The sequence below is a fragment of the Silene latifolia genome, chromosome 7, assembly GCF_048544455.1.
Source record: "Silene latifolia isolate original U9 population chromosome 7, ASM4854445v1, whole genome shotgun sequence".
In the NCBI taxonomy this organism is placed as follows: Eukaryota; Viridiplantae; Streptophyta; class Magnoliopsida; order Caryophyllales; family Caryophyllaceae; genus Silene; species Silene latifolia.
Window position 1 is genome coordinate 59,554,679 of NC_133532.1, and position 72,089 is coordinate 59,626,767.

The following is a 72,089-nucleotide window of genomic DNA, read 5'->3' on the forward strand; positions in this document are numbered from 1 at the left end:
ATTTGGAATGGACTAAAATATTTTAATCTAAGCTTTTGATGGGTGGGTCTTTTTTTTATATGGGTTGGTCCTTGTGCTAGGGTGGTAACTTAACTACTTGAGTCACTTCAACTGTTCTTTTTCGATTTATTCTGTCTGTCTACATTATTTATTTACCTTTTTTCATTATCCTATTTGAATTAAAGTAAATAAATAATAATTGAGACGGATAGAGCATGTGAGCAGGTCCGAAATCCCAGGTGGTATTACTAGGATGGAATATTTTTTTGTTTTTGAGAAAAAAGATGGAATAATTTTGGTAAAGGTGGATATGGAGTTGTGGTTCTGAGCTGATAGACTAACAGAAACGACGTCTTAGTTTGACCGCTAGTGAACAAACTAGTGAAGAATGACATAAGGCGCCTGTGTGGATATTACTCAAACAAAATCTAGACTAGATACAAAATACTTTATAACTTTACTAATTACCCACCCTACACGTTAAGGCATTAAACAATAAACAATAGATACACAAATTCTTGTTTGTGACGGCACATATCCGTCACTCTTGGTGTGATGATTTTATACCATTTTACCTCACAAATCTTTCTTTTTTCTCTCTCTGCAACACTATTCATGTGGTCCTCTTTCTCCACTAACCCATTTTGTTACCATTTTATCTCACAAAATATCCGACACAAATGGTAACCCGTCACAAGGGAGACCAATTGAGATAGATATTGCTCTCACTAGTTATCCTTATTGATTTTAGTACACAAAAATGCCTTTCAGCTTTGGCAAATTATCATTTAAGATGGAGATTTCAATTTTAATCTTAAGACATATCAAATATTACTCATGTCCTTATATAGGATGAATACAACAAAAGCAGAATGTATAGGAAAAAATAAAAAAATTGTCTTATATATCCATGTGAAATGTTATTTAAACCCTTTTAATATTATAAGACGGTGGTTTAAGAAAGACTAGCAGACTCTGCTCTGGTCATGGTTTTCTAGAAGCAAATTAGTCTAAAACATGAGATTCTCTCATTCTTGTTCATCTCCTGAGATTAAATAGATTTAAGAAAATTAAAGAATTGGTAAGTTAATCAGTCACCCCTACACGCAAGATATAATTTTAAAAACTAAGTACAGTAGGAAGTACTACGTTTTTTTATCAACCATTGTCTATTTGTCTTCCGCGTAATAATAATAAGGGTTGACTGCTACCTAGTAACCCAAACGCCCAATATTTGAGACTTATTATTATTCACAATAACAAATTCACAAATGGTTGGTAAATGACATTCTTATATCATTGAAGAAACATGTTTGCGCTAATCTTAAATTTGTGTGTCTGTATTTATCGGTGTAAAACAGTTTACTTACTAAGACAAAAACAAAATGTAAAATAAATTACACTGAATTAAGCTTGATTGAATTTGAATTGGAATGAACTTACAAAACCGAAGTTGTATGTATAGAATTACAAATTCTTATTTTAGACGGTCATTTTTCGTCTGAAATTTCAGACTGGCATATGTGTCCATTGTATAGTTAAATGTAACCACAATTGTATAGTCAGTGTTACTGATTACGGTAACTTGTTTTTCAAAAGTAGTCACATTTAACTGTAAATTGGTTACAAAATCCCGTCTTATTGCTACAGACCAAAATGACACGTCTGAAGCAAGACCAACTGATACAAAATACACAAATTTTTGTTTAAGTCAAGACATATCCATTTTACTATTAAAACGGATCAAATAGATATTACCACAAATTTTTTTAAATTGCCTCACTTTCTAAGATTTATGAGGAATATTTAATTAAACGGGGCAATTTCTTTGAATTGGAGGGAGCGCCATTTAATAAGACAAGTGTTAACAAAATTTTGTCTCTGTTGTCTTTGTGCGGTTGTATTTGGATCCGTTTAAAATTAAAACAAATATATCAATAAGTCTTGCTTGTGACGGGTCGGATCTTGCGACGGGTATTTTGTGAGTGGAAATGGGTAGAGGGGACAAGGTGGGCACCCACCCCATGTGCTTCTTCTCTCACCCCCTATGGGTTTTTTGTGAGACAATATGGTACCCGTCTCTTATTTGTGACGGATACCCTCCGTCACAAATAAGAATTTGTGCAAATATATTTATCCTAGGTTTGCTAGGTGTGATTAATTGGAAGGAAAGAAAATAGGAGTAATGAACTAGATTGGATCCTGTGTTTTTGGATTAAATTTTGCTAAATTAAATTTATAATGACTTACTTTTTTTTTTTAAATGAACCTATAGAAAAAATGGGTATTAATTGAACTACACTTTTCTAAGTTGAACTTATAAGAGGTTAATTGAACTGAACTTATAAAAGCTGAACTCTAAACTGAACTTACAGGAGTTGAACTAAACATAAAAGGGTGACTTTAAATCCAAAAAAAAAAATTTTTAGCTGCGCTAAGTTAACTGAGTTTTTAATAAAAATGAAATGAAACCAAAGTCCCAAAATAAAGAGGTAGGTTAATGAAATTAAAATTAAAATAAAATCCAAATCCAAGAAAAAAACTTATTCTCTTCGTCTAAGTTAATAACTTACACTTATTTATACACGATGATAAGGAGAGATGAGTGGTTTATAATTATTAAAAGAATCAAAAGTAACTTGAAATGATGAGGAAATATAATGGTCTCCATTCATATATGTTGGTTTAATTACTAGGAAAAAAAAGCGTAAATTATTAATTGGGACAAATGGAGTAGAGATGGCAATCTGGGTCGGGCCAAGGCGGGAAGCACGGGCACGACACGAGTCCGACACGGATGAATAATACTGACGGCACGGGCACGACACGAACGGGTTGGAGGCGAATCGCAGCTGCATTTTTTGGGAATTCTCGTGCCCAAGCACGGCACGGCCCACGGAAGGTCCGACACGAACCAGGCACGGCACGACTCGAGATTTGGCCCGCTTCTTAATTATTTAATTAAATTCCTTTTTTTAATATTATTTTTTAATTATTTAATGAAATCTAGTACATTAAAAATATAAGTAATCGACTAATCAAGACACCAAATACATTAATATTTTTTGAAAGAAAAGAACATTTCATTAATAGAACGTCATACGACACTTACAAAGGATATGAATAATCGAAAACCAATCTAATAGAAACCAAAGAAAACTATTTTTCTTATAAACGATGGATCTCAAAACATGATCTGACAATTCGGCTCGTCCTATTATCGCTATCTTCATATAGCTTTTGAGGGGATCCTTCGTTTGATTGAGATAAAATTTACCTCTGATTGGTCCCAAAGATCGTTCACAAATCACTTGCACCCTTTTGAAGGAACACGCTACGAACCATCAATGAACTATTCTTGACTATATTACTGACGAGACTAAATCTACAAATAAATGGAAAACCCCCGAAATAAGGGGCGGAAAAACGGATCTCACCAAAAGGGAGACTGTTATTAAATAGAAGATAGATATGCATACTATTTGTTGAAAAATAAAGCAATTTTGGGGCTTGTAGATACCTCATTTCTGCACCTCTCGCAAACCACCCGGTGATGATTGGGCCGCATGTTTGCTACGCGGAACGATTTGTGACAGTTCGTAAGTTTATCGTCAAGTGATTGCTCAAACATTAATGTCTACCTTTTAGTAGTGATCTACGTGCCGATACGGTCGTTTTGACAGTAATTAGAGTACATTTGGAGTCCGGGCCTAAAACCGTCTTCATTTTCTGATAACCGTTAAATCCCGAGTCAGAATGTTCTGGAATGTTCCGGATATTTCTATTCCATATTTTATAATTATTTCACAATCTTTATTCTTTGGTAAACAATTTCCCGTAATATTCATACAAGATATTAAGGAAAACCAAATTATTCCGTCCTTCTATAACTCAAACACGGAAATCTTTCTTCCGCAGGAGGAAACCACTTGGGAACAGACGCAGTAGGTGCTGCGCCTCTTCCAAGAGACGCAGTGACTGCTGCGCCTCTTCCCAGGTCCTTTTCTGCGTATTTCTCGTATCTTTTCATATCTTTCCGAGATTCACTTCCAAAGACTCTCCGAAACCCTAATTCCTTCACGTGATTAGTATAAATATGAGCCTTCGCTCCTCGTATTTCTCACGCGAGTGTCCGCCCTTCTCTTCTCCCTTTGCATTCTAGACCTTTGTTCTTACTTTTTGGCGTCTACGTGCTTGACCATTCGACCACGTAAGCTCGGATCCTTTTGAGTACCAGCCTCGTTTGCATGACCGAACAATTTGACCAACTCCACAATCAATCAACTTTAATTAATCTTAATCGTTTTCCTCTTACGAGGGCACTTTCGTCTACATTCGAGTCGAGCATCACTAATTGATAACTTAGTTCTTCTCGTTTCGTCAAACATGTAAGTCTGAGGGTGTAAATCTCTCTTTTATTATTGTTCTTTACTTTTTGTATAATCATATTGTAAGGTTTATGTCGAAAACACCTCTTAAAACCGATTTCTAAAAACGTGCTTTAAAACCTCTTTTTACGGATTTCCAGAAGATAAACCGTCGAGAAAGGACGCAAAGAATCGCTGCGCCTCTTCGAAGGAGCGCGAGCCTTCTGCTGCGCCTCTTCGTGAGGCTGCCGCAGTTCCTGCTTCCTTTCTTCTTCCTTCGTCCTCTGTAATTCGTTCGTCTTTTGTTTGTTTCGTTTGTTTTCTTAAATTCTTCGATACAATAGTCTAATAATTTCATGTATGTTGTTTATCATTCATTCACACGTACAATTCATCACTTAAATCCGACTTAAATCCCTTATAATCCAATATTTGCGGGTTTTCGTTATTAAATTTAATCCGGGTTGTAGGAATTCGATTCGTTCATATCGGGTTTCTGGAATTCGATTTCTGACATATTTTTCATCTGTTTTTATCATATTCATCATATTCCTCATTAATTCATCTTGTTTAGCCTAATAATTTGTTTAGTTTATTAATTTAATTAACCTTGTATCCATGTAAATAATTCGTTTGCATCCGTCTCATCCATGTTTCGTTGCTTTTATGACCATTAATTACATGTCAATAATGTGTTAATCACTTTCATCCGAGTAAATATCGTAATCGACCCTTAAAATCACCAATTTACATTAACGATTTGCAGTTCCGGCTTCACAGCCAGAACTCACCCTTGGAACAGACGCAACATCTGCTGCGCGTCTTCCAAAGGGCGCGATCTCTTGCGCTGTTCAGTTGAGTTCGTCTCAACTCCGTTGTTGCTTGACCTAGTTTAATTAGCTTACGTATAATTGACTATTATCCGTATTATCACCTACTGATCTGTTAGTTGATTATTCCTTTTATTCTTTTCTCAAATCATCCGTTTTAAAGGTATTTTCGACATAAATCAATGAAACCCGATGTAATTTTTCATTATTATTGTATTTATTATTGATTGTATGCCTTCACATGTAATTGAGCATTAAATCCTACTTTGACCCAATTGTATGCTAAAACTAATTGTCAACCGACTTAGTCTAATTCTTAACATGTTAGGATTAAAACTTGGATGTTGCATTGCATGCATATAATCGACGATATATCAAGTATAGATGATGTCCCTAATCATTAGTAGAGGCCGCTATCGAGGCGGGCGGGATTAGGTGTTCGATCAAAAGAGCTTCCTAATACGTACACTCACCCCTTACTCCAGATCTCTGTGAACATCCGTGTTCATTGGCATCCACGAGAGTCATTCTAGACATAGAATGCTAAGGGTAACGATTGCTTAGTGTTCATGTCTCTACTTTGTGTCTTGACATGGCACGAGGTATTCGAACGGTTCCAATTTCCCATAAAAATTGGTGGCGACTCCAACAAATGCAAACGCTTGTTCTCTTCCTCCCAAGCACCCCCGTGGGCCCCCCGTTGTCCACAGTTTGGCGACTCCGCTGGGGATAATACACTTACGTGTAGCCAAGGGTGAAACTTGAACAAGGTTAGGGAATAATTTGTACAAGACAATTGTCGGTTTTCATAACTCGGTCTTCCTAGACCGTTTTATTCGGCCTTCCTAGGCCCAACCCAACCCATTCGACCAATCGTCCCGTCTAAACGGTCCTAATTCTTATTTGGGCCTAAGGATGGATAGCGATTGACGTCATCCATACCATGATGCTTACTCTTGTTTGTAACAAGGACCTTCACTACTTGAGGAAATGGACTAGGAATCGGCCTTACTCTTGTTTGGTACGAGCCTCCACAGACTTCGGGTTTGATTGTTCGGTATGGCAACCCACCCTTTAAACCAAGACCCTTTTAAATGCACTCAGCATCCCGTTATAATGCTTGTATGAATGTTTGTACCTTACGTGATCACCATTTCTAAACAAAACCATGACGATTTTTGTAAAAAATAAAAAAAAAATCAAAACCCTTTTTTAACAAGAATTTTCGAAAAGGCCATTGATTAGCGCAAAACCCAGTCAAAACTCTGTCCGTTTGTCGAGTCAAAATTCGGGCCCAAGCCCATTTCAAAACCTCACTTCGAGTCCACTCCTACAACTACACTATAGTAATTGACTAGGATACACATTTTCAAAACTTTGTCTTTTCTTCAAAACTCACTCAACACAAGTGGCACACACCCACTTCAAGAGTCAAAACATTTCTTCTCTTTGCAAGTGTGTTAGAATGGTCGAGCGTGTTTTGATTCGTCATCGATCTCTTATCCAGTTTTCAAGATGCCTGGAACCAGTGACACGAACCTCCACCAACTTCAAGATGGTAATGATCGAATCCTAGCCGCACTAGCTCAAATCCAAGTTACTCAAGACCAAGTGTATGATCGCCTTGATACCATCGAGGGTCGGATCTACGCCGTAGAGGGGAGGTTGCCTCCTCACGAGAGTGAAGTAGTGGGTGACTTCGCGAGTGAATCCAAGGACGAAAATCCTCTCATGGGAATGACTGTAGCTGAGAAAAGGCTCCAATACTTAGAGGAGCAATTGATGTACCTTAAAGGGGATGACATTTATAGGGAGAACAACCGCAAGTATGAGGCCGTCAATTCCAAATTACCAACCAACTTCAATATGACGGATATCCCTAAATTCAAGGGGCATGAAAACCCTTTGAACCACATCCGTGCCTTCAAGGATTACATGTCTATCAAAGGCATCAAACCCGAGATGTTCTTAAGGATCTTTCCTTCATCTCTTGACACCATCCCAAAGCAATGGTTCTACTCTTTAGAACACAAGAAGATCGCTACTTGGGAAGATGCCGCGATCGAGTTTGCTAAACAATATGCGGATAATGCCGAGATCCAAGTTAACATGCGCACTCTAGAGGTTCTTACCCAAAATGACAAAGAAGGATTCACCGACTTCCTAAGTAGGTGGAGGAAGACTAGTACTCAACTAGTTGAACGCCCGGATGAGGCTACCCTTGTGGAGAAGTTCGTGGACAATCTCAAACCCATCTATGCCAATCATTTGAGATACCAAAACATCAAAACTTTCAAGGACTTAACCGTACTAGGAACAAGGATTGAAGATGACATCCGTAAAGGGCTCTTGTCCAAAACGGTAGGTCGAGGATATCAAGGCTCAACAAGTCGTTCATACGGCTCCACTAGCAAGACCGATGAAGTTAACCTTCTTGAGCCATCCAAGAAAAGTACCCCACCAAGGAAATTCACGAACCTTGGGGATACTTACTCCAACGCTCTTAAGAGGTTAATGAAGTAAGGCAAACTCCAACCCATAGGACCTACTCCCGAACCCGAAAAGAAATCCAAATTCTGGGACGAGAACTCGTACTGTGAATACCATAGGGGCAAGGGGCATGACACAGAAAAATGCTACAAATTGAAAAATGTGCTTCAAGACATGATTAAAGATGGCCAACTACCAATACCGCCGGGAGGTAAACCCAACAACACTCAGAACCCTCTTGGGATTCTAGTGATCACAAGTGAAGAATCTACCTTAGATTGTTCACACCTCATTTCCCCAATTGAAGATGAGATCCACGCGATTGAGAATTAACGATTCTACTCTACTATCTCTCCTACCATTTTCGACTTCATCACATAGGCAAGGAGTGTGGATAGACAAGTTTGGGAATTAGAAAATGTGGTGACAACTTTACATGATCCCAACGCAACACCTAAAGAGCATGTGTCACTAATCTTCTCTCAAAATACCACTATGCAAGAAATAGTCGTCGTGGTTGATAAACTAGTCGATCAAATCACACGATTAGAAGACGAGATCATGAGAATGAGAGAACTAACTACAATCAATGGAGTATGGACCGATGACGATGAGGACGAGTACCTCATTGAAAACTCCCTAGTCAAAGAAATAGTCCAAAATGGCGAAGACCAAGATGTGGACCACCTAACTCGTTCGGGGCGTCCATATCAAAGCACTACTCAAAATGGTCCAACCAACGTTGTCACACCAAATGATAACGAAGATGACTCCACTGATCATTTGCTCAAGCAATTACAGAAGACAAAGGCTGATCTTTCAGTCTAGCAATTAGTAGCAAGCTCGTTCCCACATCGCCAAGCTTTACTGCAAGCCTTGGCCAAACTTAATGTAGCACATAACTCTACACCCGAAGATGTAGTCAACTTGGTCTTCCAAGAATCACCGAAGCTAAGTAATCCTATTACTTTCTCAGACGAAGATTTGCCGCCCTTTGGCGCTAGTCATAACTTGGCTCTTTACATCACTGTCATTTGTCTAAAGAAGAACGTGCCAATGACCTTGGTAGATGATGGCTCCGCGGTCAAGGTCATACCCCTCAAAACGGCATACAAATTAGGCATAAAAGAGTCGGATTGGACCCCTACCAATCAAGGAGTTCGCGCATATGATGGAACACGACGAAAGGTCGTGGGACTCGTTAACCTAACCATAGCCACAGGGCCAATTGAGCGAAAGGTTAACTTCCAAATAGTAGACATTGAAGCTTCCTTCAACATACTTCTAGGAAGACCTTGGATTCACGCTTCCAAAGCGGTCACATCCACCCTTCATCAAAAGATCAAAATCCCACTAAATGGCAAAGTGGTGACGATCACTTCGTCACCTATCAAGGCAATAATCGAAAAGAAGTCAAACAATCAAGTTCTTGTGGACCCAGTATATGAACTTGGGGGCTTCCAAAGCATAAATGTCATAGAAAGTGAATTGGCACCCTTATACTACGATCCCTACTCCAACTTGGTGGTCAACCACATAATCAAAGCCCAGGGATACTTCCCTGGAATGCCTTTAAATCCTATCCGAAGAAACACTTTCGCACCATACAAGGAAGGCAACTCAAAAAGGATACCACTTGGACTAGGGTACAAACCCACCAAAGAGGAAGTTCTCGAGATGCTTGCTCAAGTTCAAAACCGTAAGTACGTGGGAGTCCAAATGCGACCCTATCTCCCTACCCTAAACGGATACTTCGTTAAGGAAGGAAGCCTAGAACTCTTTCACGGTTTTCCCGAACCTTGGCACTATCTCGAGAGGAAGCTAGCCGGAATCGAGATCTTTCACGATTGCTACTTCATCCCTCCAGAAATGGTTCCTACCGTCAAAGCCCGTCAAGCACCTTGCTTAGACGAACAATCCATTAGTCTATTGTTTGGAGAGGATCGATTTGTTAGAGCCGCGCAGGACGAGATCATTACCATGATACTTCAAGACGATCACTTCAACCCTACCGCGTTAATCACAGAAACAAACGCGAATCAACAGAAAGGATGGAGAAAATCAATCAAGTGGACCAACAATCAAGGAAGACTCTTCAAGCTCACCACTGGAGAAGGACAGATGTTCAAAGGCGAACCAGAAGACGATGAATTCGAGTCAGAGTCGGAGTCGGAGTCAGAGTCAGAGTCTAGAGAAGTCATTAGGGAGTCTCCTCCTGTCGTCATCCCCATTCCCTTTGTTTCTCCTAGCCTAGCCTCGAGTAGTAACAGTAGTTCGGGAAATGTCCCAACCACTTTCCCTTTACCGCCGCTGACCACAGATCAGATGGCTTCTTTGTTTCAACTTTTTTCAAACTTTAATATGAATAAATCAGGTTCTGCTTACTCTTTGTGTTATCTTGAGTGTAATTACATTTCGATGATACGAGGATGACCAAGACCCAGACTCAATTGAAATACCTCCCTACGTAGCCAAAGAAATACTACAGGAAGGGGAAGGGGGACCAGTAATAGAGGACACCGAACCCATCAACGTAGGAACCGAACTAGAACCCCAAGAACTTAGGATATGGACTACCTTGAGCTCTACCGAAAGGGCCGATTTCATAGACCTCCTAAACGAGTTCAAAGACGTCTTCGCTTGGTCCTACAAAGACATGCCAAGGATCGACAGGGATATCGCCGAGCATAGAATTCCGATTAAGCCAGGTTTCAAGCCTGTGAAAAAGAAGCTTCGTCGAATGAGAACGGAATGGGCTCTCAAGATTAAGGAAGAAGTCGATAAGCAATTTAAAGCCGGGTTCATCAAAGTTTCCGAGTATTCTGACTGGGTAGCCAACATAGTACCTGTACTTAAAAAGGATGGGAGAATCCGTGTTTGTGTTGATTTTAGGGACTTAAACAAAGCAAGTCCCAAGGATGACTTCCCTCTACCACATATCGACATATTGGTGGACAATACTGCAGACCACGCATTACTATCCTTCATGGATGGGTATGCGGGTTATAATCAAATCAAGATGGCCATAGAAGACATGCATAAGACCGCCTTTGTCACTCAATGGGAAACCTATTGCTATACGGTAATGCCGTTTGGGTTAATCAACGTCGGAGCTACATATCAACGCACCGCAACTACACTTTTACATGATATGATGCACAAAGAAGTTGAGGTATACGTAGACGACATGATTGTCAAGTCCAAGGATAGAGAAGGGCATATTGCGAACCTTCGCAAATTTTTCACAAGGCTACGAAAGTACAACATGAGGCTCAATCCTCAGAAGTGCACATTCGGAGTAACATCTGGCAAACTCCTGGGATACGTCGTTAGCCAACGAGGTATAGAAATAGACCCTTCCAAGATCAAGGCTCTGATCGAAATGCCACAACCTCAAACTGAAAAAGAAGTCAGAGGATTCCTGGGAAAAGTGCAATATATAAGTCGATTCATATCGAAACTCACCATGATTTGCGAGCCTATCTTCAAGAAGCTCAAGAAAACGGATCACACCATGTGGGATGATGATTGTCAAAAGGCATTTGATCGAATAAAGGAGATATTGGCTAAACCACCAGTGCTCATGCCACCCCAACGAGATCAACCTCTTGGTTTATATCTCACGGTAACAGAAACAGCCGTGGGTGCCATGCTAGCTCAAACCGTAGGAAGTGAAGAAAGGGCTATCTACTACCTTAGTAAGAAGTTCTTGGAGTACGAGTGCAAATACTCACAACTCGAAAAGACATGCCTCACTCTTGTGTGGGCAACGAAGAAGCTACGCCATTACATGCTTAGCTACTCCGTCAAAATATACTCCAAAATGGATCCAGTCAAATACCTCTTCGAAAAACCCGTTCTCAACGGACGTCTAGCAAGATGGACTTTGATGCTCTCAGAGTTCGATCTCAAGTATGTGCCTCTGAAAGTAATAAAAGGACGCGCCATCGCCGAATTCTTCGTAGAGAATCCCATCAATGATGCACAAACAATAGACACTTGGTCATTTCCAGACGAGGATATACTCCAAACTAATGTAGACTCCTGGGACCTTTACTTTGATGGAGCATCAAACTTAAGAGGATTTGGAATAGGAGTGTTGATCATTTCTCCTGAAGGTGAGCATACACCAATCTCTATCAAACTCGACTTCGAGGTGACAAATAACGCTGCAGAATACGAAGCTTGTCTCATTGGACTACAAGCGGCAGTGAGCTTAGGCATTAAAAACCTCCGAGTACATGGGGATTCATCCCTGATCATCAATCAAGTTACGGGATCTTGGAAAATCCGAAGCGAAAGCCTAGCACCTTATCAAGCCAGAATAGACCAAGTTGCTCAATTCTTTGATCACGTGACATATCTACACCTACCTCGGGAAGAAAATCAATTTGCGGATGCTCTTGCAAAACTCGCATCTTTGATCAATATGCCAGATGACATGGTAGAAATGCCTTTATGTATCGAACGACGGTCAGAGCCGGCTCATGTCCATCAAATCACCGATGAAGAGGAAATCGCACAGGAACCCTGGTTCCAAGCAATCCTAAATTTCAAGCTCAACGGTACCTATCCACCGGATATGGACAAAAGGGGACAACGTGCTATACGCCTACTAGCTTCCCAATACGTTCTCATGCAAGGAGAGTTATACAAAAGAACACCTCTTGGTGTAATCCTACGTTGCCTTGATCATTCACAGGCGCGGAAAGTGATGGAAGAAGTCCACGATGGAGAATGCGGTCCTCACATGAGTGGGCCCATGATGGCAAAGAAAATCACACGTTTGGGGTATTATTGGACCACAATGGAATCCGATTATATCAAATACGTAAGACATTGCCACAATTGCCAAATCTTCGGGAATGTACAACATGTCCCTCCTTCATTGCTCTATACAATGACATCTCCTTGGCCATTTTCTGCCTGGGGAATCGACATAATCGGGAAGATAACTCCAGCCGGAACAGGAGGTCACTGTTTCATCCTAGTGGCAATTGACTATTTCACCAAATGGGTAGAAGCGGCTTCCTACACTAGTCTCACAGCTAAAAACGTGGCAAAGTTCATACAAAACAATATCATCTGTCGATACGGTTGCCCACATGAGAGACTGAGCAATTGCTAGCCAAGTACAAAATTAGACATCACCACTCTTCGCCATATAGACCACAGACTAATGGCGCGGTAGAGGCAGTAAACAAGAATGTTGTCACGATTCTCAAGAAAATGATTGACAACTATCGAGATTGGCCAAGCAAGATACCCTTTGCTTTGTGGGGATATCGCACATCTGTTAAGATGCCCACTGGGGCCACTCCTTTCTATTTGACTTATGGCATGGAAGCTGTACAACCAGTCGAGTTAGAGATACCATCCTTGCGCATCTTACTCGAAAGTCAAATCCCAGAAGCCGACTGGAAGAGGGATAGATATGAAGAACTCATCCTCCTGGATGAACGTAGGCTACGCGCCTTGCACAATGTCCAAACATATCAAGCACGTATCAAACGCGCTTTCAACAAAAGGATTAGGCCCAGGAACATCAAAGAAGGAGACTTAGTGCTCAAATCGGTTAGAGCTCTTTTACCTATTGATCCATGGGGAAAATTCAAACCTAATTGGGTCGGACCATTTCTAGTCAAATCCATACTTCCAGGGGGTGTGGTTAGAATCACAGACCTAGATGGGAATGAGTTTTCCAACCCGACAAACCTTGACCAATTAAAACGGTACTATGCTTAGAATAGGAACAAAAACGCGCCTCGCGTAACCTCACGTGTCGCTCTTGTGACACTAAATAAACGGCTCCTGGCCAAGCTGAAATAAGCTAATGTCACTCTGCTCTTGCATTTTGACAAATTTGTCATCCTCATATCATCAAATAAACTAAATTTGCACCTTCAGAGTAAGCAAAAGCTCATGCTTATTTTCTAAGTTCATTACAAGCTTGCTTAGAACAATTATTCTTTTACATTTACTCGAACTACGCGCAAGGGTTTGATTTCATTTTTTAATGAATACGTAGGCAATCCTTCACGGGATACAACCCATTAATTTTAAAAATGTAAATAGAAGGACATTTGCATTGCATTTGGAATTCGACAATAATAATAAATAGAAAATCACAACGGTTTCATAACCATTTAACCTTTTTTATTTCATTCTTTTCTAATAATAATAATACGCTACATAATAAATAAAATAGGCTAGGATTCTAAAAACCCCACCTTTTTATTACAACAACAATAATAATAATAAATAATAATAAAGACTAGGGCTATTCCTCCATCTTCCCTTTGCCCTTGTCATTCTTGTCATATTTCTTGTCACGACCTCGAGCCGGACGCTCTTGCGCCACTTCAGACCTAATCACCAATGGTCTTTCTCGAGGCCTAGCCTTACCATTCTTGCCAATCACCATCTCCATGGCAGGAGAAGTCTTCGGTTTCTTCGAAGGATGAACAACTCGAAACCCGGCTTCTTCTTCTCCCTCGGTCAGATGCTTCTCTTTCTCCTTTTCCACCTCGCACGCCTTGTAGTCAACGGGCTCGCGCTTCCTCAATCTCTCGCGCTCTTCCGGAGTAGTAGCTTTCCTCCATCGCAGATAAGAATCCGACACCCATAAGGCATTAGCAGAAGAGTTCAAGAACCACATGTTTGTTTGGGCCCATTTGATGGCCCACTCCCTTTGACTGTCAGTAGTACGCGCCACAGCGGTCTGCGGGACGGTATCAAGCTTCGGAATCGTCTGTTTTAGTCCAACCTGTCTCGTCAGCCTTTCCGGGAAGATGCACACCATGAATTCCAAGCCAGGAATGTGCACAGATCGGGTAGGATCCAAAGAAGACACTCCAGTGACAGATTTGAGGTGCCACCATGGTACAATCCACCTAATCAAGGGGCCGTCATCACTCTTGATGCGTGTATTTTATATAAGGTTTTTACCTCATTTTTACACGCATTTTTGTACTTTTTATGTAGCATCTAGCTACAAATACCCCCGAATATTCTATTTTGGTTCGTTTTATGTAATTTGAAGGAATAAACCAAAGAGGAGCTCAATCGAGCCTAATTCGTCCCAATTGCATGCATTTATGGAGAATAAGGAGCCGGAGCTTGGAATCTAACATTTTGGAGACGCGTGAGCTGGTTTCGGAAGGTGTTTAAGGTCTTTCGTGCCAAGATAGCTCGATCGAGTGATTTATTACTCGATCGAATGCTTTATATACTCCAAGTTGCTCGATCGAGCAGTTCAAGGAGCCAATCGAGAAGACTTTGAAAGGATGCTCGATCGAGTGGTTTATTTCCACTCGATCGAGTGGTTTGGTGTTAGTTTGCTCGATCGAGTGGTTTATTTCCACTCGATCGAGTGGTTTGTCCTTCTTTAGTTTATTTTCCGCCTAATTTCGTATGGGCTTTTGTAATTAGTCCATAGATTAGGTTTAGAGTGGATTTTCGTATAAGACTGAAGGAGTGAGCAACGTAACTCTCTCTTCTCTTCTCTCATTCACTTTACTCTACCTTGGACTACTGTTCTCGGATTTTGTTCTTCCTTTACACTTTTGCTACTCAGATTTGGATTACGATTGGTATTATTATTCTTGTTCCTTCATCCTTTAATCATAATTATTGTTATTGTACTGCTATTCTTCTCTTATTATTTTCATCTCTACTCTAATTCAATCTTCATTAGTATTGTTATTATGTTTAATTCTCTTTATTATCTATATGTTATTATTGTTAATTCAATGACGATGTGTAGCTAATTCCCTTCTGCTAAGACTATAGGGAATCCATAATTATGAAGGGATAGTAATCGATTTATTGGGTTTATGCTAGTATAATCTTTGTTGTTAACTGCTGCATTTAATTGTATCTGTTTAATTGAGTCGACGCAATTAGGCATTTATATCATAGTGACCCTTGACCTGGACCGAAAGGTTGGAATAGGCGAGACTAGTAGCGAGCAATAGAGCATTATAGTTAGGACGAAAGCTAAGCTATTTGTGCTTTAGGGCGAATTGAGACCGAAAGGAGATATTCACTGCCCCTCAGACCGTATTTGCATTGACCTGAGACCTAGATTACTTGACTGAATGATTATGGTGAACCGTCTGTCTTAGCTGTTTTCTCTACTTGGTTAATCTTTATTCTCTTATTCTCTCTTCCCTATCCTCTCATTAGTTTAGAATATCAATCAATTAAAACCCCCCAATTTGGTTACCGAGACGAACTTAGACTAAGCTGACATTTTCCCATCTCCCTGTGGATTCGACCCGACTTCCCTAGCTATATTAGTTAGAGCCAGTTGGTTATTTTTTATAGGTATACGACTGCCCTGTCAACTCTTCAGTTTATTCTTCCAGTAATCGCAGACTCGAGTGAAGTCCACCATGTACAACCTGGTCCTCATTGCAATCGAACGAGCATGATAAGAAGGAACATGAACTGGGGGCTCGATCAATCGAAGCCGTTCCATAAGCCAGACCTACCAAAAGCGGGTATTAGACAAAAAAAAAAACGAAAAACGAAAAAAAAAAAAAAAGAAACGGAAAAAAAAAAACAAAAGAAAAGAAAAAAAGAAAAAGAAGAAGAAAATGTTCTTTTACCTGCAAGATAACGGGACTCCCCAAATACGGTAGGTCACGGTTGGATTTCCTATTATCCAAGCCCAACAGGATCTCTCCTAAGCATAAACAAGCTGGGCTCCTGCGCAGCTCCATTTGCTCAACAAGGCCCAAAAGACGAGGATCACCTCTCAAGTCTTCATCAACGTGCCCTTGGAGGACATACACATGCAACAGGCAAAATCCAAATGCCCTTCGCCTAGCAACATAAGAAACGGTGGGATCGGCCCTGTTAATAAATCGGTCAATGAAGTCCAACATTCGCACTCCTTTCGAGGTCACTAGACGGTCCACCTCAAGTCTAGTCAATCCAAGCAAATCTCTAAATTTGCTTTTATACCCTTGCGAAGTAGAAGGAATAGCAGGCAAGTGTTCAGGGTCCCACCCTCAAATCGCAGCAATTTCTTCAGGAAATGGGTAAATATCGCCTCCAGGGAACGCAAAAACATGATAATTCGGGTCCCAGTAATCAAGACAAGCATCCAAGAACGGTTTGACAACCTTGATGAGCTTCAAACTCAACAGTGATCCAAGATTATAGGCGCCCATGTCGTGTTTCTCCATGTTGGAAAACTCGTTGGTCCATTCTTTTAAGCGAATCTCTAAAGTATTCATGATGAGTGCTTATTTTTTGAGAATTTTATGTAATAAGAATAAGAAGAGACGGAAGAATTGTGTGAATAAAAGCTCTATCGACGTCTCTATTTATACTAATTTCTGTTTCCTAAAATCTGCCAGAGCAGACACACCTGGGAACAGGCGCAAGACTGCCTTTGCGCCTCTTGAAAGGGACGCGACTTATCTTTGCGCCTCTTCCTCACCAAGGTTTCTGTGATTTTCCGCGTTGGATCTTTCCTAATTCCATGACGAATAATTTCCTATTCCTACGGGTTATTGTTTTGGTAAATACGTGGAAATTACCATATTTTGTGTTTCCTAATTCCGCAGGCACGCATCTTGAGGCAATATCGACATTTTCGTCATTTTATCACATTTGTACATTTTCACTTTAGGAAATAATTTTCAACTCCAATTTAATTCATTTCAAAGTTTATATATTTATTTCATTTATATATATTTCTTTCATTTCTTTTTAATAATTTCATTTCTAACTTATAGGGTTCTATTTTTTTCTTTTTTTAGGGGGTAACCCTCCCTACCGTCCGGTCATCTCCGGCAAATTTTTTGCATTTTTGCATTTACTTTTTGCATTTTTTGCGTTCCGTTGAGTCATTCATTTTGCGCTAATTTAGACCGTATGTATATACAAATGTCTGTTTTGCGTGATTTCTATGTAAATTTCGGCAGCATGACGGCGTAAACCGTCATCTACCAAACCTGTTCAAAGCTAACCTGCAGGTACAAGCAACACAACCCAGCAAAAAGGCACTCGGGCCGTCATATATACAATCAAAAAGGGAAATGTACAGCAAACTGGGGCTCGAGCCCCAAGCAAAGTCCAAAAATGTTCAAAATGAAGGTCCAAAATGTACAAAATGTGCAAAATACAAACAAAAACAAAACAAGACTACTGCTGGTCACCCTCCAGCTCCGCAACCCTTGCCGCGAGAGCAGCGATCTCGGCATCTCGAACCTCGAGCTCCCTCAACAAGCGAGCTGTCTCCTCCCGAGACTGGGCCAACTCTCGCTCCAGCTCACGGTCCCCCTGTAAACAACAAAATTGGCTCATGTCAATCATTTCAAGTAATTACAAGGGAAATTAAAATTCAAATATGAAATAGGCACAAGGTTCATACCTGACGACCTCGACCGCCGACAAGTGCCTCGACAGCAGTAGCTCGCAGCCGGTTGGCCACCCTCCATAACGCCACGAACCGAGAAGGCGCAACCTGCATTTTCAAGAAAGAAATTCTCAATAATCGAATAAGTTCAACCAAATGTGATCTTACACAAAAATTATGCAAATTAGAGGCTTACCTCCGAATCAGATGCTGCCAGTCGTCCAAGCCAGCATCCGTCACAGCCACGTCAAAGTCACGTAGCTCGGAGATCGTCATCCTCCCAGTCGCGTCAGTGTACTCGAGTGTCTCGGGGTACTCTGGGGGCTCGATGCCCGCCGCCTTAACCTCCTGCAAAGTCAAATATTTCTCATTAATCGGTGATCTTTCATTGTAGTTTTAAAATCAAGTAAAGAAGAAGAGTAAAGATACTCACCACTACCGGCCAGTACGCCAACCTCCCATAGAGGAACGCCGAGTAGTCCTCGCCAGGAAGAAGGAGGGCGTCACCACCAACGCCAGCCAAGTCAGCCTCCCTCTCTGCCTCGGAAGGCTCCCTGAACATCGTCCTAGGAGGATCGATGGGAACCGTTAACACGTCCCGAGATCACTGACGAGCCAAGCGCTCGCCCAAGTACCACACATGACCCATCGACGTCCTCAACAGCAGCCGGCTCGAGCTCCTAGGTCGAAGGACCTCAGCCACAAAAGGAGGCGCTCCAGCGTACTCCGCCCAAGGCCTGGGCACCCACTGGGACAAGACAAACAAAGAATCATTCTTATGATCGATTAAAAGCAATGAAGAAGCAAAATGAATATAAGTGAGATGCTCACGCTGTCCAGCTGAAGAGCGTTCACGTCCCGTCGGTAGACACCGTGAGAGGAACGCTTGCTCCTCGTCCGGCACATCACCCAATCCCTCACCACGGGATAGGCCTTCTCCAGCGGCTCCGTCCTCTTGGGCGAGAGGCTCGGAAAGTAGGAGTACACCCACGCCTGTGAAACAAGATAGTCAATAACGATCCTTCGTAATTTGATAAGGAAAAGAATTGATTTGATAAGGAAAGGAATTGATTTTAAGTCTCAATGAAGGTTCATACCTCCAACAGCAGTCCAGGTCCGACAGCACCAGGAGATGTCCCCTTCTCCATTAACTCCGGACGAACCATGGCCCTCATGAAGCGGATGAGGACCGAAAAACCAGTAGTGACCCAGTCCCAACGCCCTAGGGAGCTCAGGTCAGAAAGGAAGGGAAGAAGCTTCGTCGACGACCCTCTCTCCTTGTCTCGAGGTAAATCGAAGACGAAACCAGCAAAGCCACAAGCGGGCCCTCTTCTCGGCGAGACGGGAGGAGGAGCCGTCTCCCTCCCGTCAATCGTCACCGGGATCTTTCCCGCAAAGTAGTCTCGAACGTAGGAACTGGGCACCAAACCCAAGATCAGAACAGACCTTCGGCGACAAGTTCCATCCGATCAACCTCCTAGCCTCGGCCGAGTCCACCCTCATGGCGCCTCCGGCCACTCCCACGGCTCGATCCCACACCTGCGGACCGGGAAATCATGCCGTAGTCCTCTAGAGTGACTCCCACCTCACCGAAAGGCATGTGAAACGTTGAAGTCGTGTCCCAGAATCGGTCCAAGGAAGCGCGGACCATGCTAAGGTTAGCCCGCAACTTCCTCTTCGCGATATCCCTCCAGGCCTGCACCAAGGCACCGAACGCTCCACGCTCGATCATGGCGCGCTCCTCCGCCGACAGCCGCTCGTAGCACTCCATCGCTGTCGTGTAACCCGAGAACGACCTGATGTTCTCGGCCTCCTATTGTGATTTGAAACAAAAGCTATCTTTAGTTTTGAATGAAAATCGGAAAAGATATGAGCAAATGAAATGAAAGAAGGTGAGTGATGAGTAATGAATTCAAAATTACCAAACTCTTCACCGTCCTGTAGGACAGGTGACCCTCTGCAGCCCAAAGCAAGTGCCTACTCTCCCGTGTCTCGGCCACGCGGCGCTCCCCTCGGTGACGACCTCCTCGCCCCACGTTGGCCCGCCTCGGGGCCTCCTCCTCCTCAATGACCTCCTCCTCGTGGACCTCGTCCCCGGCCCGGCCATCATCGCGGCGGTGAAGGCCTGCTCCAAAGCCTCCTCGACAACAGCAGCGTCTATCTCCATGGGAGTCCTCCCAGAAGTAGAAGCCTCATCACCTGCAACATTAGAGCAAATTTAGGCCGCGTCACATGACGGCGAGCCTTGGTTAAGGGATTTTCGAGCCTTCGGAAGCCCTGAAATCGCTCCTTTCTCGCCATCTTTGGCTATATTCTCACAAACCCGATCACTCATGTGGTAATTAGGGTCAAATCAAGCCTAATTTGAAGCCTAGTTCCGGGTTCGAGTCGAAATTTCGGCAGCATTTTGTTATGACGGCGATTATGCCCTAGAAAAGTGTCCTGAAAAAGTCGTCACAAACCAAAATTCCAAGATGGCGGAAAGTTTACCCATCATCCAAAGTTCCCAAATATCAAGTTTCATCGTAAATGGGCAACCTAAGGCTATTTTCGAAGCAATTTACGGTCTACCTGTGAAACCGTCTCAATTTCATTCAAATGCTCAAAACTCAACGAAAATTCGAAACAAACACATGGTTATGTTCTTTATACTACCAATTATCCATTTCTAGTATCAATTTTACAAGGCAGATGCATTTGGGGGAAAAGCCCCAAATTTTCGAAATAATTGGGTTGAAAACCCTAATTTTTTCGATCCAAATTGAGCAAATATAGAAGTTTAATGCAAGAATGAGACGCATACCTCGATTAGTCATGATTAATGCAAGCTTTTGGATCAAACCTTGGCGGAAATGGTTAAGATTTGAGAGAGTATTGTGTGATTTATGTTTCGAGTAAATGAATTGCAAACCCTCTGTTTATCGCGTTTTTACGCAGAAAATGCACCCTTGGGAACAGACGCAGCAGGTGCTGCGCCTTTTCCAAGAGACGCAGCTCTTGCTACGCCTCTTCCTGGTGTTCCCTCCATGCGAGTTTTCAAAAATTCGTTATAAGTTCGTTATTTGTGGGCCCATCTTTGGTGCGCCTCTTCCCCAATGCTATTTTATCTTTTTAGTCCGTTCGACGATTTATTCTTTCGTTCAGACCCGTATTTCTAAGCCAACAGCAGACTATCATACGTCATTTATCGTTTCCAAGACCTTGCTTGTCACAACGAGCACTTATTCCTCTACAGGTGTTTCGACACGCCTTCATTATATTTCCCAACGAGAGTAAGCGGATAGACTTTCCCTCTCGAGACATGGAGATTAGTTCCCGATTATGTTCCCCAACGAGAGTAAGCGGATAGACTTTCCCTCTCGAGACATGGAGATCAACATCGACCCCGAATTCTTCCGAAGTTTGTTTGAAGCTGAACACAAGCAAATTTCTCCCAGCAGTTCCGGACTGTGTCCTGCTGTCTTTCCTCATATCATTCAGATACCCCCTTTTTCAGGAATAAGCCTTCGTATTTTCAGACACCAAGTTATATTCAGCCCAAGAATTTTGCCGAAGCGCCTTCAGTCCCGTTTCGTCCAGAAGTCTCAGGTATGATCTCTTCTTATGGCTGACGAGCTTCCTTACGTAGTCTAATGGACTTTAAACGACCCTCCCCGATAGTCGACAGACTCTAAAATGTTCCCGACGACAGGTCCTTGGTTCAGACCCCTTGAGCCGCCTCGCGTCGCCATAGTCGTCAGGTTGTAATCTTCGATTGACCTGATGGCTATACTTTGACTTTCGCCTTGCCCAAGCCTCGGTCAAAGTGGGGGCTCTCAGATACCTCATTTCGCACCTCTCACAAACCACCCGGTGATGATTGGGCGCATGTTTGCTACGCGGAACGATTTGTGACAGATTAAATAAATTTATCGTCAAGTGATTGCTCAAACATTAATGTCTACCTCTTAGTTGTCATCTACGTGCTGATACGGTCGTTTTGACAGTAATTAGAGTACATTTGGAGTCCGGGCCTAAAACCGTCTTCATTTTCTGATAACCGTTAAATCCCGAGTCAGAATGTTCTGGAATGTTCCGGATATTTCTATTCCATATTTTATAATTATTTCACAATCTTTATTCTTTGGTAAACAATTTCCCGTAATATTCATACAAGATATTAAGGAAAACCAAATTATTCCGTCCTTCTATAACTCAAACACGGAAATCTTTCTTCCGCAGGAGGAAACCACTTGGGAACAGACGCGGCGGGTCTCTGCGCCTCTTCAAGAGAGACGCAGTGACTGCTGCGCCTCTTCCCAGGTCCTTTTCTGCGTATTTCTCGTATCTTTTTCATATCTTTCCGAGATTCACTTCCAAAGACTCTCCGAAACCCTAATTCCTTCACGTGATTAGTATGAATAGGAGCCTTCGCTCCTCGTATTTCTCACGCGAGTGTCCGCCCTTCTCTTCTCCCTTTGCATTCTAGACCTTTGTTCTTACTTTTTGGCGTCTACGTGCTTGAACATTCGACCACGTAAGCTCGGATCCTTCTGAGTACCAGCCTCGTTTGCATGACCGACCAATTTGACCAACTCCACAATCAATCAACTTTAATTAATCTTAATCGTTTTCCTCTTACGAGGGCACTTTCGTCTACATTCGAGTCGAGCATCACTAATCGATAACTTAGTTCTTCTCGTTTCGTCAAACATGTAAGTCTGAGGGTGTAAATCTCTCTTTTATTATTGTTCTTTACTTTTTGTATAATCATATTGTAAGGTTTATGTCGAAAACACCTCTTAAAACCGATTTCTAAAACCGTGCTTTAAAACCTCTTTTTACGGATTTCCAGAAGATAAACCGTCGAGAAAGGACGCAGCAACTGCTGCGCCTCTTCGAAGGAGTGCAGTTCCTGCTGCGCCTCTTCGTGAGGCTGCCGCAGTTCCTGCTTCCTTTCTTCTTCCTTCGTCCTCTGTAATTCGTTCGTCTTTTGTTTGTTTCATTTGTTTTCTTCAATTCTTCGATACAATAGTCTAATAATTTCATGTATGTTGTTTATGTTGTGGGTTAATATCCGTATACTACCCTTTAATTGCAGGACTATAACGTAAATTTAGACATGCAATTTATAGTCATAAAACGATAAACACAATGAAATGATTAATGTATAGAAATAACCTCGGGTCCTTTAAATTGCGGCGTAAAGAAAAAATCAAAGCGATTTCCTCCTAATCGTTACACCCAAGACTTTGTCCGAGATATGCCCTTGTGCTAGAACAGTGTTCTCCGATTGCCTTGCAATATAGGGAGAACTGATGTGTGTTTTGTCGAGATGAGAGATCTCAGGTTTTTCAGAGGAGAATGCTCTTCAAAACCCTAGTTTTTCTGCAAATGAAATTGTCTAGGTCAAAAGGAGAGGGAGTCTCTCCTTTTGTTTGGTTCGGCCGGACCGAGTGCATGCATGGGGAAGTGGGCTTCCACTTCCTCTTAATTTTAGCTCGAGGTCCAGTTCGCCAAATGCTAAAATGTATATGACGGGTTTATATTATAAACTGTTATCGGTTATCGGAAATTAAGGCATCAGCTAATAATACGGGTTAGTGAATTATTAATTCGTGTCCGACAAAGCGATATTGTATAATTATATTCAATATACATTTAATTAAATATAAATCGTTTATATTTAATTTTACGAATTAACCTGTTAATTCGCCATAGCCCATGATATTTAATCCGTATTAAATATAATATCTCAACATCACACATTTGACTAATTACTAGTCAAATAACTCGGACTAACTGGTTAGTCAATTTTGGCATCTACATGACAGTATTTTCATACCGTCACATCTCTCGAACGTATCCTATAGGTGTGACTTTTAGGGACCAGTTGATCACCGCCATCTGTATGACAATAACGTCAAACTTATCTAGCAAGCCAACCGTTATTGATAAACGTGGATCAACTGATAATAATACCAAAGTATGCCCTTTGATCCTTTTAGAGGTTTATAAGTCCTTGCACTAACTGTTAAGGACACCAACCCCAACAAGCTCCCACTTGTCCGTACAAGTGCATGTGCAATGACGTTATCCGCACTAACTGGAGGACACAAGCTCCAACAAACTCCCACTTGTCCGTACAAGTGTATGTGCGATAACCGATTCTCATATTCATTTAAAAATTTCTCCCACTCAATGTAAAACAATTTGCGGATCTGGATCCGCAAAGGTCGTATTTTACAATCGATCTGTATCTAGAGTGGTTTCCCCGACTAGAGAGTAACTTAACCGATAAAACGAATCCGTATCCGAGCATGGCCATGCATTTCATTCTGACTCCTCGAGTGGCCCTGAGAAATATCGAGTACCCGATAAAGGCTGAATATTTCCTTCAACTCGACTCCTTCCGATCTAAGCACAGCATGAAATGACCCAGAAAAAATCTACTTGGCCCCCTGTTACGGATGACCGTGAGAAAGAAACCAAAGTCACCCAAAATCTGCCGTAGTCTCAAGAGACAGTCGATAGTCAAGAGATTCGACTCTAAGGATCACCATGGAAGTCCTATCCACGACCGGGCAACGAATGTTATAAAACATTTAGGACTCCACGTCGATGTCACAATGGTGTCCTACGAAATATCCGTATAAATCGCCTCTGTGATTGGTCAGTCAACCGGTTGACTTATGGCTCGTTGAACCCACCATCAACCAACGTCACAAAATAATTGCCAGAGTTATCAGCTCATGTGGGCAATTAAGGACTAACAATATATGATGTTTGTTCAGTTCACTTTGTGGTGTTCAAAATCGTCGTACAATTCCACATGAAAAACAAAATATATATATAAAATATCAAAACGATGATGTCGTATAGAGTACAAAGGAGAATGAATCTGATCCATAAAAGAGTACTACAACTTAGGAACACGTTTGATTCCCATGGAATTAACGTGCCCTTCATGCTTATCTTGTCGTAATGCTTTAGTGAGAGGATCTGCTATGTTGTCATCTGTAGCAATCTTTTCTATCACTACTGTCTTTTGCTCCACGTAATCCCGGATTAGATGAGCTTTCCGTTGTACATGTCTAGACTTGTTGCTAGACTTAGGCTCCTTAGCTTGGAAGATGGCACCACTATTGTCGCAATAGATGGTGATCGGGTCATTCGAACTAGGCACTACGGATAGTCCATGTAAGAATTGACGCATCCATATCGCTTCCTTTGTAGCTTCAGACGCGGCATAGTACTCGGACTCAGTCGTAGAATCTGCTGTAACAGTTTGTTTCGAACTCTTCCAGCTGACTGCAGCGCCATTAAGAGTAAAAACGAATCCTGACTGAGATTTCGAGTCATCACGATCCGTTTGGAAGCTAGCATCTGCGTAACCGGTTGCGCATAGCGTTTGGGAGCCTCCATAAGTCAATGCCCAATCTTTAGTCCTCCGGAGGTACTTAAGAATGTTCTTGACAGCCAGCCAATGTGGTTCACCTGGTTGCTGTTGGAATCGACTTGTCATACTCAATGCATATGCCACGTCCGGACGTGTGCATATCATGGCATACATGATTGATCCTATAGCCCAAGCATAAGGAATCCGTGTCATGCGCTCTTTCTCTTCCGGTGTCTCTGGTGCCGAGACTTGCTCAAAAGCACCCACAGGAGCCATGGGAAGGAACCCCTTCTTGGAGTTAGTCATGTTTGAATCTCTCTAGGACTTTGTCTATGTAAGACTCTGATCGAGAGATAACATCCGTCGTGATCTATCTCGATAGATACGGATGCCTAGAATTCTTTGTGCCTCTCCCAGATCTTTCATCTGGAAATGGTTTTTCAACCATACTTTCACCGAAGTTAAGAGAGGTATGTCATTCCCAATCAGGAGTATGTCGTCAACATACAATATTAGGAAGACAATCTTGCTCCCACTCGACTTGATATATAGACATGGTTCCTCGACCGATCGAGTAAATCCATTTTCTTTTATCACTTGGTCGAAGCGATGATTCCAACTCCGTGATGCTTGCTTAAGTCCATAAATGGAACGCTTAAGCTTGCATACTTTCTTAGGATGTTCAGGATCGATGAAACCTTCGGGTTGTACCATGTACAACTCTTCCTCCAAAAAACCGTTTAAGAAGGCGGTTTTCACATCCATTTGCCAAATTTCATAGTCATGAAAAGCGATCGCTAAGATAATCCGAATGGAACGCAAAGATAACTACGGGTGCAAAAATCTCATCGTAGTGCAAACCTGGCACTTGGGTGAAACCTTTTGCAACTAGTCGTGCTTTGTAGATATCTTGCTGACCTTCCACAGAATGCTTTATCTTGTAAAGCCATTTGCATTGAAGGGGACGAACCTTAGCAGGTAAGTCAACAAGATCCCACACGTTGTTCTCATACATGGAGTCCATCTCGGATTGCATGGCCTCAAGCCATAGCTTTGAGTCAGAACTTGTCATGGCACCTTTATAGGTTTCGGGTTCACTACTCGTTAAGAGTAGAACGTCATCTATATCATGTTCCTCGACCATACCAATGTATCTGTCCGGAGGAATAGAGACTCTTCCCGACCTCCTAGGTTCCTCAGGAATATTCACCGCAGCCGGGATTGAAGGAACAGGTTCCTCCAATGGTTGCTCGGTGTTTGGTTCTGGAATCTCCGACAGGTCGAAGGTTCTATCACTCTTTGCACTCTCGAGAAATTCCTTCTCTAAGAATGTCGCACTAGCCGCAACAAAAACACGTTGTTCGGTTGGCGAATAGAAGTAATGACCACGTGATCCTTTAGGATAACCTATAAAGTATGTCTTGACCGATCGCGGGCCGAGCTTATCTTCAGGTCTCCACTTGACATAAGCCTCGCAGCCCCAAACCCGTATAAAGGACAAGTTAGGGACCGTTCCCTTCCATAGTTCATATGGAGTCTTGTCAACAGCTTTAGACGGACTTGATTAAGTATTAGAGCGGTGACAATAGAGCATAACCCCATAATGAATCGGGTAAAACCGTGTGACTCATCATGGATCGAACCATATCAAGTAGTGTTCGATTTCTCCGTTCGGACACACCATTCAGCGAGGTGTTCCAGGTGGAGTTAAGCGTAGGGCAATCCCACACGGTCCTTTAGGTGTTGATCAAACTCGTGAGAAAGATACTCGCCACCACGATCTGAACGCAGTGTTTTAATCTTTCTACCTAATAGGTTCTGTACCCTATTTTGGTATTCCTTGAATTTCTCAAAGGATTCACTTTTGTGCTTCATTAAGTAGACATAGCCATATCTACTCAAATCGTCCGTGAAAGTGATGAAATACCTATAGCCTTCTCGTGCGGTGATTGACATAGGACCACATACATCCGTGTGTATGAGCCCTAATAGGTCAGCAGCGCGCATTCCAACACCTTTGAAGGAAATCTGAGTCATCTTACCGATGAGACATGATTCACACGTGCCAAATGATTGAAAATCAAAGGCCGAGATAGCTCCATGTTTGATGAGCTGTTTTACGCGTTTCTCATTAATGTGTCCCATACGGCAGTGCCATAGATACGTTTGATCTTTGTCACCAACCTTTAACTTTTTATTCATTACGTGTAATATTTCCGAGGTCTGATCTAAAACATAAATTCCGTTCATGGAAACTGCCTTGCCGTAAATCATATCGTGTAATGAGAAAATGCAAGCATTGTTTTCTATTACAAATGAAAAACCAAGTTTATCAAGCGCAGAAACTGAAATAATGTTTTTGGAAAGACTAGGAACATAATAGCAATCATATAATGATAACTCAAATCCGCTTGGAAGCTGGATCACATATGTCCCCTTTGAGATGGCAGCTACTCTTGCTCCATTCCCAACACGCAGGTCCACCTCACCCTTTACGAGGGGTTCGATGTTTGAGCCCCGCACATGATTACAGATGAGAACCACAACCAGTATCAAGTACCCAAGTTCCGTAACTTGCGTGGTTAATCTCAATCATATGAATAAAAGTAGAAGAGAGAGAAGACATACCAACAGGTTTAACACGACCTGCCTTTAAGTCCTCATGATAAACAGGACATGTGCGTCTCAATGCCCATCTTGTGGCAATGATGGCATTCCATGTTTTCACTCTTGCTCTTTGTCATGCCTGATGAGTTACTCGCCTCACCAGGACCACTCTTCCCTGAACCCGACTTCTTGAACTTCGCCTTACCTCTTTGTTAGGTTTGCCGGAGCTTTGCCCTTACCTTTCCCTTTGTTTGATACAACGAGAACATCTGTTTCGAACTCCCACCGAACTTCATGTCCTTCTCGGGCTGTACGAGGAGGGAGTGCAATTCATGGGGAGTTTTCTTCAAATCATTCATATAGTAATTCGCTCTGAATTGCGAATAACCATCGTGGAGTGAGTGAAGAATACGGTCGATAACAATATTCTCGCTGATGTTACAGTTAAAGGTCTCCAGTTTCTCGACATTCTCAATCATGCTTTGAGAATGTGTGGGCTAACCGTTGGCCCTTCGAGTCTCGCATCAAAGAAGCGAGTGGTATGCTCATAGGTCACGATTCTCGGTGCTTTCGAGAATTCCTTAGTGAGCGTGGTGAAAATCTTGTTTGCACCATGGGCTATGAAGCGTTTCTGCAAATTGGGTTCCATTGCAAAAATAAGTACGTTCTTTACCGCACCCGCTTCTAAAGCGAAATCGTTATACTTGTCGATCTCGTTTATTCCAGCCGTGGGGCCTGGGTTTAACGGCATGGGCTCAAGCGATATCTGAGCTTTCCGTCGGCGGCAGCATTCCGTAATGCCGCCTCCCGATCCGCGAAGTTGGATCCGTCATTCTTGATCGAGTAGACGATTCATCTGACTCATGAAGATCCTAAGCCAGGACTCACGGTCCAATGTGGCACTTGGCATTGGGTTATCACTTGAACCAGCCATTTGTTGTTTAGCAGTTTAATACGTGATCTACACTGAAAAAGAAGGAAAAACAAAACGAAATAAGCAACTCATCGAGGTGATTTAAGTCTATTTTAAAATTCATTTTAAACATGTAGACTCTTGCACTTGCATAATTGATCTCCCTCAAGAATGATACAAGTGATCCCAAGACTCAATTTCAGTAAATTGATAAGCCAACTGTTTAGCTAATTCTTCCGGAAGAACTCTTGGTCGATAGATTTCCGTAAATCCTATCTATAGTCCACCATGATCACAGGATCGTACGAGTGACCATAGTGTTGAGATAAAATAGGTCAATTGGTTCCAACTTACCCGACGTAGAAGGGGTCATAGTATGCCTACCGACGAAGAAGGGACTCATTGGAGTTTGACCTATAAAGACCGTTCTCAATTTTAGTTTATACGAGGAAGATCCCATCAACTAAATTATAATTCATTTTAAGTGAACGAATAACTAGCGTCTGTCGTGAATGAATTTATTTGGATGATGGCTTAAAACGTGTGACATGAGAATGTCAATGAAAACTAACTCGTGACCTCTATATGTGTCAGTTTTCATGCAATAAATTATAGGTGGTTTGGTTTTTAGGCGGAATATGATGCAAATAATCGTTGCGAAAAATAAATAAAGGAATGCAATACGTAAATAAAAATTTCCTAGTGTGGCCTATCCTAGTATAAGAACAAAATACAACTTTGGAATCCACCGTTGGACCCGAAAAGCTTGTCTTGATGTTCCATCTTGATCCAAGTAGCGGGAGTGAGCATCTGGTCTCCATCTTTGGTCTTCTCAAAAAATTACAATTTAAAATTACAAATATAAACCTATTTACATTCTAATTAAAACTGTAATTACAAGTGAAAAATCCAAAACGGAGATGCGAGATCTCAAAATACAACCAAGACCGTGTTCCATCATTACGGTAACACGTTCTACTAAGGCCACACTAAGTTACAATCAATTGTAAAAATTAAATACGTAATAAAAAGGCATTCACGGCATTCATAATTAACGATAAATAAAATGCATCAACTAAAAAACAAATTCATTCGTGACATAATTCCGTAATTATGTTAAAATTATCCAAACCACCTTTTAATGATTAAAATTCATGTGATAAAACCGCTTCTATCATTTAATTTTAATCCATTACAATCCGTCATTTTAAAGACGCTTTAAAACAACTATATGGTACGTGAGTGAACCGATTCACTATTAAGCGAGTGTACTATATCCGTATAAAGTACATATAGAAGCCAAAAGAAAATTTAAATCAAAAGAAACAAATTTTCAAAGCTGTTAAAGACGAAATCCCTCGATCCAGGGACACAAGTGCTCGATCGAGGAACAAAGGGCTCGATCGATCAACTCGCAAGTCGATCGAGGGGTATGCTAATCAGGGAGTACTCGATCGACTAACCTGGAGGTCGATCGAGTACCTATATCAGCAAATCTGCTCGATCGAGTACGAGGACAACTCGATCGAGCAGAGGGGTTTTGAAAGCAGGTCGATCGAGTACAGCAAGGACTCGATCGAGCAAAAAATTTTGGAACAGGGTCGATCGAGTACAGCAGGGACTCGATCGAGCAAAAATATACAGAAAAGCCACTCGATCGATTAAAAACATGGTCGATCGAGTGCTAAAATCTCTGGAAAATTCAAAACCCTCGTGAAAACATATTTCGAGACAAAATCAATTGCAAATATGATCAAAAACGCATTAAAACAAATTTGACAATTGACAAAACATGACATATTGTTATAATCTCTGTATAAAACAACAATATGCAAAAACCAAATCGAAAAAACATGAAATTACCGTGTAATACATGACACGGTTTGAAAAAAAATCTGCCGTGTATACTAGGCACGGTTTTCAAAGCAGAAAATCATCGTTTCAAAAACGTTTTATGAAAAACACATGAAAAATTCACGTGGCCTCGCTCTGATACCACTTGTTGTGGGTTAATATCCGTATACTACCCTTTAATTGCAGGACTATAACGTAAATTTAGACATGCAATTTATAGTCATAAAACGATAAACACAATGAAATGATTAATGTATAGAAATAACCTCGGGTCCTTTAAATTGCGGCGTAAAGAACAGAAATCAAAGCAGATTTCCTCCTAATCGTTACACCCAAGACTTTGTCCGAGATATGCCCTTGTGCTAGAACAGTGTTCTCCGATTGCCTTGCAATATAGGGAGAACTGATGTGTGTTTTGTCGAGATGAGAGATCTCAGGTTTTTCAGAGGAGAATGCTCTTCAAAACCCTAGTTTTTCTGCAAATGAAATTGTCTAGGTCAAAAGGAGAGGGAGTCTCTCCTTTTGTTTGGTTCGGCCGGACCGAGTGCATGCATGGGGAAGTGGGCTTCCACTTCCTCTTAATTTTAGCTCGAGGTCCGATTAAGCCAAATGCTAAAATGTATATGACGGGTTTATATTATAAATCGTTATCGGTTATCGGAAATTAAGGCATCGCTAATAATACGGGTTAGTTTGAATTATTAATTCGTGTCCGACAAAGCGATATTGTATAATTATATTCAATATACATTTAATTAAATATAAATCGTTTATATTTAATTTTACGAATTAATCAATTAATTCGCCATAGCCCATGATATTTAATCCGTATTAAATATAATATCTCAACATCACACATTTGACTAATTACTAGTCAAATAACTCGGACTAACTGGTTAGTCAATTTTGGCATCTACATGACAGTATTTTCATACCGTCACATCTCTCGAACGTATCCTATAGGTGTGACTTTTAGGGACCAGTTGATCACCGCCATCTGTATGACAATAACGTCAAACTTATCTAGCAAGCCAACCGTTATTGATAAACGTGGATCAACTGATAATAATACCAAAGTATGCCCTTTGATCCTTTTAGAGGTTTATAAGTCCTTGCACTAACTGTTAAGGACACCAACCCCAACAGTTTATCATTCATTCACACGTACAATTCATCACTTAAATCCGACTTAAATCCCTTATAATCCAATATTTGCGGGTTTTCGTTATTAAATTTAATCCGGGTTGTAGGAATTCGATTCGTTCATATCGGGTTTCTGGAATTCGATTTCTGACATATTTTTCATCTGTTTTTATCATATTCATCATATTCCTCATTAATTCATCTTGTTTAGCCTAATAATTTGTTTAGTTTATTAATTTAATTAACCTTGTATCCATGTAAATAATTCGTTTGCATCCGTCTCATCCATGTTTCGTTGCTTTTATGACCATTAATTACATGTCAATAATGTGTTAATCACTTTCATCCGAGTAAATATCGTAATCGACCCTTAAAATCACCAATTTACATTAACGATTTGCAGTTCCGGCTTCACAGCCAGAACTCACCCTTGGAACAGACGCAGCATCTGCTGCGCCTCTTCCAAAGGGCGTAGTCCTGCTGCGCCTATTCCAGGTTGAGTTCTGTCTGTGAACTCCGTTGTTGCTTGACCTAGTTTAATTAGCTTACGTATAATTGACTATTATCCGTATTATCACCTACTGATCTGTTCGTTGATTCTTCCTTTTATTCTTTTCTCAAATCATCCGTTTTAAAGGTATTTTCGACATAAATCAATGAAACCCGATGTAATTTTTCATTATTATTGTATTTATTATTGATTGTAAGCCTTCACATGTAATTGAGCATTAAATCCTACTTTGACCCAATTGTATGCTAAAACTAATTGTCAACCGACTTAGTCTAATTCTTCACATGTTAGGATTAAAACTTGGATGTTGCATTGCATGCATATAATCGACGATATATCAAGTATAGATGATGTCCCTAATCATTAGTAGAGGCCGCTATCGAGGCGGGCGGGATTAGGTGTTCGATCAAAAGAGCTTCCTAATACGTACCCTCACCCCTTACTCCAGATCTCTGTGAACATCCGTGTTCATTGGCATCCACGAGAGTCATTCTAGACATAGAATGCTAAGGGTAACGATTGCCTAGTGTTCATGTCTCTACTTTGTGTCTTGACATGGCACGAGGTATTCGAACGGTTCCAATTTCCCATAAAAATTGGTGGCGACTCCAACAAATGCAAACGCTTGTTCTCATCCTCCCAAGCGCCCCCGTGGGCCCCCCGTTGTCCACAGGGCTTATCATCGATTGATAATCGATGGGAGTCCTCGTAACATTGATGGAGGCTAGGGTTTTTAGAGAATTTTTTGAGAGAGAAGTAGTTTTTTATGTAATCAAATACATTAATATTTAATAAAATATATATTTAAATCATTAATATTCATCACAAATAAATTAAAAAGTATTTAGAAGAAAAAAATACTAAGGCTATTGAGCCGGCCCACATGCCAGACACGATTAGGCCTTGGGCCAGGCACGGCCCAAGCACGAAACTGGGCGTGCCAGGAGCGGGCCGCAGCGGGGGTTTGGATGAGTGGGCCAGGCACGGCACGACACAACCAGCCCAATATCCGTGCCTGAGTCGGGCCATTTTTTGGAGGAGGCACGATGGGCCGGCCTAGTACAGCCTAATGACAACTCTAAAATGGAGTATAAAACTGGCTTGTTCCAATTGGGGATTTGGAGGATAACGGAAGGAGAAATGCAAAGTTCATTGTTTGGTAAATCATTAATATTCATCACATATAAATTAAAAAGTATTTGGAAGAAAAAATACTAAGGCTATTGAGCCGACCCACATGCCAGACACGATTAGGCCTTGGGCCAGGCACGGCCCAAACACGAAACTAGGCGTGCCAGGAGCGGGCCGCGACGGGGATTTGGATGAGTGGGTCAGGCACGACACGACACAATCAGCCCAATATCCGTGCCTGGGTCGGGCCATTTTTTGGGGAAGGCACGATGGGCCGGCCCAGTACAGCCTAATGACAACTCTAAAATGGAGTACAAAACTGGCTTGTTTCAATTGGGGATTTGGAGGATAACGGAAGGAGAAATGCAAAGTTCATTGTTTGGTAAAGTAATTTTGTTAGGAGTAAAAAAAATGCGGATCTAATAGTATTCTTTTTGCGGAATATTTCGCTTTAAAAGAAGACATTTTAACCGCTAAACACTTAGGAATATCAAAGTTAATTGTGTAAGGTGATAATTTATGTGTTATTAACTCACTTCGTAGTACTTGACAAATTCTTTGGAAAATTTCACGTATTATCAAAGATGTAAAATTAGACCTTCATTTCTTCGATGCATTGATAATTAAACATTACTTTCGTGAAACCAGCAAGGTCGCTGACTTTATGGCTTTTATTGGACATTTATGTCTAACTCTTTCGAGGTGGTTTTTAAACCGATGACTTCAACTTATCTCATTTATTCGAAAAAGTGAGATATGATAGGATCATCTATTTTTCTTAACTTATTGAAAAAAAAAAGGCCGAATTTGGAGGAATTCGTCTTTGGGATAGGCGAAGACTTGTGACCTCTTCCCTGTGGTACAAGTTAGAAAGTCAATAAGGGGGTCAAAAAACACGACACATTAATAGACTTTAGGTTGATTTCCCAGCGATAAAACCCAAGGAATTGTGAGTTGTGATGGCGTATACCGCATAGCATACCAGTTGAGAAAGTCTCTTTTCTTCTTCTTCTCCTCATCATCATTTCTTTCTTTATTTGAATTTATTATTCCTTTCTGGTACTACTTACTAGTAGCACTAGATTTTCCTAAGACTTTCACATCTTCTTCATACCATTTTTACCAACAAACTACATACATACGGACTACAATTTTACTAACACCCAAAATTCTACTCTATTTTGTTTATATTCAATGTTTCAACTTCTACCTTCCGTCTCCTAACCTATCCACTTTCTTTGATCTCCGCCTTCATTGGTTTGTTCTCTATTTCCTTTTCATTTCTTTTTTTCTTTCTTCTTTTTATTTTACATTTGCTGTCGAGTACCTCTCAGTCATTTGTTTAACTTTTTATATGACTAATTTGCTCACCTACATATATTTTGGTCCACATGTCCTCCCTCCTTGGCCAAAATCAAACGACTGGGACGAAGGGAGTTTTATGTAATACGTGTGAGTGGTTAGACGTCTTTATTTCTTAAATAAATGGTCATGGTTTTTTGTCCTACTTGTGAATTGTTACTTGGCACTTGCACTCTCATTTTGTGAATCATGACTCCAACCCATTTAAGAGAGGTCACAAGGTACTTATACTCACATTGATGAATTATGATTGAATTGACCAAGATAGATGAAGGGGTACATACCCAACCACTGGCGAAACCATGATTTGAAATTAAAGTGTTCATAGGTGCCAAGAAATAATGCACGAGACACTAAAAATGAAATAGGTAAACAAATAAACGGTCAGGTCAGTTGTACCACCACTAAACAAACCTAACTAGAAAAGTCTAAAAAAATAAAATTGAACGTCCTAGTTTAATGGTTATTTTGAAGGATACCGTAGTCAAATGTTTTTTTAAAAAAATCATCATCAATTGCTTTGATGAAATTAATTTACAAAATCCTTTATATAAGTGTGACAATGACAACTTCATGAAAAAAAATACCGTAGTCTCTAACTTTTTAGAAAATTAGAATGAAAAAAAGGATTAGTGAATGAAAAGTTAATTCTCCTTTGGTACAATTCCTGCAAATGGGGAGTTATTTTGATGTATTGTAGTCCCTCCTATTCACTATTTTTTTCCCTATTTCCTTATTCAGATTATTCAGGTTTTCTTTTCTATATCAAAAAGGGGAAGAAAATGGTGAATAGGAGGGAGTAAATGGACTCCATTTTTTCCTAGCATGAGTAAATGGTGTTAATACATTTTGTTGTCTCTTTAGTGAATTAACTCTCCATTTCTTGTAAATCAACATCCTCAATGAAAAAAATACCGTAGTCTCTAACTTTTTAGAAAATTGTATTTTTCTTACATTCTTTGCTCTGATTCAGTGATCACTCCTTAATCCCTTTCCCTGGTAGTTTGTTCCAGTTTTCTATAGATGAATAAATTCATTTGAAATGATGCGAGAATACAAACTAGGCCACAAGATTTTATCGACTAACTAAATGTTCATGTCAATTGTTTGCTAGGTGAATCAACTATTGGTTTCTAAACACGGAGTAAGATGCCTTTTGTTTGCGTATTTTTCGCGTACTCATGCTTGGCCTTGCTAATGTCCACTGGCATAGCCGATGCTGCGTCCATTCAACTCCTTAAGGATTCTGAAACCTTATTCTCCCCGAACGCTACATACAAGCTTGGATTTTTTAGTCCTCCAAATAACACAAATAGGTATCTTGGGATATCCTACAATAACATTTCTCCAACGTATTTTGTTTGGGTAGCAAACCGGAACAATCCTGTTAAAGATTCTTCAGGTGTATTAAGGATTTCTGAGGGTGGGATTCTCGAAATTGTCAACGGGGGAAACAACATTTTGTGGTCATTTAATTCGTCAACTCAAGCACTTAATGCTACTCGGAAGATTCAGCTTTTAGATTCCGGGAATCTCCAACTGATAGAGCTCGATAAAGGAGGGAATAATAGTACAGTCATATGGCAGAGCTTTGATTACCCTACTGATGCACTTTTGCCAAGCATGAGCATTACCATTCAGAATACGACTGAAACAAGGCTACACGCTTGGAAAAGCGCGTCAGATCCATCAGAAGGAAGGTTCAGTCTCGGTCTTGATTCTGCAATGAATTCTCAACTAGTACTGTGGGATGGTGATCAACGACATTATAGAAGTGGTCCATGGAACGGTAATCTTTTTCTGGGTATGATCTATGCTGATCCAACTAATAACTATGCCGACACTAAAATTCAGAAAAATGATGCACCAAATGAAGTTACATTACTATACACCGGAATAAAACAGCTGTCCCTTTCACACTACTACTTTAGCTATGATGGTTCTCTAAGTGAGATATACTGGGACCTCGGTAAGAAGTCGTGGCAAATACTGTATAAGGTTCCAGATGACCCGTGTGATTATTACGGCAAATGTGGGGATTTTGGTATCTGTAACTCAGTAAAGTCGCCTATTTGTCAATGTTTGAAGGGATTTGTACCAAAGAATAGTCGGGAATGGAAAGCAGGAAACTGGTCTAGTGGTTGTGTAAGGAGGACAACCTTGCAGTGTGGAAAACAAGGAGGTGGTAAACCAGATGGTTTTCAAGTTCTGAATACCGTAAAATTACCTGACCTTGAAGTGTGGTTACAGGGAATAAATCCAATTAATTGCAGAACCATGTGTTTAAACAACTGTTCTTGTCTAGCTTACGCGTATGATCAAGGTGCTGGCTGCATGTATTGGACTAACACTTTGATTGACATTCAACAGTTTCGTAGTAGCGGAATTACACTAAACCTTCGTCTCGCACACTCAGAACTCGGTAAGTTTTAACTTAAAAACTGCATCTTCATTGTGGAATGAATTTCGGATCCATTTCCTAAGGAGCCAAAGGTTCACTATTCTATGGTCCTTGGTTATGATGGAATAAATAAAAATCACTCGCTAGAATGGCTGCACTTATTTTTGATATGAAGTAATCGTCATTCAACGCTGTTTCATTAAGGGTTAATGGAAACCGCCTCTCCCTGATGTCAACACAGGGAAGCCCCCGAGGCACCGTGGTAACATTAATGTTATTCTTGTAGTGTGGAATTAATATTCAATTTTTTCCTGATTGCAGGCAACAAGGGTAGAATGAAAGCTGTTATTGCAGCAACAGTGACAGTTGGTACTGTCTCAATTATCGCACTCATTGTTTTGTGGTTGTGGTTCAATAGGTGGAAAGGTAACATGTTTTTTCCACAGCTTACATTGCTGATAACTTGATAGTTCATACCACTAGCTCGTGATTATTCTTCCCTTGTTGACGATTATTGTTGCACTTCCAACAGCAAAACAAGCGAGCAAGAAAAGCATCTTGGACCACCTAAAGCATGGGGATCATAAGAACCAAAGGAAACTCGAAGAGCTACCTTTGATAGATTTTAAAGATCTAGCTGTTGCTACGGACAACTTCAACGATAACCAGATGCTTGGACAAGGTGGTTTTGGGCAGGTCTACAAGGTAAGTTTGGCTACATCCTAGTGTGGTAGACGTTGAGCTTCAATAGGAAACCTAGTGGCCATGTAGAATCAATTGTTGAATTCTGGTTTTCAGGGATTACTGGGAGATGGGCGAGAAATAGCTGTGAAAAGGCTTTCAGCTGCTTCTTCACAAGGAGTACAAGAGTTTACGAATGAAGTTATTGTTATTTCCAGATTACAGCATAAGAATCTGGTTAGCCTTATTGGTTTTTGCGTAGAAGGCGAGGAAAAATTGCTTGTCTATGAATATATGCCTAATAAGAGCTTGAGCGCGTTCTTGTTTGGTATGTATTACAATTTCCTCCTATTTATCGTCTTAATTCTTCGCACATTTCCAGTTGCTGTTTATGGGTTTATTAATGTAGTATTCTGACTTTTAAGAAAATTCACTATTCACATGATTTGTAATTGTATGTATCTAGATTCCACCAAGCGAGAACTTCTTGACTGGCCAACACGCTTCAACATCATCGAGGGGATATGTCGAGGCCTGATTTATCTTCATAGAGATTCTAGGTTAAGGATTATTCACAGGGATCTCAAAGCAAGCAACATTTTGTTGGATGAACAGCTCAATCCAAAGATTGCAGACTTTGGCATGGCAAGAATCTTTGGTCATGGCCAAGACAAAGACGAAACAAGAAGGGTCGTTGGCACATAGTAAGTAATAACTAGACTGATCGGAGTTAACTGTCTTTCCCCTTCCCTCCCATTCCTCTTGAATATAAAGCCGTTCAGAGCTTTGAAACCTACTCCTACTTTACTCTGCTTCTTATGATCTCACGTTCCCATGTCGAGGGTCTCAGGCACAATTATGACACATGAACACGTCATTCTAAGCCAAAAACATCATAAATTTTCAGATACTTCTAACCGAGTCTAAGTAATATTAGGTGTAAGACGACGTGCTAAGAAAGTAAAAGCTCATATGTTAATGATAAACTTGTAATTGCATTTTGTTTCGTCAATGATGTAGTGGCTACATGGCGCCTGAGTATGCAATGGATGGTCACTTCTCGGAGAAGTCAGATGTCTATAGTTTTGGTGTACTGTTGCTAGAAATCTTGACAGCACAGAAGAATAATGCCTTCTGGTACGAGGACGAATCACTTACACTCCTCGGATATGTAAGTTGTATATCTCTGATAACTTCTTACTCCGCTTTATCTCTGTACTAGTAGCTAATCTGAAGTTCGGAAAAAATGTCCTAAATATGAATACACAGAAGCTGAACATTTTCATATGTGGTTCCAGGTATGGAAACTATGGGCAGAGGGTGATGCAGGGTCGATCATCGATCCATTAATATCTGATCCGCTTAACAAGAAGGAGATTGATAGGTCCATAGTGGTCGGGCTGTTGTGTGTTCAAGAAAATGTAAACGATCGACCAAATATGTCGAATGTGATGTCGATGTTTTCTAGTGAAATTGCAGATCTTCCACAGCCTAAAGAGCCAGGTTTCAACAAAAGACATGTGTTTATGGACACCACCAGCTCTAACCTCCATCAAATGTCTGGAGAGCCTATATCTATAACAGCTCTTAGTGGTCGATAGTTCGTCAGAGATATCAAGATCTTTCAAGTCCATACAAAATTTATTGGGCATACATACATTATTGAAAAATTGATAGCGCCTTGACGGTGTGAAAAGATACCATAGCGCATAAAAACACCGATTATCGGTTATTTCTATTCGTTTTTTGCGTTCTATACTCGGAGGGGACGAGCATTGAAGCTGTAAATCATCCGTGAAGGCGAGAAGCAATTTCACTGCCGACTTAACCATGATTCACAAATAGGATCCTACAACCTTACAACCTGCATTGTAAGGTAGGATCCTCCGTGATCTTGACTCTATATATAATACAATGAGATAGAGTTTTCATAAGACAACTAGTTTTGTGACCCGTGAAATTCACGGGATGTTTTATTTTTAGTGTGATATTTTTAGTGTTTCTAAAAATTGTAATTTTATAAAATAGCAAACTACATAGTAAGATCACCTCATGAATAATTGATGATAGATCGTGTACTTAAATAACGGGAATTGACATGTTAACGTAAATATTAAAGTCGATAAATTAAATAAGTCAAGTAGGTGAAAAATGCTATTTTTTCAAAGGTAAAATGATGAAAAAAACCCAACAAATACCAAAATAAATCATACATTTGAAAAAATTAAAGAAATCTATAAATATTATTAAAAGGCTAGACATTAAACACCACGTAGACAAATGTGACATGACAACAATTAATTGTGACGTGGCAAAATTTAGTCCACGTGGAAATACTAGCATAGTAGTACACATGAAAAAAAAAACTATCAATTCCACATTTAAAAGTTACTATCACAATTAATGGTAAAAAACTAAATTTAGATAATTTTAATTTCATAAGATAATTTTTAAATCACTCTCATGCAAAGTGGATTTAATAATAATAATAATAATAATAATAATAATAATAATAATAATAATAATCTATAAATATAATTAAAAAGTAAGCCAAACTATCAACCATCAACTATATGTCTTATTTTAATTTCATAAGATAATTTATAAACCACTCTCATGCAAACCTTTTACATTACATTTCTCCTTGCTCCATATTTATGTATGTAAAATCAATAACTCTATAATCTAAATACAAAATCTATATATCTCCCTCTTATCTTCCTATCTTATTTATTCTCTCATTATTAATCGATATGAATAATTGCCGATAAACTTTACAATCTTGAATCCCTTATTTTGCCTCACTCAAGGTAATTTGGTCATATCTCTATGGGTATGTATTTTGAAGTGTGAATTTCAGGTTTTTCCTTTTTTTTTTCTCTTTCCGTTGAATTCTATGGTGTATTTGAGATCCAATATGTACTCTTCTTATTGGGTTGACAATTACCATTACTATTAATATTGAAATGACTCTAATAATACTCACAACGGTTTGCGTGTGTAGTGTTTTCTACCTTCGTATCATCACAATAATTTCCAATCATCAGGTATTGTTTTTCTATCAGTTCGTATTGTTATTTCAACGGTATTGTTATTGTTATTGTTTAACAGTTTGATGTCACCTATATCCATGAAGATGCATGGTTATTGGGTTGAAATGTAGTCGTCTCTCCCTAAAATTTATTTGCTTGCTTTGAATTCACTTTTTGTAATTTTCCAATTATTTGATGTCCTTACTTTGATTGGCTATGGGATTAACTAATAGTTAATGTGATAAAGTTGAATATTGAATGAATATATGACTAATGATTTTATTACGTATTGGAATCAATCATGCCTTTTATAATAATCCACGAGGAGCTATATATATAAAAGGACAAACTACCTATTTACGGAATATACATTGCAACAGCTATAATATATTGCACATAAGGAAAGAATCAAAACCAATCCCATGATATGAGGAGGGACCAACGGTCCTTTGCAAGGGACTGATTTGTGGGTGGCTATTACCTCCCCTCGAGTTGGAGCGTGTAAAGCCGAAACGCCCAACTTGGATAGAAGCTCGTCAAATGGTATACGCCCAAGGGCCTTTGTGAATATGTCAGCGAGCTGAGATTTTGTGTGCACGTATTTAGTTGTGATTGTGCCTTTTTGTATTTCGTCTCGTATGAAGTGACAATCAATCTCAATATGTTTCGTCCTTTCGTGGAAGACCGGATTGTTTGCTATGTGAAGAGCGGATTGATTATCGCAATGTAAATGAATAGGCTCGGCGTGAGAAATACCAATGAAGGCTATTAAGCTTTTGAGCCATTTTAATTCACATGTTGTATTTGCGATAGCGCGATATTCGGCTTCGGTAGATGATAGAGAGACAAATGTTGCTTCTTTGTTTTCCATGATATGGGAGAGGAGCCGAGAAACACAATGTAGGCCGAGAGAGACCTACGGCTTGTTGGACAAGCGGCGTAATCCGAGTCACGGTATGTATTAAGGTGAAGATCGGAGTCGGACCGAAGAAGGATCCCTTGACCTGGAGATCCTTTAAGGTAACGTACTACCTGGAGCGCGGCTGCCCAATGGTCTTTGGTAGGGGCATGCATGAATTGAGCGAGTATGTGAACGGAGTAGACGAGGTCTGGACGAGTGATGGATAGATAAACCAAGCGACCCACAAGACGACGATAAGGTTATGGGTCGTGTAATGGAGGTGCCGTGGAAAGGGCTAATTGGTGGTTAGGTTCCATGGGGACCTTGGCGGGTTTGGCTCATAGGAGACCGGTTTCGTAAGTATGTCAACAGCGACTTTACGTTGAGACACAAAAATCCCGGAATTATTTCTTGCGATTTCGAGACCAAGGAAATACCTGAGGCGGCCGAGGTCCTTCATATGAAAACACCGATGTAGATATTCTTTGAAATTTTGAATAACCTTATCATTGTTCCCACAAATGACGAGGTCGTCGACATAGACCAGAACGTGTACTTCCGTGTTGTTGGTTGACATAGAAAACAACGAGTGATCGCATGGACACTGTTTAAACCCATAAGTAATTAATGCGGAAGCAAGCTTAGCATACCAACATCGTGGAGTTTGACGGAGGCCATATAAGGATTTACGAAGGCGGCAAACTAAGCCATCTTTAGGAGCAGTAAGACCCGGAGGGAGTTTCATGTATACCTCTTCGTTGAGATCGCCGTGAAGGAAAGCGTTGTGGACATCCATTTGGTGGAGGGTCCATTGTTTTGCAGCTGCTATAGCGAGAAGGGTACGGACCGTGACATGCTTGATTGTGGGTGCAAAGGTTTCATTGTAGTCCACCCCTTCAACTTGACGGTTACCCATAACCACTAAGCAAGCCTTGTATCTTTCGATTGAACCATCGGCATTGTATTTAATCTTGTATACCCATTTGGAGCCTATTGCCTTTTTATTGGCGGGCAAGGGCTCGAGAGTCCAAGTCTTATTCTTTTCAAGAGCCTCAAGTTCGAGTCGCATAGCATTTTGCCATTCTGGAACCGGTGTTGCATCTTTAAAAGAACTAGGCTCGTGGTGTTTAGTCACGACCGATAGAAAAATTTGATGATTAGGATAAAATTTAGTATAATGAACATAGTGAGAGATAGGATACCGAGTACCTGGCGACGAAGTTGAGGCGGCGAGTGCATGAGAAGAGACTCATTTTGGTTGAATAAAATCCTTTAGGTTGGAATTCGGAATTTTGAGACGATGGCCTCGGCCCAAAACGGGTGGATCCTCAGATGCAGTGTCGTTGGGTTGAGGCATTGTGGTGGACGTGGTGTTATGTGTGTCGGATTGCAAGGGACCAGTTGTTGGAACGGGTGGCAAAGTTGCCGTCGTGGTAGTGGGTGACGTCGGACTTATTATGAAAACTTGATCAATGAGTTGAAGAGTGTCGTGAAGAAAAGAACTAGTATGCTCGGCATCGTGAATGTCAAGAGATTTATATGGAAATTCGTTTTCAAGGAAGACAACATCTCGGGATTCGAAGTAAGATCCGGTGTCAAGGTCATAAAGACGCCATCCTTTATTACCAAATCGATAACCTGTAACACCCCCTCATACCAAGGTACCTTACCAAGGACTACCCCAGCATGAAAGGCTGTTACCATATCGGTTGCCCGAGGTTAGTATATCAAAAGCAACAATCCAAAACACATTTATTAAAGTATAAGAGTTAGCGATTACATTATCTCAGTCCAACTCAAAATAAAAGAAAAAGGATCTCAATACAACTGAAGTCAAAGACAGCTAAACTCGTAACAGCGGAAGCTAGACTCGAAGTGATGACTCCCCATGACTGTCCCATAGCTAAACATCTAAATTACCTGTCATAATCTGCTCACCATCCCCGAATGGATCACCGCAGGTTTTACAAAACAACGGGGTCAGTTACCGCATAATTAAAATAAGACAAGTGCATAAAGCAACCAGCTGATCATCCTCCAACCCCAATCTCCCTATCTCGTACAGTAACCGACTACACACCAAAGTGTGTAGCCCTGCCAGATTACCCATCGCAACAGGTAATCCTCGCCGCCAGTGGGGGACCGCAGCCAATCCCCACCTAAACCCCGCTCATCAACGAGCGATATCCCTGTCCCTTAATGTGCACATCTCTTCCCGTGACAGGTTCCACGGAGGGCGAACTAGGGTGTGAAGCCACTCCCGCAAGTGACTCCACCACAATCATCACAACACCACAACATCCACAATCGTCACAACACCACAACATCACAATCGTCACAACACCACAACCCCGATGAGCAGCAGATAACAACAATTACAATACAAACACATCTTAAATCAACCAACAGAGACTGAGTAGGGAAACCCTACCTTAGCAACAATCAGCAACGATGGAGACAATCACTAGAACGGCTCCTCTACGAAGTCCTTGCCTAAACAATAATCACATAACACAATTACACATTGCACAATCCCCTTTTCCCCTAAATTCATAAATAAAGCAAACCCTAGAATTAATCATCAATGACATAGGGATAAGGACTTACCGACGGAAGAATGAAAGATTGAGTGCAAAAGCTACGATTATCCACACACACAGAGGAGAGATTCGGAGTGATTAGAGCGTCGTATGATGATTAGGTTTTGTAAATTATGTTTAGGAAACTGCTTAACGAAATATATATCGTTCTAATTACTTCCGAATCAAACCGCTGAAATAATACTCGCCAGACCGGATACTCGGTCCAGTATAGAGTATACTCGGCCGAGTACCCTCTACTCGGTCGAGTATTCAACATACTCGGCCGAGTGTTCCTGGGCAGTAGCCAAACAGGCTACACGACACACTCTACTCGACCGAGTAGGCCATACTCGGTCGAGTACGAGCCTATAAAATCTGTAGTATTACAGTCTTCCCTCCTTAAAAAGAACTTCGTCCCCGAAGTTCCAACCCAACCTACAAAACATGGACACCTAACACTAACTCCACAAACCACGCTCCCTTCCACAATATGGCTCATGATATCGTCTCAACTACAGCATAGTCTCCCAATACTAAATCCATAATACCATCGAACGACCATAACATAAATGTTGCCAACTCTATCTCACTTCCATAACGCTCGCTATCACCCTCAATTCCAAGACAATCCACCGGACAAGATCAACCATTAAAACGGAATGTTACATTCTACCACCCTTAAAACGAACTTCGTCCTCGAAGTTTACTCTCACTTGTAAACATCATACTACTACAAGCACTGCCATTACCTGTAATAAAATCAATCCCAACATAAATCCATCCTTTACTCTACACCAAGTCACCAACACTCAAACTTCCAATTATACTATAACATGTACACCAAAACTCTCTTTCTACACCAACACTCAAACTTCCAATTATACTATAACATGTACACCATCAAACTCTCTTTGTCGCATCCTACTCCTCTTAAGATACATGTTACGTCCTCGTAACTCACTAATACTAGGTCCTTTGCTATACCCCCCATAAACCTCATTATCATCGCATGTCAACGATCACCCACTATAACCTCAAAACCTACAACCATTCCTATATCCAGGGCTCTCTTTCTCTCAAAGTTCTCGTGCCTCCAATCATTCTGTACTCACATAACATATAGCATAAAATCCTCAGTATCACCATTACTCCATCTCTTCCACATTACTGCAAAAAAATATACTTCTATATACTTATACACTCCTCTCCACGGTCTTAGCTCACAATCCACAAAATATTAAACATGCTCACATTAGCCTCTCAAGTTCATCTCTTTTATTACCACAAGACTCATCCTTAACTTGACATGATACTAAGTCCCAAAACTCCGTACTCACTGTCCCAAGAAAAGGTGCTAAACCATCTGTAGTTTCCAGTTAATACCACACATGTTCCACAATTCTCTTGCCACAACTATGTCCACCAACGTCTTATCTAAAACAAGATTAAAAGTACTCTAACAACCTCTCACAGCTGTGTCCTATTGACAGAATGCCATTATACCATGACCACAACGGAAACATACTCAACTTTCTTCCATATCCCACTCTACCCTCAATCCGAAGCCGAAACTGATAAGAAACATTAACAAACAAAACAACACTCGATATGCCAACACCGACACTAACAGCAAGCAACAGTAAACAAACAATAATCTGTGACAACATGAAAATACTCATATCACAACACGAATTCCCTTGCCCAGTGCACAACACCACATCGATAGTCATAACAACTCTTACAATCTCATAACACCGACTCAGTACTACTTTCTTGACCAGAAGACTTTATCAAAACCGCTTTACTAGATCACAGCGCAACATATTACACGGAATAACAGATAATAACCTTATGAATACCATCCATACTATGACTCTTGAGGCCAGAACCTCACACTATTACTTGCAGATATCATACATACACATACAAGTATAACATATGACGCGGAACACACATATAACGACTCATAACTATCACAACATACCATTACTCGTGAGGTCAGAGCCTCACATAAATATTTACACACCTCATGGACCCATAATCGAATGTAACTAGCCAATCCTGATTACGTAAGTTACCACTTGATGATGAATATCTCTCATCCGAACTTAACTCAGATGCTCTTCCAACCTATCCTCCCATTTGCATAACTACCACTTCCTGACAAATGTAACCATACCATTAGTACCCAAATACTCGCAAACGCCTTCTATAACCACATCTTATACTCCCTTACAACCGTACATGCCAATCAGTCTCTACAAGATCAATCTCTTTAGAACATCTAACTTCCTTATTTCACCACTGTAGCACTACGACGCCACATCTTTCATGTAACTACTCCTTCACCAACACCTCTAAATATAACAATTCATTTCCTTTCCTGGTTATCATCCCAAATATCGAACGTTAAATCCATCAACAAACTTTACCTCGACAACTATCCAACCTTTATCCTTGATTATATAATCATCTACCTCATCACCATAGCCTTCTGCCGTACAAACACTCTACCAACTTCCCACTCCTTTAAATCCTCAACTCAGGTCCGACAAGTCGTCCTGCCCTTTATAAATATACTCCTCTACTTATGTCCTCATGGTAGCATCACACAATTTTATGTTGTCTGATCTTCATGTCCCCTAATTCTTGTTAACGTTCAATCAACTTACCATCATCCTTCTCTTTCCATTACTTCCAAAAATCAAATTCTATTAGCCTATGGCATTATTTCTTCCAAAAATCAAAATTCATTTCTTATCAACAATCCTTCTCATCACACTTTTCACTCATACTCTCCACCGATAGATCCACCCACTCAATGATTTCTCCTTAATCCATTACATCTTCTTCTAATAATCCTAGATAACCAAGCTTCACTTCATCCCGTGACCTCCCAAATGATTATACACTAGGCTCACCTTCTAGCAATATAAATCTCCATAACAACTAATATCTACAAATCCTTATTGCGGCATCCCTCGATCTAAGCTCTCTAGACACCATTTTCTTCTCTTTACCCAACATCGTCATAATTATCTTTCTCCAGAAATCACTATATATCCTAAGTTACCATGATTATCACATCCCTCATCTCAATTTTTCGTTCTCACATTTCTTTACACTTACTTTTATATTACTCCACACACGACTATATCACTCACCATATCTCACAAAACATGCTCTTTACCTTGATTAGCTCTTCATTTTTTTTTTCACTCTCCCTCACAACCACATTAACACATATCTTCCTTATCCAACACATGTCCCTCATAAGCCGGCATTCTCCCTATCATAGCAGTTGGTAACTTACGTATCAAGACCATCACATATATAAAAGTACGCTTTAAGACCCAAAACATACGTGTGCACATACCCCATGACTCAAAACAAATGTAAGAACATAGCCACCGACTCAAAACAAAGGTAAGAACATAGCCACCGACTCAAAACAAAGGTAAGAACATAGCCACCGACTCGAAATAGCCGCCCACTGAGGTACTTGGTCGAGTACATAGCATACTAGGTCGAGTACAGGATACTCGGCCGAGTTTTCGACTCCAGAAGCGAACGCAATTGTCACAGAGGATTACTCGGTCGAGTATTGGGAATACTCGGCCGAGTAGCCCTTACTCGGTCGAGTATTACTTTACTCGGTCGAGTACCAACACAGTTCTCAGCATCGTCCAGTTTTCATAAAACAGTCATATCTCACTCGTTACTTGGTCATTCTGGCGTGTGACCTATCGTTAGAATCGTAAAAAGACAAGCTATCACCTCAACTTGGAATCACATGAATATCATTCCTGGAACTCGACTTATGACAGTTTTAAGACAACCCTTCTGTAATCGATCTTCATACAAATCAAATTTTCTAAACAAAACAACTTGAACATGAATAAAGCAAACATTAACAACTCAATACTTCTAAAAACCAGTACATAGGTGCACTTTTATCATACCGACATGAAAATTAAACACGACATTCATGTATATAGACGCATGACCGTAACAATATGCTACTACCAACAACCAAGCATTAACATCATCATGGTTATATGCACATGTACCACTACCATACTTCATACTCAAGATCGTATTAAACAGGTAACATGAACACATTCTTCATGCTCAATATCTATCATATACGAATTCACAATCCACCTCTCATATACTAACATGTTCCATCACTTTCACCATTTCATCCAATCATTTCATCCAACCATTTCACAAAATTCAAGTTACAAGTACTACACATACATGACTCGACATACAACAGTTTCCAAGACTCCCCCATGTGACCGGTTAGAGATAGTAAGGGCCTTAGTGCGACTTCGGGACGTCTCCCAAGTCTTTGCGGTAGCTCCAAACAACTCTCCCCGGGTTCATTTTATTTAGACTCCCTAAGTTCATTGGGTTCATTTATTTTAGGTGCCGGAATCGTCGGCTCTGATACCACTTTGTAACACCCCCTCATACCAAGGTACCTTACCAAGGACTACCCCAACATGAAAGGCTGTTACCATCTCGGTTGCCCGAGGTTAGTATATCAAAAGCAACAATCCAAAACACATTAATTAAAGTATAAGAGTTAGCGATTACATTATCTCAGTCCAACTCAAAATAAAAGAAAAAGGATCTCAATACAACTGAATACAAAGACAGCTAAACTCGTAACAGCGGAAGCTAGACTCGAAGTGATGACTCCCCATGACTGTCCCATAGCTAAACATCTGCATTACCTGTCATAATCTGCTCACCATCCTCGAATGGATCACCGCATGTTTTACAAAACAACAATGGGGTCAGTTACTGCATAATTAAAATAAGACAAGTGCATAAAGCAACCAGCTGATCATCCTCCAACCCCAATCTCCCTATCTCGTACAGTAACCGACTACACATCAAAGTGTGTAGCCCTGCCAGATTACCCATTGCAACAGGTAATCCTCGCCGCCAGTGGGGGACCGCAGCCAATCCCCACCTAAACCCCGCTCATCAACGAGCGATATCCCTGTCCCTTAATGTGCACATCTCCTCCCGTGACGGGTTCCACGGAGAGCGAACTAGGGTGTGAAGCCACTCCCGCAAGTGACTCCACCACAATCATCACAACACCACAACATCCACAATCGTCACAATACCACAACATCACAATCATCACAACACTACAACATCACAATCGTCATAACACCACAACATCACAATCGTCACAACACCACAACCCCGATGAACAGCAGATAACAAGAATTACAATACAAAAACATCTTAAATCAGCCAACTTAGACTGAGTAGGGAAACCCTACCTTAGCAACAATCAGCAACGATGGAGACAATCACTAGAACGGCTCCTCTACGAAGTCCTCGCCTAAACAATAATCACATAACACAATTACACATTGCACAATCCCCTTTTCCCCCAAATTCATAAATAAAGCAAACCCTAAAATTAATCATCAATGACATAGGGATAAGGACTTACCGACGGAAGAATGAAAGATTGAGTGCAAAATCTACGATTATCCACACACACAGAGGAGAGATTCGGAGTGATTAGAGCGTCGTACGATGATTAGGTTTTGTAAATTATGTTTAGGAAACTGCTTAACGAAATATATATCGTTCTAATTACTTCCGAATCAAACCGCTGAAATAATACTCGCCAGACCGGATACTCGGTCGAGTATAGAGTATACTCGGCCGAGTACCCTCTACTCGGTCGAGTATTCAGCATACTCGGCCGAGTGTTCCTGGGCAGTAGCCAAACATGCTACACGACACACTCTACTCGACCGAGTAGGCCATACTCGGTCGAGTACCAGCCTATAAAATCCGTAGTATTACATAACCGATAAAAACGCACTTTCTACTTTTAGAAGCAAATTTGTCCCTACGACGATTTAACGACTTTGCATAGCATAAACAACCGAAAATTTGAAGATTCTCCATAGGAGGAGGTTTATTAAATAACATTTCGTACGATGTCTTGCCATTAAGAAGCGAAGTTGGGGTGCGATTTATTAAATGAACTGCTGTAAGAACACATTCTCCCCAAAAAAATAAAGGGAGGCTAGCTTGAAATAAGAGGGCACGAGCAACATTTAAAATATGTCGATGTTTTCGTTCTACTCGGCCGTTTTCTTGCGGAGTATCGACATTAGAAATTTGAAAAAGTATACCGTTTTGGTTAAAAAATTTTATGAGACAACGAAATTCGGTGCCATTGTCACTACGTAAAAGTTTTATTTTCTTGTGAAATTGTCTCTCGACCATAGCAAAAAAATTAAGTAAGGTTTGTTGGGTGTCACTTTTATTGCGTAAAAGAAAAACCCAAGTGGAACGAGAAAAATCGTCGACAATAGTTAAAAAATACGTGGAGCCACATGAAGCATTTTCTGAATATGGGCCCCATAGGTCACAGTGAATTAAATAAAAAATAGACGAGGCATTGTTCGAGTTTAAATGAAAATGTTCACGCGTTTGTTTTGCGCGTAGACAAACGTCACAAGTCTTTGAATGAAATTGTTTGCTAGTATTATTAATAAAAGGTAAAAAAACGTAAAATATGGGAGGAAGGATGCCCCAACCTTCGGTGCCATAATTCGGAAGAGTCACCCGTTTTCACCATGCAAGCTTTGACCGAGTCGTTCCGAATTCCAGTTAAGTAGTAGAGCCCTTCATGCTGCTCACCCGTACCAATCACCGTCTTCGAGGAACGGTCCTGAATAAGACATAATTGGTGTGAGAATTGGATGGTAAGAGTATCGTCCATAAGTAAGCTGGATACGGATATCAAATGGCAATTTAAATTGGCAGCATAAAGAACATTTTTTAAAATTAGACGAGTCAATAAAATAATATCGCCACATTGGGTAGCGAGAGTAAGTTCCCCATTTGGTAAGCCGACCGAAAGGGGAGTAATAGACCGTAAATTCGAAAAATGATTTAGGAAACCTGACATGTGATGCGATGCGCCGGTATCAATAATCCAAGAAAAAAGAGGAGAGTGAGAAACAGTACCGTGACTAGGAGGAGAAGGGGCAGATTTATGTTCCTGCCATAACCGTGTAATAGTAGCAAGTTCCGTAGGATTCAATGCATTGAAGTCCACGTTATCCATAACAGGGAGAGATGTCGAGGAAGACGCAATAGGGACCTGACCCCCTTGCTGACCCGTGGCCATGTGAGCCCGTGGTGGCACAGACACGTCATTGGTCTGACGAGTGCGTTCATATGCTGCCCGTCCTTGATTATCCGGAACAAAGACTGCCCGACTAAGGTCGGAATCATTGGGGTCGATATAGATGCGGTCACGGGGACGATTACCCCACCAGTCGGAAAAATTACCCGTTACTTGATAACAAGTCTGAAATTTGTGTCCATTTCGTTTACAAGCAAGATAAAACGGACGTCTACCATCTGGCTGGGGGTTCGAATTAGGCTGTGAGGAATCCCTGCCACCCCTAGTCCCATTGTTATCAGTAGTGCGAGTAGTATTATAATTATTCCGATGATCAGAATTGCGATTATTACTATAACCATCCCCCCTGTTTTATATAGTCTGGAAGCAAAAGCCATAACGTCGGGGGTGGGTTCGGTGTTAACACGGGTTAAAGTGCGTAAACCTTCTTCCTGTAAGAGTCTATTGTAAATTAAATCGAGAGTGGGAAGATGAGAAATACCGAGGATGTGAGAACGAGCGTTATCGAATATGGCGTCTAACCCCATAATAAAATCCCGTGCTCTTTTCTTTTCTCGCCGGGCATCCATTTTCGTGACCCAATTGCAATTACAGGGATTACAATCGCACTTCGGCAATGGATCGATCATGAGAATGTCATCCCATATTTTGATGAGACGACCATAATAGGCCATGATGGACTCTGTCGGGCCTTGCCTACACCCAATAAGATCAGTTTCTAATTGAAATATGCGCGGATCATTACCTTGACAGAAACGATTCTTCATATCGAGCCATATTTGTTTGGCTTCGGGCGTGAAGAAATCGTACGACGAGCAGATGATTCAATGGAATTAAAAATCCAACCGGAAACCAAAGCATTGGTGGCTTTCCAGTTAGGGTATGTGGCAGCAGTTTCAGCGGGTTTAGAAATCGTACCGTCAATATAACCCTCTTTGCCTTTCGCAATAAGGGCAAGATAGAATGACTGAGACCATTCATCATAATTAGATCCGTTGAATTTGATTTGTGTAATACTCGTGCCGGTATTTTCGACATGAATAATCGAATATTGTGGAGTTTGTGGGGGATTAACAATGGCGTTTTCGGTTTGGTCTGGCATTATGAATGTGAGAGATAAAGCTGCGTGAGAGAGAGATGAGAAAAAGAGGCAGAGGAAAAAATAACCCTAGCCTGATACCATGATAAAGTTGAATATTGAATGAATATATGACTAATGATTTTATTACGTATTGGAATCAATCATGCCTTTTACAATAATACATGAGGAGCTATATATACAAAAGGACAAACTACCTATTTACAGAATATACATTGCAACAGCTATAATATATTGCACATAAGGAAAGAATCAAAACCAATCCCATGATATGAGGAGGGACCAACGATCCTTTGTAAGGGACTGATTTGTGGGTGGCTATTATAATGTTTTTGCATAGCAAAGAGCAAATGTGTTATGAATCTCTTGATATGCTAAAGCAAACTAAAACAATTGATATTGGGAGTTATTCCATCGCCAAGTACCCTTATTGTTCTCTCACTCATACTAAACCATTGATATGGATTAATTCTTTGGTCGATTTTTGCGGCTAATATTCGATTTCTACTGCAAATTTACTTGTGATATTATTAAAAAAATCATGACTTCCCTGCAATTGAGGAAAAAAAGTGGGTACCGTTATTCACTTCACCCTTATCCATCTTTTTACTTACGTTTTCAAGTTAGATATCGCCAAGACAAGAAGACAAGCAAAAGAGTGCGTGCATTAACCCAAGGATTTGTTGTTCTAGATATCTAAAAGTGACAGCCAAAGGATTAGTTGTTCTCCATGTGTAATTTGTCTAGGAGTAGGAAATTTAATTTGAGTGTAACATTTTTCATTTTTATTTAACGGTTTTAAATGATCTATGTACCCTTTTGCATGAAGATAAGATTTATTATTACCGGAGTAATTTTTATTTCTAAATTCATTGGGAGGCAAAAGTAAGTCAAGAAAATTCTTATTAGAGTATTTTTGCCAAACACTTATTAACTATATACGATAGTTAGAAGAGTGGTATGAGGCGTATATATATTATTGTTTGGTTTTATTAAGTTAACTTCTATTTATATTATATTATCTTATGTTATCCAAACTATCTAACGAATGTTGCTTTCGAATAAACTTCTTTTTGTTGTGATAGGAAATCGGTAACTAAATCAACCTAAATTTTTAATTCAAGATACGGTAATTAATTGAAAATACGGGCCATAATATAAATGTGATGAAGACACTTCTTATAAAATTTATTTGTTTCAGGAAGCACAAGGGACGATGTTACTATTACAAATTGAAAGAGACGACGATCACTACAAAAAAAGGGTCATAGTGATGGTATCTCTACAACGGACTTTAAAGACATAGCAAATAACCAGTTGCGACTGATTTTCTACTACTCGCAACGGATTTAATCGTCCCTTTTTCAGTAGAGAAGCAATCCAAGAAAAGATAATTTGATAAAATGTCTAAAGTTGGAAGTGCCGTAAACCAAGCTGAGAAGCACCTAAAGAACAACGTCGTCATAATGCTAATGATTTTCTGCATGAGACTAATGAAAAGAATGATTTCTTGAAGTGATAGTTTGGACTACTACGAACAAGAAAATTGAAAGTGAAACAATCTCTTAATATAGGCATCCATTTGTATTGATGAATATGAGTTTTGTTAGCATGTTTGGAGTAATATTTACCATTGTTAGCAATTTCGTTAATATACGTGTCCATTTACTTTCTATAGTCTCCAAATAATTTGGCACTCTTCGATATAATCCAGAATAGTAAAACCTTAATTTTATGTTTTTTCTTTGTACGTTTACTCTTAATCCTCAAAGTATTTGAAATAGTCATATTTTGTAGTTTGGAGTTCAATTGTTCAGAAAAACAACCACTTTAATCAGGTGGGTCTGAAATTTCAACTCTTAACGTACATATGCGCTAACAATTTTTGGAAAGCTTAATTTGTCCTAAGAGTGATTAAATTGATGATTGTGGTTTTTAACGACCAAAACCCCATTTTGAACCCGACAATTGGCACTTGAACCTCTTACATCTGAACCCATTCTTATCCTCTGGGCCTAGTCTTTGCAAACAAACCACTGATGCACGTCCTCAAACCCATCGAAATTTACATATATATCAATGAAATAAGATAATTAAAAGGCTACCCTACAATGACAAATAAACGCCACCTAGACAAAGCCACGTATGATCCAAAAAGCCACTTGTCCCTATCATCCTACGCGTCATTTCCTACTCTACCTTTCCTATGCAATATATAGGAGAAAGAAAGAATTTTAAAAAAAGCGGTCCTTCATCTTCGCATACCTCCATTCCGAACCGAAAAACCCAGATTAATAGCTCAAATTTATTGCCTAATAACTCTAATTGATTGATTGCTCCATTATCCACCATCATGCTATGTCAATTAAAGAAAGGGAAAAAATATATAATCTATCTATATAATAACATAAAAAAGCCTAGATTGAGTGGTTAGTAGAATGACAAGTAGGGCGCAACATTACATGTTAATTAGTACGAATTAACCAACAAAATAATTGTGTTTTATTAGAATGTTGACGTTATTTTTAAACGTAAAATTGAAAACCAATGTTTAACTTTGATTATAAATGTGTAACAAATTCTTGCACAAATTACGATATATAGTATAAGACAATTACGTTTTTTAAAAAAAATTTAAATAGTTTGAATTACGAAAACAAATATTTTTTTGTGTCGATTACGAAAACAAATATAAGACTATGAATAAATTATTGTTATTTAAAAAAAATTGTTATTCAAAATTTGTTCCAGAAACTTTCCAATCCATTGACAGTTGACACAAAATATGTGATCTTTTATTTGAGATTATCTACTAATAAATAATACATTCATAACTTATGAGTTTATACCTTACATTTTATTTACCTTTGATTTTACCTCATTTTTGTGCCTTTTGTATTTCTTTCCTCTTCAAATTACCCACACGATGTTTTGCTTATCTGCAGTCACATACATTTCATGATACTTTAAAGTTTATATAATAAAAATAAATGATATTGACCAAAGGGTAAAACATTAACATAACAACAACTTGACAAACGAATAATAATATTGTCACATGTAAATCATTTAAAAACCAAAGGGTAAACATGAATTCAGATATAAAGCAAGTAATTCATAAAAACCCAAAACATAAAAATTAAAATATACTTTATAGTACTACACCACTACCACCACCACCAGCACCACCACAACAACAACAACAACAACAACATACAAATATATGTTCTCATCCTGATCAAATAAATAGATTAAACCATAAAATATATAGCCCACAACTTAAAAACTGATGGGTAAATGAAAAATAGGTATTAAATAAATAATTGAAGTGAATACAAACTATTATAGGTAATTGAATAAGATAATTGTTGAATAAGATAATTGAATGCCGAGAAATTCAAAAGGTATTAAATAAGAAAAAATGTTAATGAAAATGGTGGGGGTTAAGCAATATGAAGAGTTTTAATGAATTTATTAACATATTTTATTATAAAAATTAATTAAATAGGAAAAAATATTAATTAATTTGGTAGGTGTTATGTATTATGAAAAGTTTTAATCAATTTATTAACATGTTTTATTACAAAAATGAATTAAATAGGAAAAAACACTTAATAAAAATGTTGGGTGTTAAATAATATGAAAACTTTTAATTAATCTATTAACATGTTTTAATACAAAAATGCCGAGAAACTCAAGAGGTGAATTAAATAAGAAAAAATGTTAATGAAAATGGTGGGGGTTAAGCAATATGAAGAGTTTTAATGAATTTATTAACATATTTAATTATATAAATTAATTAAATAGGACAAAATATTAATTAACTTGGTGGGTGTTAAGTATTATGAAGAGTTTTAATCAATTTATTAACATGTTCTATTACAAAAATGAATTAAATAGGAAAAAACACTTAATAAAAATGATGGGTGTTAAATAACATGAAAACTTTTAATTAATATATTAACATGTTTTATTACAAAAATTTCAATTAAAATGTCAATTTTAATTATAAATTATGAACTTTGATGTAAATTTGTAAGGTTTACATAAATTTTGGAAAATAATATATTTAAATTAATGTCATGTAATTAAAAGTTGATAATGCATGTCATATTTATTTGCAATGTCACATTAAAATTTGTCATGTCATGTGTACTAAGTGACGTGGCTTTTTGTTAATGCTAGGTGACATTATATACGTGACATTTTAAGTTCCCCTTTTAATAATATTGTATAGATATATTCTAGAATATTATAAGATATGAACATTCATATAATAATATTTTATAATAGCTTTGTTTTTTTGTTTAAAATTATTATTTTGAAACCTAAGAACATCCGCAAAGGTAAGGCTCCCCATATTTTCTCTTTTCTTTTCTTATTCGTCCACCTCATCTTCCACTAACTTTTCCATTTACCCTTGTTGGACCATATAGATATATGATTAAGTTTTGATAATGACAAGTGTGTGCTTCGTTTTATGTAAACTCTTGCTCGTAATCATTTGTTTAGTCCTTGTTAGATTAACTTAGGGTTACAAGTTTAACAAGTAATGTTATAGCATTCTTAGCTATAACATTGAAGATTTGTGAGGCATCATTCAAGTAATGTTATAGCAGCTTGAGCTATAACATTGAAGATTCTTAAAGCGTCATCATAACTGTAACACGTTTCAAGTATGATGATCACTCAAGCAAAAGGCTAGATCAAGTCTTTAACAAAACTCAAGATGAAGAGCTTTTGGTCAAGATAAAAAGAAGATCCTATCACCAAGATCTCCGGAAGATTAGTTAGTATAGGTCTTCATCTAATGACGGTATCTTAAGATAAGAATATTGAGAAGGTAAAGTTATAGCTATTTCACCTATAACTTTACTCACCAAACTTAAAGTTATAGCTGTTTCTACTATAACTTTAGGTAGCATTTTAATAGCACGATTTTAATAGTTTTAAAATCATTTTTCAAAGGTTAAAATTCTTTAAACATATTTCGAAATCATTTGTATCTATAATAGAGTTTATATATGGGTTGTTATAGTGGATAACTTGCATATCTCTATTGGTTAGTAAAACGACTTATGGGTCGTCATGCTACCTAGGGTTTGCTAGTTTATCTAACCTAATCCTAATCCAAGAAGAGAGATGTTTATCCAAGATAAGCACGGGCCTAGGGTTTCGGCCGTGGGCTGTAAGCCGTTGGGGCGTGTGAGTTGTTGTGTATAAGTAACCTATCTAATCAAATCTAGCTTATATTTATATAAAATATTTTTCTATCTTAATAATATATGATTTGATTTGTTTACTTATCTAAACATCTTAAAGATATAGTTTTAGAAAACAAATAAGATTCACTTTTATCTTATTTGTCTAAACTATAATACCTTGGATTAAATTAAGAAAGAGATAAGGAATTATCTATTGCAAATCTTGCCGCCTATCTCACGGCATCCTAGGGTTTCGTGCAAACCCTAGTTCTCTCCTCTACTATAAATACACTTTGAAGAGTTAAGAACGATTAACACCTAAGAGGGGGAGGGGGTGAATTAGGTGTACCTTTTAAAATTTTATCCTTAACTTGGTTAATTAATTAACTTAAGTAAAGAATATTGAAGTACAAGACTTGAGAAACTTAATTAAATGTAAGTTCACAAAAAGGTACAGCAGTTCTATGTCACAGTATAAGTGACTGTGACACAGAACTTGATTAGGTACATGCGAGAAATAGCAAAGTGGAAGAACGTAAAAGTAAATGAACAAACAAACGACATTTTAAAAATTGGTTCAGCCTCTACTCCGAGGCCTACGTCCAACCGTTATTTTATTGTTTGTTTAAAAATTTACTCAAACTACTAAACCCCTTACAATGAAAATAACTCGCCAACCTACTCCGGTTGCACTCAAACTTAAAGCAACTCCGCTTCAAGAGTTTATGGGTTCTATCTCAAGGTGTTACAGAATCTTGAATCTCAAGAGTTCACTAAATGAACATGGAGATTACAATGAAGATCTAACACGAGAATCATGGAACAAACTCATTATGTCACAGTACAGCGAACTGATACTTGGAGGTTTTACAGCTTTTTCGAAAACAATTTTGAAGACTTAAAATCAGAAAAACGTTTTGCAAACACTTGAAGAACAAAGCTTTAAATGCACAAATGATTTGCAAGGTTTTTACAATAAATGCTTTGGAAGTCTTGAGAAATAAATGTGACTAAGTCACTATATTTATAGTTGATTTAGTCTTAGGTAAGTACAACTTAGAAAGATTAAATCCAATATTAAAATGATAGCTTAGAGTGATGGTAAGTGTTAGACTATAGGCTTGGGGCTTAAGAAATCAGAAAACTTAAGCTACTACACTCAACATGTGACAATTTACCAAAATGGCAAAAAGTTTTTCTTACTTTAGAAGTTTGACAAGTATTCTTTGCCATTTTAGTAAAAGGTGTTTGCACAATTCTAGAGGCTTAGTCAAGTGGGTTTGTTACTCCAAAATTTCAGATTATTATCAAGCTTTTGAAAGTTCAAATGTTTAAGGTTTAAAGTTTGCAAAGTTTTGACACTTAAAAATATTTGGACGAAATTCCTCCTCCGTATGATAGTACCAGAAACCACAAGATCAAACAGACTCTTTGTTGCATTTTTGCCATTACTTGACTTAAATGAGAATGTTACACTTACTCTTACATTTTTCGACTAAGGCTTGGAAAATATCATTGTCTTGACTTCCTTGATTAGCTTGATCATCTTGAATCATTGTTGAAAGTCCATTTGATTGCTTCAATTACTAATCATTTCAACTAAGAGCAAACAATCAAATAACAAAGGGACTTGGCATCATCAACCCAATGTGTTCTAACAAATTCCCCCTTTGATGATGACAAGTCCAAACATTTGTGATATTCCCCCTTAGCCCATGGTTAGTCGGTCTTTGGTCATTTCAACATAAACATAATTTATAAACATGATCAAGGTAGTCGAAAGGTGCAACATGCTTGGCTTAGGTAAAACTTCTAATCATGAAAGCTAAGACATAATTAAGGTGGACGTTAGCCTAAGAGTTAGAAGATCACACATAAGCATGGTTAATTACTTCCCCCTCTTGACATCATCAAGGGAGGATAAAACATGTCCAAAAGTTAAGCAACACGATTTAAACATACACAAAAGTTCAAGCAAGATAAAAAACAAGCATCCGAAAGTGCAAAAGAGTGTTTTAAAAACAACAAAGAGCCGAAGTTCATGAAGAGATAGACGGGTTAGGAAGGCATGAGCTTAGGAGGCATTCGGTTTGTTAGCCTGAAGACGTTCAAGTAGATCTTCATTCATAGTGCGAAGATCACCCACCTCATCCCGTAACTTGCCCTGTTCTTTGACCAACCGATTGACAATTCCAAGAAGTTCATCCAACTTTGCTAGCACCACACCCAATTCAACAGTTAGAACCCGACTGATTTTTCCTTTCCAATTTCCCATCCTTAATCTCCAAGTTCATCCGAGAAAGAAGACCCGGTGTCATTTCATCACTCAATTTTTCAATTGCGGGGCTTCCCTTCAACACTAACCCCTCCCTCATAAAGATAATAGAGAGCCACATACCATAAGGAACCACGACATTTTTGTCAAAGTTGCCGCTTTGAAATTCAGTGGACATCTCAAGAATTCGGTGAAACATAAGGCAAGGAAGGTTTATGGGTTTGTGTTTGACAATGTGATGAATAAGGAGCATATCAAGGAGAGAGCATCTCCCACGGTTATTGTTGCTAGGGACTAGGTTACGAAAAACAAGGTTAAAGATGAACCTAATGGGTGCGGTTAGTTCAAGGGCATAGATGTTGGTTGGGCCATTGTCATCAAGAGGTCGAAGAACCTTAATGACTTGGGTAGAGGTAACCTCATCAACTTCACCTCAATCACGTTTGGGAAAGGAAGTAAGCCCGACATCACATATGTCCAGATGGGCAGCAAGTTGGTCGATTGTAAGGACAAAGGGTTTCTGATTTATATAGGCAGAGAGAGTTCCAGATGCAACATCTACCTTGACCATTGCATAGAATTGGATTATTTCGGACAAGTACATGGGACTATATTTGTCCAATAAATTCACCCAACCCTGTGCATACATAGCTTCTTTGAAGTATTTGAAAGCAAGAGAGGTGTCATACCAAGATTTCTTATAACGCCTTCCACTGTGGAAGCAACAGATCAGCATACCGTGGCATATCTTGAAAATCTCATCCGGAAGATCGAGAGAACTAAGATGGTTGAGGACGTCATTCTTGAATGATTCGCCAAAAGGATCAATGATAAGGTCCATGCATGTGTTGAGTAGAACCTTCTCCTCAATAATCTCATTCTCATCTATGCTTGGCAGATCACGATGATAACGAGGCCGTTTGGGTGCCTTGGTCTTTGAGCCGGATCCCCTTTTCCTTTGAGTGACTTTGGGTTTTGGAGGGGATGCCTCCGGCGTCACATCATCATCATCATCACCGAATATTTCAAGCATCTTTCGCTTGGACCGGGTTCTTAATGCGGGTTTTAAAAATAATGGGTCAAGCCCATCATCAAACATCTCTTTGGCATCACCATGATCCGCAACATCAATTACCTTTTCAACATGCTCCGCCTTTGTTGAATCAATTTTCGGATTTTCATCAATTTCTTCAACATTAGGACCGATTTCTCTTTCAACAGTGGAAGCCACAGTTGCATCTAATTTACTCATCTCATCCTTCTCCAAACTTTCACTCACTAAATCCTTTAAAAGCATATCATTCTCATCATTCTTTTCCTTATCAACTCCATCATTTTCATCACCACTCTTCTCCTCCTTTTCCTTTTCTTTTGAATCTCCCTCATTCTCTTTTTCTTTATTTTTCTCGCTTCCTTTTGATTGTTCTTCGTCTCCCTCTGATTTTTCTTCATTTTCTTTTGATTTTTCGTTGTCTCCCTCTGATTTTTCTTTGCTTTCATTACCCTCTTTTGATTTTTCACCTTCAAGTTCCCCCTCTTTCATCTCACTTGGTTGATCTTCTTTTTCATTTGTTTTGGCAACATCACTTTGTTTTCGAATGTCTTCATCCTTTTTGGTTCCTTTAGAACCGGAGTCTTCTTCATCGGTGTCAATGTCCACCTCGACATCTAACTGTAGAGAGATAGGACGATTCCTACTTCTACCTCCTCTGCCACGGCCACCGCCTCTTTTGGCGGTAGTCTTTTTTCGTGCAACGGTTGGCTTGGCAGTGGCAGGGATGGTCTCATTTGTTTTGGCAGCGGTTTTGGGAGCCATCTTTTTTGCAATATATTTTGGGTTAAATGTATCTCTGAGTTGAAGAACTTCTTTTGAGAACCTTGGGGGCATTTTAAGAGAGTGGGAAGGGAAAGGGTGTTGACGGTTTGGGAATCCGAAAAAGGTGAGGGTTGGTTTTTGTTTAGTGGGTAATAGGGAGTTTTAGTGTGGAAACATAAAAATAAATGAGGGGTTGGTGTAGTTAACAAGGTGAGTGGACGGTTGAGTATTGAGAGAGGGAGGCTAGGGTGTAGATTTTAGGTATGATGGGACATAAAGTGGTTTTTTGAGGCTCAATGCAAAGATTAGCTCAAGTGCACACAGACATTTGTTGATTTTATTTTGTTCGACATTTGCATGCATTCAACCATATTATATAAAATTTAATTTCATGTAAATCCTTCCTCTAATCAATCATTGGAAAAAGTAACTTAATTTAGCGATATGTCACCTAATAAACCAATTTCCGACCGAAGTCTTTCGAATTGTTCTCTTTCTAACGGTTGTGTAAAAATGTCCGCAATTTGATTTTCCGTTTTACAAAAGTTTAGACATATATTACCTTTTTCAACTTGATCACGTAGAAAATGATGTCGTATGTCGACGTGTTTAGTTCGTGAGTGTTGTATAGGATTCTTTGATATATTAATCGCACTAGTATTGTCACAAAATATAGGGGTAGTCTCGAAAATAAGGCCATAATCATGCAATTGTTGACGTACCCAAAGAATTTGTGCACAACATAGAGCGGCACTCACATATTCACTTTCGGCCGTGGACAATGCAACGGTGTTTTGCTTCTGAGAAGCCCACGAAATGAGACACGGACCTAGGAAGGTAGCAATGCCCAAAGTGCTTTTCCTATCCAATGTATCACCGGTATAATCCGCATCCGAAAAACCTACAAGATCAAGTTCGTAGTGAGTTGGGTACCAAAGATATAGCCCTTGTGTTCCAATCAAATACCTAAAAATCCGTTTGACGGCTTTGAAATGTGATTCCTTAGGATTTGCTTGGAAACGGGCACAAGCACACACACTAAATTGTATGTCGGGTCGACTAGCGGTTAAGTAAAGTAAGGAACCGATCATACGTCGATAAACCTTTTCACTAATGCTCTTACCATTTTCGTCCTTATCAAGCTTGATTTTAGGCACCATTGGTGTAGGCATAGGATTAGAATTAGTCAACCCAAACTTACTTAACATTTCTTTTAAGTACTTTTGTTGATGAATCATCGTTCCATTTTCACATTGTTTGATTTGAAGACCAAGAAAGAATCCAAGTTCTCCCATCATACTCATTTCAAATTCGGAAGTCATTAAATCAGAAAAGTACTTATAAAGAACATTGTTAGTTGCTCCAAAAATGATGTCATCGACATATACTTGCACAAGCAACAGTTCATCTCCTTGTGACTTGATAAACAACGTTTTATCCACGGACCCACGTAAGAAACCATTTTCCAATAGAAACTTTGAAAGCCTATCATACCAAGCCCTAGGAGCTTGTTTTAAACCATAAAGTGCTTTATCAAGTTTAAAAACGTGGTTGGGAAACTCGTTGTTTATAAAGCCCGGAGGTTGTTCAACAAACACTTCTTCATCAAGGTATCCATTTAAAAATGCGGTTTTGACATCCATTTGAAAACGCTTTATACCTTGAAAAGACGCAAAAGCTACAAGCATTCGTATGGCTTCAAGCCTAACTACCGATGCAAAGGTTTCATCGTAATCAATTCCTTCTTGTTGGTTAAAACCTTGCATTACTAGTCTAGCTTTATTCCTTACGATTTCTCCAACATCATCTAGCTTGTTGCGAAAGACCCACCGTGTACCAATTACAGTACGTTGGGAGGGCCTAGGGACAAGATGCCATACCTTGTTCCTTTCGAATTTCTCCAATTCCTCTTGCATTGCTATCATCCAGCATTCATCAGTCAAGGCTACTGTGACATGGTCTGGTTCAATTTGTGAGATGAAAGCATTGTGTGCACAGAAATTTTGGAGCGATGATCTGGTTTTTATTCCAGAGGTTAGGTCACTGGTTAAGTTTGATAAAGGATGTGAGCTTTGGTGTTTCCATTTTTTGGGGATAAGTGAATTAGAGGATTCAGTTTGTTCGTCTGGAACAGTAGAGGGGACTGTTACAAGAGGATTGTTTGAAGGAGGTGATTGTGGTTTTTTTATGATTGGATTGGGCTGTTCTTCACCATCCTGGTTTCCTCTGGATGAGGTGGCGTCATCTTGTGTAGGAGGACGATTAGTTCCCCCTGAATTTTGGACATCTTCCTCATGCAACAGTGGCTCCAACTGTTGCTCAGCCTCTTCTATCACTTGATCCATATAATGTCGTATCATACCAATCTCAAAATCGTCATCATATTCATCATCCTCATCATCAACCTGTGTATTTGATACAAAAAGACTAGATTCGTCAAATATTACATGAACACTTTCTTCCATTTTCATAGTCCTTTTGTTATAAACCTTATAGGCTTTACTATGATCGAAATAACCAACAAAAACTCCTTCATCACTACGAGCATCAAATTTGCCAAGGTTGTCTTTTCCATTATTGTGCACAAAGCATTTACTACCAAAGCATTTTAAATGTGAAAGATTAGGTTTTCTTCCTCGTAGTAGTTCATAGGGGGTTTTCTCAATGATTTTTCTAATCATGACACGGTTGTAAATATAACAAGATGTGTTTACGGCTTCGGCCCAAAAATTCTTAGGGACTTTAGAGCTAATGAGCATGGTCCTAGCCATATTTTCAAGAGTTTGATTCATTCGTTCCACAACCCCATTTTGTTGCGGGGTTCTTGCGGCCGAAAAGTTATGACTAACACCATTCTCATTGCAATAAGACTCAAATGACAAGTTCTCAAACTCGGTTCCATGGTCGGATCTTAATGAGACAAGTTTATAACCAAATTTGTTTTGAACCTTTTTGACCCAAATTAAGAACTCATCAAATGTTTGATCCTTAGAACTTAAGAAGAGAAGCCAAACAAATCTTGTAAAGTCATCTACAATGACATAAATATAACGACTTCCACCTCTACTCACAACTCGCATGGGACCACATAAATCAATATGAATGAGTTCAAGAGGTAAGGAAGTGCTAACAACCTTTTTGGATTTAAAAGAACATTTAACTTGTTTTCCTTTAACACAATCATCACAAAGTGACTTAAATTCAAATTTAATGTTAGGAATGCCGTCAACTAGATCAAGTCTCTTGAGGGTGTTAAGTGTCTTAGCATTTACATGACCACGTCGTTTGTGCCAAAGCCAAGGGTCATTCTTTTGAACACTCATGCATGATAGTGATTGACCCGACAATGAATATAAGTTAGTCATATAGACATCTTTTGTAATACTCCGTATTTATAAGTCTCTGGGTACTCTATCGAGTAGGCCTTACTCTGTCGAGTAAGGGTGAGTTGCGTTTTAAAATAGTTTCTGACCTGTTGAGTACTCGATCGAGTAACTATGATACTCGATCGAGTAAGGAGGTACTCGATCGAGTACCTCAGCTACTCGATCGAGTAGCCGGTTTACGGGGAGTTATTTCTCGGGTTTTGTTAATTATGCGATTAAGGTATATAATCTTTTCCGTCATTGTTCTAAACACTTTTCAAAACCTAATTTACTGTCAAGAGAGAAAGCAAAGTACGTTCATCACCTTAATCGCATTGTTAGCAAATCCCGGAGTTTGGAAGGTCGGATTTCATCGTCCTTTATACCGTTGTGATCCTTGCGTCAAGGGTAAGACCTATATACCATTTTTATAATGTTTCTTTAAAGTTGGTTAAACCCTAATTTGGGGAATTGGGGTTTTGTAGTATGTTATGCTTGGTAGTGATTATATGTTTGTATGTTAGGAGGAGGATTCGTAGAGGAAGCTTTTTGATATCACCGTGAGATCGTCGATTGTTGGTGTTTGCTTTCCAGGTAGGGTTTCCCTACTCAGTATTAGTTACATAATGTGTGGTGATTGTGCTGTAATTAGTGCTTGTTGTTTGGTTTTGTGACGGTTGTTGATTGATTGTTGTTGATGGATGTGATTGTTTGTCTCTGGTTCTCGAGATGCGTTCTCGGCTGAGTGGAGTCACTTGCGGGAGTGGCTTCACGCCCTAGTTTCGCCCTCCGTGGAACCCGCCACGGGAGGGGATGTGCACATTAATGGGACAGGGTTATCGCTCGGTATGATGAGCGGGGCTTAGGTGGGAACGTGCGGTCCCCCATGGCGGGCTGGTCCAAAGACGATCGGTGACGGAGATGGAGTGGAGTGGATGATTGTGTATGATTGTATGAGCTGTATTGTTTTCTGTTCCGTTGGTTATATAATTTATGTAAATAGTACTGACCCCGATTATTGTTTTAAAACCTGCGGTTATCCATTCGGGGATGGTGAGCAGATATTGAGCAGGTATGAGTTGAGTACTGGGATAGCTGGGATGTGCCACGATCTGATGATAGAAGTCTTCCGCTGTAGCTTAGTAGTTTTCATGACATTTCAGTTAGATCAGTAAACAGTCAGTTTGAGAACATGTATTTGTACTTTTGGTTTTGGTTTCGAGATTGTAACCTTTCACTAAGTATTTCTATTTAAACGTTGTTTCTCTATTGTTTATTTGATTATCATTGCCTCGGGTAACCGAGATGGTAACTGATGCGTGTCTTTTATATAAGGTTTTCACCTCATTTTTACACGCATTTCTGTGCTTTTTACGTAGCATCTGGCTACAAATACCCCCGAATATTCTACTTTGGTCCGTTTATTGTAATTTGCAGGAATTGACCGAGGAGGAGCTAAATCGAGCCTTAATTGTCCTAATTGTATGCATTCATGGGAAATAAGGAGCCGGAGTTTAGGAATCTTACACTTGGAGGACGTATGAGCTGAGTTAAGGAAGATATTCAAGTCCTGATGCGCCTATATAGCTCGATCGAGTGCTTTAGTGCTCGATCGAATGCTTTATACACTCAATCTTTGGTCGATCGACCAGTTCATGGAGTCGATCGAGGAGGTTCAAAGGCGGGTGCTCGCTCGATCGAGAGGATATCCTAGCTCGATCGAGTGACTTGGGAGTCGATCGAGTAATCATCTTACTCGATCGAGGGGATTTCGTGTGTTTTTGGTTTATTTCCGCCTAATCTTTTATGGGCTTTTGTAATCAGTCCATAGATTAGGTTTAAGATGTTTTTACAGTATAAGACTGAGGAGAACACTACGTGACTCCCATCTCCTTTACGACGTACATTTTCATCTGTTACTTTGGTCATTGTTCTTTTGGAATTCTACTCTCTACCTTGCTACTCGGATTCGGTATTATCAATTTAATTATTTCTTTATCGTATTTATTGTTTTTAATTCCTTTTCTCTCTTTACCTTATAATCGTTCAATCAATTAGATTATTCATCATGTTTAGTTTTAATTGTTTGGTCATTGTTATTGTTAATCTGACAATTATGAGTAGCTAATTTCCTATGCTAAGACTATAGGGGACCCATGATTTGAAGGGAGAGTAATCGATTTACTAGGTTAATACCGGTACCGTCTTTGTTGTTTAAATGCTACAAATAACTGTAATTGCCTAATTGAGTCGACGCAATTAGACCCTTATTCTTAGTGGACCTTGACCTGGACCGAAAGGTTGGAAGGGGGAGACTAGTAGCGAACAATAGAGTATTGCAGCGAGGGCGAAAGTTAAACTGTTTACACTTTAGGGTGAATTAAGGACCGAAAGGTGACGTTCGCTACCCCTTAGACTGTACCGCATTGACCTGGGATCTAGATTACTCGACCAGATAATTATGGTGAACCGCTTGTCTTAGCTATCCTCTTTTATCTGTTAACTCCTCCTTTTATTTCTCTTTCCCTTACTCTGTTAGTTTAGAAATCACAATTTATAAACCCCCAAAATTGGTTACTTAGACGAGCCTAGTTTTAGCAGTCAATTTCCTACCTCTCTGTGGATTCGACCCGACTTCCCTAGCTATATTAGTTAGTTGGCCAGTTGGTTATTTTGACAGGGTACGCGACAGGACGTCGTGTCAAATTTTGGCGCCGTTCTTGGGAGGTGGCGCATTTTGTTGCTTAAATTAAGTTTGTCTCTCGTCTCAAGGAATTCATTCCTTGAGGCTGATCTCATTTTCTTTGCGAAGCTTTGAGTAGTTTTGCAGGTTAATAGCCTATTTGCCAAAATGCCTACGATTACAGAGCATACAGAGCCATGTGGTAGATGCGGCGAGGAAGGGCACGATCTTTTTGAATGTACGGCAGGAGTGGAGCGTGCCCTTGCATATAAGAAGTTCAAGCAGGAGTTCCTTTCTCCCGCTTATATGACGAGATAAAGAGCGTTTCTACCCTTCCTACACCGGTACCACGACCGGTCTCTCCCTCTTCAAGAGAAGAAATTGCCGAGTTGAAATCCATTATGCTTTGAGTATGTCACGAAAACTGATACGGTCATATCGGCATTGAAAGAACAAGTCGCACAGTTGACACAGGCGACGGATCAAGCCAAGTTTATTCCAATTTGCGATCCAAATCAAGTGCAATGAACTTCCAAAATGACCCTCCTCATGAAGAAGACAAAATATTGGCAGCTAATGATGATTCGTGATGATGATTTAGACGAGTTCTTGCAGAAATACTTGCTGCGTGTGCAGTAACCACTCGATCGAGCAACTCATCCACTCGATCGAGCGGTTCTAATCATCCAGTCACTCGATCGAGTGACACCGCGTCGATCGAGAAGTACAGAACTCCAAGTTACTCGATCGAGAGACCATGTTGAAGAAGACACTCGATCGAGTGTCAAGATAGGTCGATCGAGTGATATTGAAGAAGAAATCGGTCGATCGACCAATAAAGGTACTCGATCCAGTGCATTAAGTGGCGGAATTCCTAATTCAGTATCTAATACCGCCACCGTGTCATCTTCCCCTGCTGTGGAGACGTCACGCGTTGATAAGGGTAAAGGAAAGGTTGCGGGACCACTTATCGCTACCAGGGTACCCTTCCCAAGTCGTCTGAAGGACGCAAGGGTCGAGCAACAGTACGGTAAGTTCGTGGACATCGTGAAGAACCTTCAGGTAACTGTCCCTTTTTCTGAACTTGTTACTCAGGTCCCTACTTACGCTAAGTTTATGAAGGATATTGTGACGCGTAAGAGGAATTTGAGCGAATTTGAGACGATTTCATTTATGGAAGAGTCTAGTAACCTGCTGTTAAATAAGGCCCCTCCAAAAATGAAAGACCCGGGCAGCTTTTCTATTACCTGTGTCATAGGTAATTTGGTTATTGATAACGCCCTTTGTGATTTAGGTGCTAGCGTTAGTGTCATGCCCCTTCTTGTTTGCAAGCAATTGAAGATGAGTCACTTCAAGGTGACTAACATTACCCTACAGATGGCTGATAGATCTGTTAGGAGACCTTTAGGTGTCTTGGAGGATGTGCCTGTGAAAATAGGCAAGCTTTACATCCCAGTAGATTTCATTGTTTTGGATATAGCTGAGGACACCCGGACCCAAATTATTTTAGGAAGACCGTTCCTTTGTACAGCTGGGGCCGTTATTGATGTCAGACAAGGGCGTCTGACTCTTGCAGTAGGGGATGACGCTATCACATTCAGTTTGCCTAGTACTTTAGCCCACCCAATGATAGAGGACACTTGTTATTCGGTCGATATCATTGATGAGTCTATTTATGACTTCTGGTCGGGTTCTTTTATGAAGGACCCACTGGAAGCTCTCATGCTTTTTGATGAGTGTGCAGATAGCCCAGAGGACGATGACGCTGCGTTGGATTTGCTTGTTGATGATCTAGATGAGCACGAGGAGAGCAGGTGGAACAAATGATCAGCACTCTTTGCTCCATTGAGGTAAAAGTACCGGAACGTAAGCCTCTCCCATCTCATCTTAAATACGCTTTTCTAGACGATACGAGCAAGATATCCGAGTCATTGTTAGTGCCAAGCTTAGTGATGATCAGCTAACCTCTTTGTTAGTGTACTTAAGAAAAACAGAAGGCAATGGGTTATTCATCGAATGATATCACGGGGATTAGTCCCGATATTTGTATGCACAGGATAGAGTGGAGGAGGATCACAAACCTTGCGGGCGGTGGTCGGCGTCGGTGAACCGGAAGATGCAGGATGTTGTGATGGCTGAGGTAATGAAGTCTGCTGGATGCGGTATTATCTATTCGGTAGGTAATTCTAGATGGGTAAGCCCAAAGTCACAGTAGTCCCGAAGAAAGGAGGGACAACCGTAGTTAAGAATGAGAAAAATGAATTAATACCTACCCGAGTAGTGACCGGTTGGCGGATGTGCATAGACTACGACAGTGAATGCCGCCACTAAGAAAGACCACTTCCCCCTTCCTTTTATTGATCAAATGGTAGAAAGGTTAGCCTCTCATAAATTTTTCTGCTATTTAGATGGGTATTCAGGGTTCTTTCAGATCCCTATCCACCTGCACGATCGTGCCAAGACTACATTTACCTCCCTAAGGGTGTTTTTGCGTATCGCAGAACGCCTTTTGGTTTGTGCAATGCCCCTGCCACCTTCCAAAGGTGTATGATGGGGATATTTTCGGAGTATATTGAGTCTATCATGGAAGTTTTTATGGACGATTTCGGTGTATATGGAAGTGATTTTTCCGATTTGTCTATCTAACCTTGAGAAGGTGTTGCAGCGCTGTATTGAGGTTAACCTTGTGCTGAACTGGGAGAAGTGCCACTTCATGGTCAACGAGGGAGTTGTCTTAGGGCACTTGGTTTCTGATAGGGGAATAGAAGTTGACAAAGCGAAGGTGGAAGTGATTCAAAGAATTACCACCTCCCGTTAATGTTAAGGGGGTGAGGAGCTTCCTTGGTCACGCTGGCTTTTATCGCCGGTTTATCAAGGATTTCTCCAAAATTGCTAAACCACTTACACAGCTGTTGCTTAAAGATGCCCCTTTTGTGTTTACTGACGCTTGTCTTTCTGCTTTTAACAGGTTAAAGCAGGCCTTAGTCTCCGCGCCGATCATACAACCTCCCAATTGGGACTTGCCGTTCGAGATCATGTGCGACGCGAGTGACTATGCACTAGGAGCGGTGCTAGGCCAGAGGAAAGACAAAGCCTTGAATGCTATTTACTATGCGAGCCGAACTCTGGATGAGGCTCAAGTGAAGTACACTACCACTGAGAAGGAGCTTTTAGCTGTAGTTTATGCCTTAGAGAAGTTTCGTACTTATCTAGTTGGGTCAGAAGTCACTGTTTTTACTGACCATGCAGCTTTGAGGCATCTCCTTGCCAAGAAGGAGGCTAAACCGCGGCTACTTAGATGGATACTCCTTCTTCAGGAGTTTGAGCTGCAGATCAAGGATAAGAAAGGGGCCGAGAACGTTGTAGCTGATCACTTGTCGCGACTGATGCGACAAGAAGGGGAAGACTCTCTCCCTATTGATGATTCTTTTCCTGACAATACTTTAATTGCTGTCATATCGTCTATTGTTGACCAGGAACCCTGGTATGCAGATATAGCTAACTTCGTTGTCAGTGGCAAGCCGCCGCCCGACCTTTCTTCTCGGCGAAGAAGCGTTTTACGTATAACGCTAAGCGATTACAGGATGACCCTTACTTGTTTAAGGAATGTGCCGACGGTCTCTACAGACGGTGTATTCCGCAGTGGGAGACCAAAATAGTCCTGGAAGGCTGTCACTCCTCTTCATATGGTGGTCACCACGGTCCATCGCGCACCGTGGCTAAGGTACTTCAGTCTGGTTTTTACTGGCCTTCTTTGTTTGCTGACGCTAAGTCTTTTGTTTCAGCTTGTGATGCATGCCAACGATCAGGGAATATCTCGAAGAGACATGAGATGCCACAAAACGGCATCCTAGAGGTTGAGGTCTTCGATTATGATCCTAAGCTGTGTGG

General features: G+C 39.9%; 1 protein-coding gene across 4 annotated transcripts; it reads left to right on the plus strand.

Moving 5' to 3' along the window:
* Positions 1–15,675: 15,675 nt before the first annotated feature.
* LOC141592210 (G-type lectin S-receptor-like serine/threonine-protein kinase At1g11300) lies at positions 15,676–57,249 on the plus strand. 4 transcript variants are annotated; one of them, XR_012521087.1, is made up of 9 exons: positions 33,681–34,857; positions 36,031–37,380; positions 37,681–37,785; positions 37,892–38,064; positions 38,158–38,368; positions 38,507–38,744; positions 39,061–39,211; positions 39,339–39,982; positions 57,093–57,249. XR_012521087.1 is itself a non-coding variant. In XM_074412814.1 (8 exons), exons 2-8 carry the CDS (start codon positions 36,108–36,110, stop codon positions 39,639–39,641), a joined length of 2,454 nt encoding a protein of 817 aa, XP_074268915.1. In that variant the 5' UTR covers positions 15,676–15,829; positions 36,073–36,107; the 3' UTR covers positions 39,642–39,779. The 4 variants fall into 4 exon arrangements, 2 of the variants coding, with proteins under 2 accessions (XP_074268915.1, XP_074268914.1); XR_012521086.1 differs by having other exon boundaries at positions 33,681–34,853; positions 36,073–37,380; XM_074412814.1 differs by lacking the exons at positions 33,681–34,857; positions 57,093–57,249 and adding an exon at positions 15,676–15,829 and having other exon boundaries at positions 36,073–37,380; positions 39,339–39,779.
* The last annotated feature ends 14,840 nt before the right edge of the window (positions 57,250–72,089 follow it).

Coding starts and splice junctions, on each gene's coding strand:
- LOC141592210 (XM_074412814.1), top strand. CDS start 36,108: ATGCCTTTTGTTTGCGTATTTTTCGCGTACTCATGCTTGGCCTTGCTA. Junction 37,381..37,680: donor TCTCGCACACTCAGAACTCG/GTAAGTTTTAAC, acceptor TCCTGATTGCAG/GCAACAAGGGTAGAATGAAA. Junction 39,212..39,338: donor CACTTACACTCCTCGGATAT/GTAAGTTGTATA, acceptor ATGTGGTTCCAG/GTATGGAAACTATGGGCAGA.